This window comes from Neovison vison, chromosome 2 (genome assembly GCF_020171115.1).
Source record: "Neovison vison isolate M4711 chromosome 2, ASM_NN_V1, whole genome shotgun sequence".
Taxonomy (NCBI): Eukaryota; Metazoa; Chordata; class Mammalia; order Carnivora; family Mustelidae; genus Neogale; species Neogale vison.
In genome coordinates this window covers 238,417,649-238,489,162 of record NC_058092.1, presented here as the reverse complement: position 1 = coordinate 238,489,162, position 71,514 = coordinate 238,417,649, and positions in this window count along the sequence as shown.

Genomic DNA, 71,514 nt, shown 5'->3' with positions numbered 1-71,514 from the left:
CTGGGGTCGTGAAGCAGACACAACCCAGAGCAGAGGCCCCGTCTGATCGCTCACAGATGTGGGTGACAGGGAGACGCGGGTGCTCTTGTGTGCCAATGAGATCTGTAGATGGACTTGGGTGACAGCCTCCCTCCTCACTCATGTCAGAGAAGGCAGCAAATACCGGTTCTTGAAGAGATGTCCCACAGGGGGTCAGAGCCAGTAAATTCGGCAAGACTGGTCAAACTGGTGTGAAACTGCAGATTAATTTCTAAGTCAGAGCAACTTTGAGGTTAAAGTGAGAGCATGATTACTGGGCATTTCGAAGGAATAAAATATATTTCCCCACCACAACTGGAGCTGGAACGAAGAGGCACCTTCTGGAATTCTGTGAAGCGTGGGCCACTCTCCCTTCGGAGCACTTCGAAGACATCACATGGGCAGGGAGAGAACCCCTGTGCGCCGTGGAATAATCTGGTGGGCGGCGGCTGAACTGGAACGGCCCTATTTACAAGGCCATTAAAGCCAGGAATAGAATTGACAAAATAATAAAACTGCTGGCTCGGGTCATCGGAAGGAACATTATGTTTTAAGCCCTCCGCTGCGCTACCGTGGAGCAGTGTCCCCGAGATGGGGCGGTGGGCGGGGACGGTATTGTTTGCCTTTTTCTTGACCACTGAAAATATAAATATGATATGTCTTCAGCATCTTGTTTAAGCACAAAATACCCTCCGCGTTCACCCTGTGCTCTCCACCCTAAATGTCATCAGTTTCATTAGGAAGAAAGACAAGTTAAGATCAAGGGAAGGGGTCCGCCCGGGCCGCCTGTGAACCCTCCCCACCCCCGTCAGTGTCCTCCAGCCAGCCGAGGAGAAGGTGTCCCGGGTGAGCCCGCCTCTCCCCAGCACCTATGCTGGACGCGGGCCACGGTTTGCTCATCCATAAGGACTGGGAACGGGCCTCTGTAAGGTGAAGGACGCAGACTCAACTGTGCCGTGGGCTCTCTGGCTTTCCTGAGGCTGGAAGAATCGTGTGTATGGTACTTTTCAGGGCGTCCTCTCTCTCCGGGCATCAAATACACAGCAGTAGTGTTCATTAATACACACACACACAGCTGTGCACACAGACTTGGATGCAGATACAGATGTGCGTATACAAACCTGCAGGTAAGTATGTGCGCATGCGGAAGGCATACAGTTGTACGGTATTTCGTCCGCACGTATAATAAGGAACAGGAACTGTCCCACTGAAACACGGCCGGAGCCACTTCCAACTCCCACGCGGATCCATCCCACGCGGGTTCTGCCTTCCAGGACATGCTCATTCCCACTCACGGTATATTACCTAGCAGGTGCGTGGAGGAGAGAAGTATTCAACAAACCCACAATTTCAGTTTCTGTGTCTCTGCAGAGGTCTCCCCACCAAGTCCTAGGCAGTCTCAGGATTTCGGTTCTTTTCTGTTTATATCCGCAAAATCATTCTTTTATGCAAGCGCGGGTCTTTTCTGACCAAGCTTGATGAGCCGTTCTGGGCAGCTCTGATCTGCATCAGGATACCCCCTTAGTCTTCTTACAGGCATCATCGACTCGTAGCCGTGTTATTGACGTTTTGAGTCTTCATCTGTATTGAGATGACAGAAATCTTTACCCTTCTGGGTAAACCTTGACTAGAAAGATCTGCTTTGAGAGCATCTCGGACGGGACGGCATGAATCAAGGACTATTTCTAAAGACTTGAACTTCAACAGCGCACTGACTTTCACTGTGGATGACTCCTGGTGTATTGGGATTTTTTTTTCTCCTTAAAAAGGTTTTGATTTTGATTTTGTTTCCTGCAAATTTCTGTTACCAAAAGGAAGTACTTCTGGAAGTTTCTCCCAAAGTGGCAAAGCTTTGAAAGCTAGCCATTGCTTTAGGCTGATGGCCCTGGGTGGTCTGCTCACCTGGAGGGCGCTGGGCCGGAAGGATAACCAGCTGGCCTTGCTCCGTGCTGCACAGAATCCTGGAGATGCTTTGCTGGCCTGTGTGTAGACCAGGGAAGCGGCATGAAGCCATCACCAGAAAGCAGGTGGTCAGCTGGTATTTGTTTTTCAAATGTGTCCGGGATTAATTGGCTTATATACCTGTGGACACGGGAGCCTGACTGGCTGCTGTGGGACACGGCATTGAAAAACGACTCCCCACAGCGCCTTCCGAATACAGAAGCAAATATTTGTGTATTCAATGGGTAAGAAAGCCCATAATCTCCTATTAAACCACGTATCCCAATGCCATTTGGAAAGTTCAAAAGAAAACTATCTCTCAATTGCATGTTGAGCGGCCTCTCCTTGTTCGTACTGTTTCGTAGACGGGACTCGCGTGACAATCACCAGCTTGTTTACAAATGTTTTTAATTAAGGCTGGGAGAGGCTGGGAATCGGGTCTTTGGGTAAACAGCTTGCCGTTTTAAAAAGGCATTCCCCAGTGTTTGACAGGCCAGGAGTCTTTCTGGTAAATTCTGATCTGGAGAGGCGGAGGGAGTGGCGGGGAGGGGGAGGGGGGCAAGGTAGCCACTAGGAGGTGAGGGGAGGCGCCCCACCTTCTATGGGCTGGCTGGCTCCTCTGAGCTCTGCCCCAGCTCAGCTCCAGGCCCAGCATCCCCCCTAGAGATCATGCAAACACAGACACACACATTGGCAAGGTGGCGGTTTGTATTTCCATCCAAATGCACAACCTCATGCAAATGTCTCCCCAAATCACTAAGAGAGCCAAGGGGAGGTTGGGTAGCAGCTTCTCTGCCCGGCAAACAGCTTGCTCTGGGTTTGGCTGGTCTGGAGCCCAGACTGGGAGGGAAATACTGGAGGAGGCTGCAGACACACCGGGCAGCACCAGGGCCCCCGAAGGCAGGGTCCTGACTAGCACGTCAAGTCGACTCTTCTTTGCTTGGCCAGGGCTGTTGACAAGGAGGTCCCCCCATCTGGAATCCACCTTTCCCAGTCTGGAGCCCGCAGACCCTTCTGTCCGGCAGCCTGTCAGTCCTGTCTGCTCAGCGCCCTGTCTGTGGGCTCTCTGCATGAATGCAGGGCAAGTGGTGATTGAAATATCCCTTGTTTGGCTTCAGATGTAGCTAACGATTTCACAGAAGAGTAATCCCAGGTAGGCTGCCTTTCACCTCTCCTGTCTGGCATTAAAGGGAGGGAGGGGGACCAGAAATTTGCAGAAGGCCAGGCTCACGCAGCAAGAGGGCACCTGAGAAGGGTCGGCGTGAGCTGGACTATGCCGGGAGCTGCCCCTAGGGTCTTTGTCAGCATGTGTGTCCTGGCCTTGGCAGTTACTCAGCCAGCGTCCGGGTCTGGGGACACTGTTCCTCATCTTGCCCCGAGCGCACCCATCAGCCCATCAGGGAAATACCCCGACCCTTGTTCTCGGATTAGGCTGCATGTGCAGCCTCCCTTCCCAGGTTAGCAGCTCTGCAGAAGCCCGGGGACCTCCCGTGTGCCTCTGGCACCTGCGCTGTCCTGGGGACAAGCCTGGGTCTCTTCGGTGAGTGGACAAGAACGCACAGACAGAGGGAGTGGATGGGGCAGCAGCGAGCATCTCCACACCTCGCAGGCCTCGCCCCTCTGACCTTCTGCTGTGGGGCACGTGGGCTGTTCCTCCCTGACTTCACGTGGAGTCCACGCGTCTTATCTAAACTGCAGGCACTAGAGAAATCTACTAAAGGGCTCCAGAGTATGGAAAGCATCCGTATTTGGGGGCATGTGCTCTCTCTCTTTCCACGTGTACATGTGCACACGAGCATGCACACACATGAGCACACACACGTGCACACACACGATCATGCGCACACACGTGCACACACACGAGCATGTGCACACACACGAGCACACACACGAGCACACACACGATCATGCGCACACACATGCACACACACGAGCATGTGCACACACGAGCACACACACGAGCACACACGTGCACACACACGAGCACGCGCACACATGTGCACACACATGAGCACACTCACGTGCACACACGAGCATGCACACACGTGCACAGACACTTGTGCACACACACGTGCACACACATGAGCACACACACATGCACACACACGAGCATGCGCACACACGTGCACAGACACTTGTGCACACACACGTGCACAGACACTGGGACGCACAGTCACCCTGTACAGCATCCCAGAGTCCGCTGTGCACTGCCTCACACGAGGCCGCCTGTGACGGGTCTGCATCCTTCCGGAAGAGTCTCCAGCTGCCCTGGAAGGGGTGGGGGCCCCATCCCCGGAGCTCGGGCCCCTCCCACCCCCGTAGTGAGCCGGGCCTGTGTTTTGTGTGCCCCCCGCTCGCCTTGCTGGGAGGCCCCTGGCGGCAGAAGTCAGCTGTGTGGGGTTACCCAGCGTGTAAGGGATCAAGGAAAGGAAACCCCTGGGCAGTGCGAACTGTCAAGCTCTCGGGGGCAGGAGAGTGCGTGGGCTTAGTGGTGCCGCCGGGTCTCCAGGGTGGCAGGTGCCTCTGGAGAGGGAGATGGGAGGGGCACCACTCTGTGCCAGAGCGAGCGGCCCGGCCGGGGTCTGACCGCCAGCCAGCGTCTGCGTGGCCCAGGAGCCCTGAGCATCCAGCAGAGCCATGACGGGTCAGGCCGGACACGGCAGGAAGGGGCTTGAAGAGCCCACATGCTGGGGTCAGAAACGCCCCAGGCCCGAGGAAGCAGGGCTGCACCCACGTCTATGGGGGTGTTCAGAGAAGGATGTGGTCTCTGCTTCTCCCGCCCCACCCCCGTCAGGAGCCTGTTTTGGAGACCAAACACTGACTGACCCACCAATCCCCAGAGAGGTGACAGGGACTCCAGGCGGTCACAGCCCCACTTTCTTAGGTCTCTGCGAAGACGAGTCTGCTCCAGACCAACCTCTAGAAGCTTCCACGAAGGAGACATTTTCCTGGGGTGGCTGAGCCAGCCTGGGGCCTCGGAGCAGGGGTGCGGGGCCACAGGGCTGGGGAAGAGCGGTCCCTGCAGGGGCGGCCCCCCGCACGAGCAGAGTTTGAGGCCATGGAGGTGAGTCTGACGGAGCCGACACAGCCAGGAGGCAGAGGGGCCCACAGGCGGGCACAAGGGCCCAGTGACGGCACCGCCAGCCCCGGGCGACGGAGAGCCGCTGAGCCGCACTGGGCACCAGGAGGGCCCGGGAACAGGGGAGCATCGAAGCTGAAGTTTCCCTGTAGCGGCAGCAGTGGTCGGGGAGGGTCCTCGGTTCTGAGCTCGCCTGTGAGTCGGGGGCCGCGTGGTGCGGGGTCCGAGCTCCTGGCCACGCGGGGCCCGGTGTCTGCCACGCAGAAGGAAGCAGGAGAATGCACGTGGTCCCGCACATTTCCCACCGGAACGCTGGGCCGGGCCTTCATCCCTGGATGGAGATCGATCCCTCTTTGAGGGTGACCTTAAGCGAGCCCACAGGATCCCATCATTTCCACAGCAACCAGAGTACTTCCTCGCGGAAACAAGAAAGGCAGGAGAGACAGATGACCACAAGCACCGAGGTGGCCACTGCGGGCATTCCTGGGAGGCTACCGGCGCCGCCTCCGCGCTCAGGTGAGGGCATTCCTTGGCTGGCTCAGCTCCAGCCCTAGCCCCGGCCCCGGCCCCAGGCTACCCAGGCTCCCGGCAAGCCACTCCCGCCCGTCTGGGGATGACATGACTGAAGCTGCTGGGAGCCCCAGGAGCAGCGCTGACAGCTCCTAGATTGTCCAGGTGCATTTTACAAGGAACACTTGTCAGTGCCCTCACGCTGCACACGAGTCCGGAGAAGCAGAGAGGGAGAACGGGCGGCGTGTGGCAGAGCAGATTCCCAAGGAAAACGGAGTCAGCGGGGCAAGGAAGGGCAGAGGGACGCGGCCCGAGGGAGCGGATCAGGCCGTGGGACCCCTGGGCCTTGGCACTGTCCCCACAAGAGGAGCTTGCGTGGAATGCCCTCAACTCCCTCCTATAAATGTCTGTTCCAGATGTCCTCAGCCCTGCTTCCAACCACCTGCCCTCCTAGGGCTCTGGGGTAGAGCTCGGGAGCTCATTTGTGGGAAGACGAAATAGTGACATTACGAAGTGCTGGTTTGACTTATAAGGACACAGAGGAAGCCGCAAAGTCTTTGCCAAAGAGCAGATCCTTTGGGAGAGAGCAGGGTGCATTAATTCAAAATGGGAAAGGCTTTTGTAGACTCAGGGACTAGCCCTGGGAGCCTTCCTTACACTAAGGCTTGGGAGGCTCCTGTGACTTTCTTGTCCCGGACTCAGAGCTTGGTGCCCCCATCCTTGGAGGGAAGGTGATGTTTTGCTTTCATGAAGGCTTGTGGGGACGCGGCAGGTCTCGGGACGGATTGACCCGAACTTGCTGGGGAGGCCAGTGCTCGTCTCCGCTCCTGGTCACCGCCCAGTGAGGAGCCCACGGAAGACCGAACCCACGGCAGAGCAGGCGAGCCTCCCAACACGGCCGAGCAGGCGGGCCTCCCAACACCGGTAGTGTCCTGATGGGTCACTCGTCCCTGCTCGCGAGAGGCGGCCACAGAGGGCAGGGCACGTTGGTCGTAAACGGGCAAGGCTGGCGTGTGCCCAGGGAGACTGGCCTGGTTGAGAGCGTCTCCTACAGCCCCACTCAGCCCCTCACCGCGCTGTTGGGCCTAATCATTTGCCAGGGGAGGGAAAGGAGATGCCTCGCTTTGCAAAAGCATGTCGTAAGATTTTTTATTGAGCAATCTTCTGCTTCTCAGAATATCACAGGCCTGAAGACAGCTAAAAAGTGATGTTCGGGAACAGCTGAAATAATAAATTGATTTTTTTATCCTCCTTGATTTCATACCGCCGTGAATCATATTTTCTCCAGGTATCCTATAAATGACGAAATATGATCACCTTTTCTCCCCAGCGGACGGCTAACACAGCCCATTTGTCACGGCGGTGAAGGCTGGAACAGGATTATAAGCCCATCTCCTGCACCACTCTGCCGGGCCACGGCACCAGAACAGCTGGGAAGACCCTCTCCAAAATGAGATAACTCAGCTAAGAATGCTTACAGCCAACCCATCACTGCACCAGAGGGCGGTCAGACCCATCAGGAGATCGCTGCCTTCGCTTTCAATCTCGGGGCCGTGGCGTGGTGCAGGCGGATGGGCAGCTGACAGGGCGGGTCCCGCTCTCAGACGCTGGGCTGGCTCCCACGCTCACGTCGAGTAACAGCACATGGGCATCTTTGTAGGAAGCGGTTGGGAGGGGCTGCTCAGTGCCCCCTAAACATGACTGGTCCGGAGGAAAGAGAGTTCTGTGTCGCCTGGGATAAACACTTCTCTGGGAAAATACCCCAATGCCCCACATACCCCACCAGCCGAATTCACTCTGACTTCTCCGAGATTCTTCAAGACATATTTATCAAGTGCCAGACGTGTCCACTTGAAATGCACTTAAAAGCCCCAGAATTAACAAGCTTGGAAAGAGATGAGTGTCGAGTTCCCATCTGGGTGCGGGCCACTGGTTTGCACTCCCCTAGCAAGACCGTGGCGTGGACATCCTAAAGGGCACAGGCGGCGTCCACCTGTAAATTTCCAGTCCCTTACTGTCCCCAGGGCAGGAAGGAGGAGCTTCCCAGGAGAAGAAGTGAAGAGTGCCTGTGGGCCCCTGCACAATATCACTCCTGGGAGCTCAGCCTCCACTGTGGCCCCAGTTGTGTCTCCCTGAGCATGGGAGGAGCACCTGGCCACTCTTCCTGACCCCATGGCCCCCACAATTGGGTGCTAAACCTCTAAAAAAGGATAGTGAGGGCTGGGTTCTGCTTCCAAATAATGCAGGCATTGTAGGCAGGTGTTCTGATCGCTTGTCACCTGAAAGACTGAACATGCTATGCTAGAAGCAGAGATCTCACTGTAAGTACAACCAGAAGTTTTGTCCTTTTGTTTTTGTGGTCAGAGAGGCATGGCAGCAGGATAAAGCTTCCCAGCGGCAGCAGCAGAATGCAGAGGAAGGAGGGAGGAGGGCTGGAGGGTGGTCAGGAAAGGCATCCCTGTGGAAACCCCAGCAATGGGAGAGGTGAGCTCTAGACGGGAGCGGCCCTGGCGGTGAGCAAAGGCACTACAGCGAGTGGGAGGCCCAGCCAGAACATCTTCTGTCAAGGTCACTCCAAGGGGCCAGAACTCGGTCACAGCCTCATTGTTGGGGGCGTTCCACATCAGGAGGAAGCAGGGCCGGAGAAGCTGGGGTGGCCCTATGTTCCAGTGCACCCAGCATTCTTCTGTGGGGGAGCATTTGAAAGTGTTTGGGAAGCAGGAGTGTGGGACATGAAGGCTAAGGAGGGGAGCCCCAAGGAGCCCAGTGGGACTCTGGGGTCTTTCCTTATCTAAGAGAAAAATGACAGGAAAAGATGGAAGTGTCCCTGATAGAGTCTGTTGCTGTCGGTCACATGCATGGTGCTGCAGACGGGCTTGTCACCCTGTCCTCTTCACCCCTTACTTTATGACGCCCCCATGCTCCCATCCCCCGACACAGTCACCTCCCCCGCCCTTGCTGTCTAGGAAGCTCCATATTGCTCTTGGAGACCAGTAAACTGTCACCTTCTCCACCCACTTTTCTTTGACTCACATTGGCCTCCTTCCCGTCCACACTGAAGGGGGCTTCTACCCTGTCTCGCGGATCCCTGCTATAGCAAGACTTTGGAAAGGGCCACAGATGGCTACAAGCTCTACTTCCTTCTCCCACATTCTCTTCCCAAATGACCATAATCCAGATTCTTGCCTTATTCTCAACCTGATGGGTGCTGGGTCACCAGCTAACTGGAATTTGCCAAATGCCGTGAACCCCGGCCACCTCGCTCAGTATCTCAACTACAGTCTTTCCAGCTGACATCTTCCTGGAAACACTTTCTTCTCAACCAGCCAGAAGGGAAAAACTTTAAATTCCTGAAGCAGCAGGTAGAATACTTAGAAGATTTGTACCTCATAAATGGGGCATGATTAGCCTTAGACAACGGGGGGCTCTGACCTTAACCCAGAGCGCTGAAAAGCAAGACCTGCAAGAGAAACACTGTTTCCGTAAACTAACTGCATCCCAGAACAAAGCTCAAAAAGCATCGACTCCCAATACGATCAGTTTTGCAATAACTACAGCCAATCAAAAATTATGAGGCATACAAAGAAATGAGAAAATACAACAGCTCATAAGAAACAAAAACTTAATCAACCAAAACTAACTCAAAACTGATACAGGATAGTGAATAGATAAAAATATTAAAGTAGCTATTAAAACTGTGTTCTACATGTTTGAGAAGCTAGACGAAAGACTGAACATGCTAAGTAGAAGCATTATACACAGAAAAATACCCAACTTCTGGAGATGAAAATTGCAGTGTCTGTGGTTCAAAATATACTGGATGGGATTAATGACAGATCTGACATCACAGAAGAAAATATCAGTTGACCTGAAGACATAATGATAGCAATAACCAAAAACAAGACACACGGAGGAAAAAAAATAATGGAAAGAGCATTAGTAGCCATGGGACAATGTCCAGCAGTTTAATATACATGTAACTGGACACCCAGAAGGGGAGTAGAGGGAATGGGGCAGAAATAGTATGTCAAGTAATAATGGCCCCAAACTTTACTAACTATAAACCTATAGATCTAAGAAGCCGAATGAGCCCCAAACACAATAAATGTGACAAGAAATACACCAAAATGCAGCATGATCAAACTGCTCAAAATCAATCATAAAGAGAAGATTCTAGAAGAAAAGACATGTTGTGCACCAAAATTAAATTAAATTAACAATGGTGGAACCTATCCTGTTGGAAAAACGTAGGCTGGAAGGCAATAGGGCAACATCTTAAAGGACTGTAAAGAGATGGTGTTGATGGAAACCTATCAATCTAGAATTCCGTACCCAGTAAAATTTTTGCCAGATGCTAAAAGTTTGAGTCTATCTGTCTATCTATCAATCCATTTGCCTATCTATCTATCTATTTACCTATCCATCCATCCATCCACCCCTACATCTACCCATCCCTATATCTGTCTTTCCTTACATCTGTCCATGTATCTATGTATGTTTGTATGTACATAAGTGTCTGTCTATCTTACCATTACTTTTGTTTAGTACCATGGGAAACCACTGATGGCTTTATTTTTTTTTAATATTTTATTTATTTATTTGACAGAGAGATCACAGGCAGACAGAGAGGCAGAGCAGAGAGAGGGGAAGCAGGCTCCCTGCCGAGCAGAGAGCCCGATGCAGGATTCAATCCCAGGCCCCTGGGACCATGACCAGAGCCAAAGGCAGAGGATTAACCCACTGAGCCACCCAGGCGCCCCCCACTGATGGCTTTAAAGCAAGAAAGTGATGTATGATCTTTGTTGAGAGTTCAGGTCTATGGTGCTGAATTACTTCAGCTTTTGTATGTCTGAAAATATATTTATTTCTTCATTTTTGAAATACATTTTTTCTAGACATCCTGTATAAAAAGAAGTCACACAGCCAAATAAACTCAGAGGAAGTGCATTCTCTATACTTTTATTAAATCTTCATGCTTGATAGCCCTGTGAAATCAGTATAGAAATATGATCATCTTAAGTATACTTTGTTTTTTATTTGATATACATTTTAATTAAGAATTTAGATCTACTAAGGAAAACCTTCCTTGGCCCCCAAGTCCCATCTTATTTAAAAGAACTGTCCACACTGCTGTGGAAAGCTTGCATTCAGGTCTCTGTGGGTGTCTAATCTTACGTCCACCAGCAAAGACACTGGGTCCTGTTCACCTTGCGGCTACTAGCTTGTGAATTGGAGCAATTTCACACTTTAAGAATATTTATGTATCCAAGAAAAACATGCCCATGCCTGTATTTGCAACACTCTATTCATTGATAGTATCTACAGTTATGAATTTTTTAGCTCATTTTAAGGAAAGAATATTTAGTACCTGAATATATTTCGTTTTTTATAGAAATGACCTTATGTTTCCTATTGATGTAACAGTGTTATGAAATAAAGAATAGCAACTGATACCAGTTCTTTTTGGAGAAGCTCTGTATTCTAAACGTACAGTGTCATGCAATCATTCAAATTTTCATTGAGCACCTACTATGTGGTAGGACTTTCCTATTATTTAGAAATATAGTAACAAATGGGAAAATTTCCTAGTTAACTTATATTCTGGTTGGGAAAGACAGAAAATAAATAGGCAAATGATAAAATTCTAGGACTGTGATAAATTATATACAACAAACGTAATAGGTAAGGGTGCAGAGAATGAATCGGGCCTGGTAGCTGCGTTAGTTATGCCTAAAACCACGAAATGAACAATGAAATGAAAACCACGAATGAATTCTTAAGTCAAACATTCAGCAAAGATCTCCTCCATTCTTCACTACTGCTTTACCACCAAAGCAAACGTTGGTGTGTCTGTGTAGTATTACTTAAAATCTCTAGCCAACCTTCAGAAACAAAATAATCCTTATCTTACATTAATTGACTCATAGTCTACAAAGTAAATAAATAAAACAGGGAAACATATCTGACTCAGTTTTTGTCATTGCTGTTGGTTTGTTTGTTTTATGCTCATAGAGCCAAGATACCCAATTAGAAAAAAAGGGGGGGGCATTCAGCCCAATTTCATTTGTGAAAATGGAGCCAGAATTTCTATAAAATATATGTAATGTATTATAAACCCAAACCATTAAGGTACATGTCAAAGAAAGGTGCACCCTATCCAATTAGAATTCATCCAACACATTTAGAGATGAGGTACCACTGAATATTTGCAATGTAATCTGTTACAACAGACTAAATTGGGGGATATATTTCAACAGCTTCAGGAAAGGCATTTAAAAGGACACCTCCTAACCATGGGGGAAGGAGGGTGCCTATGGAAGAGGTGTCCCTGTCCCTCTCCTCTACGGAAAGTTTCCTGCCCAGCTGCAGGGGTGCAGTGAGCATGAGGCCTCCTGCTGTCTGGTCCTTCTCCTTTAGCCTCAGCAGCAGAGGTGTCTCTCCTGGAGATTATGCCAATTTGGGGCAAATCTCATCTGGTTGACTGAGCTGAGCGGATAGCTAACATCTGGGCCACCCTGGCCCAGCAAGAAACAACTCCCGCTCTAGAGTTGCCCCGCAGACTGGCCAAGCTTTGTTGTCTGATCGCCGTTCAGTTTCTCCCTGTGCCCCGTCGTTGTTGTCTCTGTGCACGCTGTGATCTCTCACAATCATCCGTCACCAAAACTCCACCTTAGATCCCGCTTTTAACCTCTGACACCATGCACAATACGTAGCATCTACTAAATGCTAACTATTGTATTTAAGGACTTAAAATATTCTCTCTTTTTTTTTTAGTTAAAAATAAGACAAGAATAGTTGTCATCACTCAATGCTATTCAGCATTGTATTAGGATTTCTAGGGAGAAAAGTGAAGTAAGAAAAATAAGTTTCAAGGCCTTTTATCCTTTTTATAAAGGATGAAATACATTTCTCAGTAAAGCAGATTTAAGAGATTCTGTAACAAAGTTTTCAAATGAATAGCAGAGTTCACTGAGGTTGTTAGATACAAGATAAAACACAAAGATCTGAAGTTCTCCTAGATGCAGCAACGTCAATTAGAAAGAGAAGTTTCAAAGATGATCTCACATAACAACATAGAAAATAAAGTAGCTAATAATAAATCTAGCAAAAAAAGATGTGGAAAAAAATTAAAGCTCTTTTTAAATAATATAAAACCAGCCTAAATAGGCATAGATACAGAGCTGCACAAAGTACTGTTCAAATCCCACGCAGGTATAAGGGGGAACTGCCGACACAACTTCACACAGTAAAGGAAGGATTAGAACATTCTTACCAAGACCTTTTGTAATTAAAATCATGTGATATTGGTGCAGAAGTAGAGAAATAGATCACACGGACATCTTTGAGGTCCAAACACAGATTCTTTCATGTCTGGCCAAGAGAGCTTTGTAAGTTAGTGAGGGTAGAATGCAGTGTTTAGTTAATGATTCAGGGACAATTGGTAAAATAGATTCCAGGTAAATTAAGACTAAATGTAAAAAATGAAACTGAAACTTTTGCTAGAAAATGGAGAATTCCATTATGATTTGAAAATAGGGAGAATTTTTAAAAATCAGACAAAAAGAACAGAAACTTTGAAAAGGACTAATTTAATTCCATTAAAGTCTTTAAAAATCTGGAAGAAGCGATGTACAAAGTAAAGAGGTATGTCACAGAAGGAGAAAAGATCTGTATCAATAAACCCAACATAAATAACATCTAAAAGATTTTTAAAGAAAACCAACACAATAGAAAAATAAGTGAATAATGTGTACAAGAAATTAATGGGAAAGGAAATCCAAAGACCCAAAATACAAAATGACTCATAATCATACTAGCTATCAGAGAAAAATAAAATTATAATTGGAAAGAAAACAAAACTTGGCCTCAGACTGGCAAACTCTAAGCTTTCCCTATATCAAGTGTTAGTAAAACTGTAAAGCAATATATGTGGTTGCAGGTTAAATTAGTGTAACGGTGTAAACAGGCAATATCTTATCAAGCTAAAGACGCAAGTCCTTCCCTCCTGCAATTTTGTCTTTAAGTCTGTATTTAAGAAAAATTCAGACTATTCCAGACACTCGATAAGACTATCTGTAGCATTATTCTCTGGAGAGCAGGGGGCACAGCTCAGTGTCTACCAGCAAGGTAACAATGCTTTTTCATTTATTCCCAACACTATGTAGTATTGAAATGAATGAGCTGCCAACGTCAAAATGGAGAGACTCTAGGTATGACGGTGGCTGAGGTTTGACTTCCAGAACGGCAAAAAGACATACAGCAGTCTTCCTTTGCCAGGAGCAGCCACTCGACTATGAAATATGAGAAATCAAAAATCAAGCCAAACAAAAACAGCAACAAAAATATTTAAAGTTTCTGAAAATTTCCCAAGAGCTACAGTGAATGGAGGAATGGAAGAGCATCTCTGTGGGGCAATCTGCGAGGTCCAGTGGGAACAGGGAGGTTTGGGCATCAGACCACACTCATGGGATGCCTGGGTCGTCCAGTTGGTTACACGACTGCCTTGGCTCAGGTTATGGTCCCGGGGTCCTAGGATCGAGTCCCGCATCGAGCTCCCTTCTCAGCAGGGAGTCTGCTTCTCCCTCTCCCTCTGCCTGCTGCTCCTCCTGCTTGTGCTCGCTCTCTCTCTCTCTCTCTCTCTCTCTCTCTGTGCCAAACAGATGAATGGAATCTTAGAAAAAAAAAACCCCACAGTCATATCCTCCTCACCCCTACTGCAGTCAATGCTCCTCGTTGGGTAACTAAAGTCCAGAAGACAGAATGAAAGAAGGAACTCCATCATAACCTCACAATACTAACAGAGATTATAGGTAAAGACTATGAAAAGTTGATGTCAGTCAGTTACATAACTCAGATGAAATGCATTCCTATAAAGGTATAGTAGAAATTACTTAAAACTTAAAAAAATAAGCTCCAAATAAAATGCACTTCCTAAAGTGATCAAGGAGGCTGATATGTTCTATTTAAAAATAAGAAACAACTTTAAAAAAATGCAAACTGAGACAGACTGAAGAAGAAAGAAAAAAATCTAAATAGACCTATAACAGGTAAATTACTGACTTAGCAACTGAGACATTTAGAAAAAGCTGCAATCTAGATGACCTCACTAATGAATTTTACCAAATATTAAAGAATTATCCTCAATGCTCACAAATCCCCAATCTCACGAGGAGATAGGAAAGAGGGGACCCCTTCTCAAGGTATTCAATAAGGCTAACATGACCTTCATTCCAAAACCAGACATACACATGACAAGGAATTAAAAATACTGAATATGCCTTCACACTACTGATAGGAAGCTACGTGATAACAGCACATCTGACAACGCGGAGGGAGAATGAGACACTAGGACCAAGTGGGATGTTTCCCTGGAGCTCGAGGCTGGTTCAACGTCTGAAAATCCATCACTTTGACGTCCTGAATCAAAAGAATGAAGGACAACCTCTACAGGGTCCTGTCAACATCGCATAAAAACCATCTGATAAAATTCCACACCTTCCTATGATAAGAAACGTGATAAAATAGGAGTAAAAGGAAATTCCTCAACTGCTGAGGGACATCCACAGTAAGCGCACGTCTGACACGGCATCCGTGCTGAAGGGGCGCTTCTCCGGCCGGCCCTTAGCACGACGCGGTAGTCGGCCCCGCCTCGAAACTCTTGCTGCCTTCTACTCTAGCCTGCTGCAAGTTTTCTCCAGGACCATCACGCAAGAAAATGAAATGAAACCCATCCATACTGGAAATGAAGTTGTGAGATTAACTCTATTTCCATATGAGATATTTTATATTAAAAATTCCAAGGGGTCTACTAATGAAATCGGTAAAAGCTAAGAAACAAATTTAGCAACATCGCAGGATACAGAAGCAATACACAAAATCTACTGGTATTTCGAGTCACTAACAACAGGCAATTAAAAATGAATTCAAATAAAACATTTCCATTTATAATAGTATGAACAGGAATAAAATATTAATAGGAATTAACTTAATAAACTAAGCATAAGGCATACTCTGAAAACTATGCTTGAAATAAATTAAAGATTTTTAAAAGATTCTTTTAAATTTATTTGACAGAGAGAGTGGGAGAGAGCACAATTGGGGTGAGGGGCAAAAGGAGAAGCAGACCCCCCACTGAGCAGGGAGCCCGATGCGGGGCTCGATCCTGGGACTCCAGGATCATGATCTGTGCCGAAGGCAGATGCTTCACTGACTGAGCCACCCAGGTGCCCCAAATTAAATAGGATCCAAATGAATGAAGAGATGTCCCATGCTCGTGGACCTGAAGACTGACCATTGGTAAGCAGGCAATCCTGTGTTCAACGAGTTTCAGCCCCATATCTATCAAAATACTAGCTGCGTTTGCTTTGCTTGTTTTCTTTTGTTTTTGCAGCAATTGAAAAACTGGTTTCTGTGGAGATGCAGGAGACGGAGGACGGCCCTTCCCATGCGCCGGCCACCCAGGAGCAGCTGAAGGTAACGCGTAAGTCGGACCTCCTCCCAACTGAGGAGCTGTGTGCTGCAAATGACACGGAACGTCGCGAGTGTCCAGCCTACGGGAAGGGAGACCATAAGTCGGATCTCTGATGAGGGTTGACATAGTTCATAATGAACTCATACAACTCAACAATCAAGAGACAAATAATACAATTAACAGTTGATCGCAGAATCTGAGTAAACTTCTCTCCAAACGGGACAGAGACGTCACCAAAAATCGCACACAAATCCCCCAGCATCATTAACTACTATCGAATCAAGACCACAAGGATGTGCCCCTCCCGACCCACCAGGACGGCTTCCAGCGGCACCGGTGGGCCAGGCGGAGCTGGACCTGCATGTTGTCGGGGGGACACCAGCCGGTCGCCTCGAGGAAAACAGCCGAGAACCTCCCTGACAAGTTAAACACAGAGTCACCCTGTGACCCAGCGACCTCTCCGAGAGAAATGAAAACACGTCCCCACCAAAACCTGTCTACAGTGGACCCTTGGACGATGCAAGAGTGAGGCCCAGAGCCCTGCACAGTAGAAGACCGTGCGTGACCGACTCACTGCCGCGGCTGCTGCCGGCCGGAGCCTCGCCAGGCGCAGAAGCAGAGGGTCGGCACGTACTGCCCGGCTCCACGCATTACATTCCGTAATCTTACGACACAATCAGCCGGAGAAGAGAAAACAGCAAGAAAACCCTAAGGAGGAGAAAACACGCCGACAGCCGTGTGCCGTGAAAACCACGCGTCCGTGGACCCGCGGCGTCCGAGGGCGAGCCGTGTGAGCGGGCGCAGCGGTGCCCTTTACAAGAGCCCAAGGCGGAACGACCGCGCGCCGTGAGCTGGTAGACGGGTCAACCCGTAATCCGCACATCCGGACCATGGACTAGTCTTCAGCAAAGGAAAGGGAGGACGTTCCGACAGGGGCCGTGACACGGAAGGAGCTTGGAAAACCTGCGCGGTGAAGGGGCACGGTCCCAGAAGACCACGTGTTGTACGACTTTGTTGATGCAAAATGCTCCGAATTGTGACGGAAACAGGTCCGCAGTTGTCCAAGCCCAGGCGGTGAGAGCTGGCGGCCCCGGGTTGCTCGCTGGGCTGACAAAACTGTAGCCGTCGGTGGGGCTGAGGGCCGTACAGCTCTGAATGCGCTTTAAAAAGCCACCGAACTGTGCCCTTCCGGTGAGTGAACTCCATGCTGGGCAAATCAAACCCTGAGACATGTTGAGAGAAACTGCGATACGGTGATCAGACAACACACGGGACGTCGCGAGTGTCCAGCAGGAGACCACACGTGTCTCGTGGCTCCCACCTCCAGAATAGGAGGACTCAAACCTCTGTGGGGAAGGACCGCAGAATTCAGAGAGTCCAGCCCCAAGGGCAGCGAGGGAAGTGGGATGAGGGCGGAGGCCGCAGAGGCAGCGGCTTTAACTCAGTATATTTCGTCCTCAGCGATTCCGAACACGGACGCGTGTCAGCCTGGACGGCCATCCATGGCTCCCTCTCCCTGGCATCCCCAGCCGTCCTGCTGCCGTGTCTGTCTCTCTAGCTCTTGTCATTTGGCACAGAGATTTGCATACTCGACTGCTGTCCCCTCCCAGCCTCTGCTAGCCAGTCTCCACGGGGACAGTGACGTGGGCTTGTCATGCTGTGTTCTATCGCTTGCCTAGAGAAATACTCAGCACATGATAGGTTCCCAAAAAACACATGCAAAATAGTAGATAGAATTTGAAAACAGAAGAGGAGACGAGATACTACTCTGTGGTGTTCCTGCTCTGGCTAACGCTAAGCAGGATGCGAACTATCGGTTCCTGGGCTGTTGGGCAGAATTCACCAGTAGGAACGTCTGTGTCGAGAGCGCAAGGCTCTGAATCCCTGGAAACGAGTGAGGGATTGTGAAATTAATGTTTGTTAAACAGAACTTGAACCGGTAAGGGTTAGAGATGTATTACATTCGGGATGAAAAGCAATTATTCTTTTGGCTCCTGGTTTGAGGCCGCTTAGTGTGTGAATTTCCAAGCACACCCCGCACGGCACTGATTTCCCTGATGGAAACGACCGCCATGTGGTGAAGCCATCAGCTTTGTTGGATCAGTTTTATTTTACCCAGAAATAAATAGTTAAACGTAGCCTTTGTCGCTCTGTGTTTGGATAAACGTCTCGCCGAGGTCCTATCTGCACGCATCCCTGGAGCGCTGACAAACGCAGGTGGACGTGTGCCGCCGACCAGCTCTGCTCCGTGCCCCGCACAGACAGTCCGCCCGGTAGGTCCCCTCTCCTCACGCTGACAGCGAACTCTTGACGCGACGGGATCAGAATGATGCCCATCTGCTCCTGGGTGTCCAGAGCGGGACCGTATCTCCCCATACACAAACCAGCACTGTGCCCATGGCTCATTTCAGAAAAAGATAAAATACAGGGCCCGGGTCTTCCAAAAATCCACACCCAGGGGCGAGGTGGCTGTGGAATGGAGACTCTGGTGTGCAAAGAACTCATTTTACGGGTAAGTGGTCCCAGCGTTCCACTGGTCCTGGCTCCAGCAGCTTCTGGGAGGAAAGTACACAAGTACTTTCCGAGCAGCTGGAAAAACGCAGCTCGGTAAATGATTTTTATAGGGTGACTCTTCCATTTTGCCACTTTTTATCATTTTCACGTGTCCCAGCTGCAGACCGAGGACCCATAAAATCTGCCCCTCTCCCCCCTCACACCATGCTTGGGACGGCTTGAGAAATTTGGCTGAATTGTGATTGGAAATTCTGTGTCAACGATCGCCAGTCAAACGGGGTCCAAACTTCCCCAGGAGCAATCTGGACGCGCACGTGGGCAGTACAGGCGGCCGCTGAGTCCTCCCCAGTTCTGGTCCTGGGGGGCACTCCAGGAGCCCCAGCCTGGAACAGGAGGATGGGCAGCCTGGGGCGTGCAGCAGGGGCCGGGTCAGCAGGCTGGGGGTGCAGTGAGGTGCCTCCCCCCACCCTGGGGACACCTCCAGGGCCAAAAGCTACTTTGCTCAGTTACAAGCAGCCTGAGGTTGTGCTCCCAGGGCAGGCCTGGGCCATGCATTTAAAAGGTGCACAGAAGCTCGGGTCCCACCTCTCTGAGACCCCCCGGGAGGGCGACCATAGAACTTATCACTCACCATGCATTTCTGACGGCACCAGAGAGAGCTGTGGAGAGTCACACTGGAAAACAAGGGTCAACTGGGCCTCCCAAGCTCACCGCTCCCCTGCGCTCGGGGGACCTGGCCCAGACTCCTCTGCCTTCAGAGGCTCCAGCTCTGACCAGCCAGTGCGTGTGCGGAAGGATGAACCCCAGGGTGGCCAGACATGGGATTGCTTCCTGTTCCGCGCCACAGGCCACCCTCGGAGCGCAGTGGCTGAAAGCTCCGGGCACCTTACCAGAGCTTGTGCTGTTGAGACCCAGAAGCAAGCAGGGCCCGCAGCAGACGGGGCTTTTGCTGCTGGGACAGCTGGCGGTCCTCAGAAGTACTCCCTAGGGGTGGGCCTTGCTCGTGGGCCGGACGTCGCCGAAGCGAGCCGGCAATGGCTCTGGCGGCCGGGGCGGGCGTCTCGGGTAGAGGGCTTCTCTGCGGCACCTCAGGGCTCCCAGGAAGCCTGGCACGAGACACAGAGCAGAGGCCACAGGTCTCCTGGGGCCTGGTGGGACCTCCCTCCTGCCTGTGTGTTCTGATGGGCCAGGAGGCAGCCTACAACCTGGGAGCCCGAGGCCCGCACAGAGGGACAGGTAGGCCGGGGGGCCTTGCCCTGTCTGCCCCCACCCGGCGGGAGCCCAGCTCCCCGTCTGTCCTCTGGCTCGTGCGGGACGGCACATTCCGGAGCAAGCCGGCGGTGCTCCCAGAGGCGGGGACTTAGGGAGACCTGCACTGGCTGGAGGCACATCCCTGTGTCCCCACCTCGTGTGACTGACAGCCACCAGCGTGGGTCTGACGGTCTCCTCGGCGCTGGTGACAGAACAGCGGCCCAGCCAGAACAGACAGCCTCCCCGTCACAGACGGAATGGGAGGGGCCACACGGAGCAGACCGGGACCCCGGCCCCACAGCACCAGGCCGAGGGCTGACCCTGGGAGCCTCCGCACCTCCCCCCTCCCCGCCCCACAGGGTGGAAACTCTCTCTCTCTCTCTCTCTCTCTCAGGTCAGAGTCTTCAGGCTCCTGGATGCGCTCGACATAACCACATATTCTGCTTTTCAAGTCACGTCTGTCCGGAGCAGGCTGTGCGCCCTGAAATTCACCCTTTAGAAATGCACACTCAGAGGAGTTCGGACGAAGCTGCCACCAGCAGAGACAAGACGCCGAGGTTCCCGTCTCCCCAGAGCCCGACTCCCAGGTCTGCCACCCGCACGCCCCTCCCCCCGCAGTCCTCCCCCCAGGGCCGGGGCCCGTCGAAGGTCCCACTTGTAGCCTCACACTCTGGGCCCCTCGGCAGCTCTCGCTCGTGGCCTGTGCTGTAATGTCCTCACGCGGCCGCAGGGGCCCCCGGCGAGTGGAGGAGCGCACCGCAGTGCCCTCGGGTCACGGCTCGCCCCGCCCAGGGTCTCTGGGCTGCCCCAGTCTGGGGCTCTTGTGAGCAGAGCTGCTCTGAGCCCTCACAAGGGGGTCTTTGCATCAGTGTTTCTTTCTGTCCTTTTATTTCTCCTGGACAGCTGCGTGGGCGTGCGACTGATGGGCTGTGTGTGCGTGTGTACGTGTTCAACAGCTTTATTTCGGCCGAGTTTGCCCACAGCAAAATGCACCCAGCGCAGGGGGATGGCACAGCTGCGCCTCGCTGCGGGGCCGGAGCAGGGATGCCGCCGTCCCACACCCGCTGTTCCTCCCTCGCCACGAGCCCATGCTGCCCGTGCACGGCGACGTCCCCTCTCCCGCTCCAGCCCTGAGCTAACCCTGCTCTGCTCTCTGCGTCCACACGTGACCCTTCTCTGGGCCTTCCTTGGAAACAGCATCGCACCCTGTGTGGCTTCTGCACGCGGGGTCTTTCCTGTCGTGTGTGTTTGAAACTCGTGCGTGTAGTGGCGCTTCGCGGAGATCGTGACCTGAGCCGGAGGCAGACGCTTAACCGACTGAGCCACCAGGAGCCCTGAAGATGGTCGTTTTCATTCAATGATCCTGAGCAAATGGTTCCCCGTAGCTTTCAAAGGTTGAAATTGCCTCTCAGTCATTATAAGGAACCAGCTATATCTTTACTCAATGTTATAACTTAAAATTATAAAATTATTGATAATCTCTTACTTATGAGGGGGCCTAGTGGTCTCAGTTGGTTAAGGGTCTGCCTTTGGCTCAGGTCATGGTCTTGGGGTCCTGGGATCGAGCCCCGCGTCGGGCTCCCTGCTCGGCGGGGGGCCTGTTTCTCCCTCTGCCTCTGCCCGTCCCTCACTCATGCTCTCTCTCTCTGTCTCTCAAATAAAAAATAAATAAATAAAAATCTTTATACAAAATAATAACCTTTTTACTTACGGAAATGTGTTTAATAAGGCCATGGACAGAACGACGAACACGAAATTCAGGGAGGCAGGGGGCAGGGAAGATGTGATTGAGGACGGATAGTCAGCGGCTGCCCCCAGATTTCTACTCCCTAAGCACGGAGACGGACACGTTGCTGTTAATTATGTTGTTCTTTGTGACTTAGAGAGTTGAGGTGTATTTTCTTAAATGCACACAATAATTCAAAACAAAAATTATGAAAGAAAATTGCCGGCCCACTCTGAGAAGTGTTTTGGGCCCCCCGCCGTTTCCCTCTTGTAGGGAAGGAGACGCCAAGAAAGCAAAGCACGTGCACGCTGTTGGAGCGTTTCTGCACCTTCCAGACCGTCAGAGAACACCTTGCATAAATGCTGAAGGACTGAAGTATTTAGAATCACCATCTACATAGCCCCACCCCTCCTTCTGAAAGCAGTTCATTCCAACGTGATTTTTAAATGTGATTTAAGTAAAACTAAGCCAGCTCCTATCACGAGTGGAGGCTCTGCAGACACCGGCTTCCGACGGCTCTTCCTCCTGCGTCCGCACGTCTCCAGCTTAGATGACGAAGTCAGGCCAGGCCGTCGCGGAGCTGAGTTCCACGGAGGAGACGCTGTGAGGCCCGCGGTAGAACCAAATGCCACGGCCAAATGTCATTGGAAAGTTTGAAATGCTCCCCAACTTAATGAATATTTAAAAATTGACCATTAGGTGTCTCGTGCACTTCCCCGCAGAGGGCAGGCTGCGGGAGGCCGTGGGTCCCTTGGGGCCAAGGCTGTGTTCCGTGGGAGCACCCTCAGAGAAGAACGTCCAGGGGGATCTCGTTCTGGAGAAGAAGAGGGGGCTTCCGCGTCCGCTTAGCAGACGCTCGGAGTCCGACGGAACTGCGCAGAAACAGCACAGGAGCAGCACAAAGTGAGTTAAGATGCGTGAGCTCTTGGAACAGCTCCCAGAGGCTGGCTTACCTGTCCACCGCCATCCCCACGCCAGCCACACAAGGCCTCAGGTTGTGGGCAGAGCCTCAGGGCAGCCCACAGGAACAGCCGTGGAAGCATCCTGGGGCCAGGGGCCAAGTGCCTTTGTTCAATTCCTGAATGGAAGGTTTGACGCCTAAAGGACAGGATCTGGCCATCCCTCCCCGACGTCTCCCCAGGTGAAAGGGGGCCAGGCCGACCAATCCTACCGCCGAGGAGACTCATCTGAGGCCCTATGGTTACACACCCCCACCTTTTAACGAGACGTTGTGGGATGTGGGGTCGTGTCTGGATTTGCCCCCCTCCAGGCACCCCCTCTTGCAGCCCTGATCTGACGCACATCTGAGTTTTCATGACAAACCTGACTATTGTCACTACCATTGTCTCATCGCCAAGATAGCAGCCGCGAAGGAGACAGTCCTTGTCTGCTGGGCCTTCCGTGCAGTTACGGTAAACAAAGGATCCTGCTAGGCAGGGACCCATCGTAGGATGGCAAGGGCCAGGTGGTGCTGCTGAAGCGTGCCAGGGGAACCAGGAAAGCTTCCTGGAGGAGGTGAGGCCAAGCTGGGAGCAAACGGACAGATACAAGTTCTCCAGGCAAACAAAGGGGACATGGTGGGCAGAGGTCGAGACCGAAGCTCCAGAGCCAGAGGGAGCATGGCCAGCTGTGAGGAAGGCTGTGACGTGGGCACAAGGTGACTCGTGCGCGGCCGCTCTGCCATGAAGGCCGCACAGGAAGCCGGTCAGGTGCGCTTCCTGGCTCAGAGTAGGCCATGGGGTCAGAGCAGGAGTGGTGTTGAGTTCCCTGGTGCTTGGGCTCCTGATCGGTGAACGGTGACGTCACAGGCACCGGGGTCCGCAGACGGTCATGCGGGTTCCGTAAGCCGACGGGTCTCTGTCGTCAGCGCGTGACCACGCAGGATGCTCCGTGGCCGAGATGTCGACCGCTGTGGCGGCCACGGCCCTGCAGCCCCCCAAGGAAGCTTGGCTTTGTCTCACGGTGAGTAGAGAGAATCCAGTGATAACTCGGTGTTGACCGCGCTGCTAGGGCGGGGGTGAGGGAAGCTAGCAGAGCCGCAGCTGCCGCGCCCTACAAGGCAGGGCCACGGTCTGCACTGGGGACGGGACTGGAACGAACCTCCGTCACTAGCTGAGAATTGGCGGAGTTTGGCCGCCGACAGGTTCTGAGGGGCTGCGGGGGGGGAAGAGCCAAAGGACGCGTCCGACTGCGTCTTGAGGAGCGAGGCAGGCGGCGGTGTGAGCGCCCTGACCAGGGACCGTGCAAGTGGGCAGCACGGCCGGGGGCAGCCGGGGGCGGGCAGGGCAGAGGGCAGGAGCCCTCATGCTAGGGGCTTGCTTCCGTGGCAGGCTTGCTGGGTTTGAGCAGACTGTGTTGCAGTTTTTGGACGTAAGTGAGGTTGGTGGGGTCTGGAGCCAACGGTCAAGAAGGAATTCTTGACACATCCTCAATGCAAAAGGTTTTATTAGAGCTCAGGGAAGGGATCCAAGGGCAAGAAAGAGCTTCTGCCCCCGTCCCCTGCCCCGGGATCATGCAGAGCGACTGATTATGTCCTTTGTGGTTGGGGAAGTAAAGCGGAGGGAGGTTCCAAAAGGACTTTCATCCCCTGAAGGAGACTGGCTGGACCCCTGAGGCTGTTGTCAAGCTGAGTCCGTCTTTCTGTCTAGCGAGGCACTGACATTAGGACGCTGGGAGCTTCCTGGGGAGCTTCCTGGAGGATGGTTATACCTGCCTCAAGTACCCGTCAATGGGCTGCAGGTTATAAAGGACATTTAACTTTATCTCCATTTCCTTCTGCCTTTGTTTCCCACACCCACCAGACAGTCAGTAAGGGGTCAGGAGCTCTACCCTGGGGCAAGGTCTGGCCTGAACCCACCAGCGAACTCTGGTCTAGACAGCAGGCCCGGGGTCGCAGAGCACAGCTGTGCACGTGTTGGCTCGCGCGGGGGAGATTCGGAGGGACCAGCTTTCCCCACCAGACGTCCCTGCCGGCACCACGCGGCTGCCCTCCGCAGCCTTCCTGCGTCACGTGATCCCCAGGAATGTGGGACCGTGGGCTCCGTGCATGCTCCAGCTTCCTGAGAAGCGTGTGCACGGGCGTGTGCGTGTGCATGCGTGTGTGCGATACATCAAACAGTATTCCATAGCCATTAGGATAACTACATTTCTCCTTCTCTAGCGTAATTAGGGATTAGCTGCATTCACTCGGTCCTTTGTTCCCAGCTCGGGGCATGAGTGATTCACGAAGCACCATTCCCCGCTAGCAGCAGCCCCCCCATAATTCTAAGGGCACACACTACATCCATCTTCCCAAAGAAAATCACTAGCTGCTTATTTATTGTGGGCCCCGACAGGCTCACCAGCTCTCACCCCAAAACGCGCCCCAGGAAAGAAGATGAACCCCTGGCAGGCCGCCATCGATCATTCCCAGCTCCCGGCTGCCTGGCCCAGCTGGCGAGCGAGCGGGCGCGGGGGCCGGTGGGCGGCCTGGGGACCCAGTTAGCGGCGTCACGGAGGAACGGAAGCTCTCACGGAGAGGGAGACTGGCCATGGCGCGTTTTGCTGTCTGGATTTATGGGCCTGGAGTTGCTAACCGTCTGTAAAACCATCATTGCTCCTGTGCCAGGGAGCAGTCTATTTTTAAAAGTTGCGGAAAGCTCTTTGAATACAGAGCAGCGTTGCAGGTCTGCGGACTGATTTATTTACACGGCGGCATCTTTCTCCTTTCACGGTTGTGGGTGGGGCTGCGGCAGCTGGGGAGGAACGTCCGGGGAGGACCAGGGCTGCTGCACGGACCTGCCCTTCTGATGGGCGGAGACTCAGCCCGTGTTCAGCATGGATGGTACTGGCTAAGCAGTCCCTTCTGGGCAGAGGAGCTGCCTTGACGGCTGTGTGGGGATGACAGTCCAGTCCCCAACTGCCTGGGCAGGGGTCTTGGGCTTTTCCACCGCTTGGTGGGTCTCTGATCGGTTTCCCACTTGCGTGGCTCGGGGTGGGTCTAGAGACCACTGCTTCTTGCCTCCTTCTCTTTCTTTACATTCTGACACCAGAGGTGGGGGCTAATGCTGGGACACGGGCTTAAGGTCCCTCTTGTTGGTCTGGTCGGGGGCTGACGCTGCCTACAACATCCTTGTCCCTTTGACTCACTCCACAAATTCCCATTGAACGATGCCTACGTCCAGAGCATCTGCTCTAGATGCCGCAATGTACACACAGGTTACAGAGGCTCCCGTCAGCGTTTAAAGCGATAAAAGAATCTAGATGAGGGGACTCTGATCACGGAGGGGCCCAACGGGCTTCAGCGTTTCTCTGGTCCGGGCTGTGCTCATCAGTTACGTCTTGGCAATTTCACAGATGATGACCAGGGCAGGAGTGGAGCCGCTTAGTGACAGGGACAGCGTAGGGTGTGTGGGTCCCATCGCTTCCCCTCCAGCGTCCTCACCAGCCAGACGTGCAACCTGTGGACCAGACCCAGCCTTGTTTCTGGGCTCATAAGGGGCAGGGGATCAGAGGGGTAGAACCCACTGTCCACTCTGTACCCAGGGCCCGGGTGCTGTTGCTCCGGAGCGTCTCCTGGTCATCAGTATGTCCCAAAGTCAGTAAGAAAAGCATTCATGAGGTCAAAGTTGTTCCGCTCATGTCCACAAGACTGCCTGTGCTGTATCTCTGACATTAGTGACCAGACATGCCAGAGAATCAGATATCTGAGCTCTGCTCCGGCGTCTCCAAGATAGGTCCTGACAAAATTATTTCAAGAAACCAACGTACAAAATTGCATTGTGTGAGGATCTGTTTTGGGGCGCACACACGGCGCATCTAAATTTCTCCGTAAGAGCACGCCCTCTTGGGACGCCATCTCTCAGTGAAACCTAACGAAAGCACCGGACGTACGTGGGTCCTCATTGTTTTTCTTTAGCCAGACTGTATTTTGAAATCCCAAAGCCCAGGACTTCTTTAGTGCAGGAGGGAGTGAGGCCTGCTCAGGGAGTCCTCCTGGGAGGACTGCCCGTCTTCCCCCTCCAGCTCCCCCAGATCCTCAGAGCTGCTGCCCCACCCCCTGGTGCTGGAAAGGGCCCTCACGTCCTGCAGCCCAGCCCTGCTCATGCTGCCCAAATCTCAAGGTATTTTCATCCCAAGGCCCAGGGCACGGCCCCACTCTTGTCCTGACTTGTCTGGAATGTTGGACAAAGGTCTTCCGTTCCCCGGAAGAAGTTTGGGCCCCAACAACACGCGGCCATGCCTTCAACTGAGGAAACTCTGATCATGTGTGACAGAAACATGTTCTGCTTTATTTGTGTTTGTAGCATTTTTCAGTTGTAGTGGAGAAGAAATTTGTAGTAGTTATAGAAGAATCGCTTTAAAATTACATGAAATAACTCAGCAGTAATTGACAGGTTGCCGGGAGCAAGGAGCAGACAGATCTGTAAGGGAAGGACTCTGGGGGGACCCAGTCCTAGGAGGGCCCCTGCTTATTGTGAAATTTACCTCCCAGACTCCCACCAGATTCTGACAGTAAATACCAGCTTCCGGCAGTGGGAGGAGAAAAGGAACCACTCTGAAATGTGAGAGCGCCGTGTTCTCCACAAGACCCGCTCTCAAGAGAAAGGAGCTAACCAGGGCCTAACTGACCCAGGGAAGGCAACCCCAAGTCCGTCCCACTCTAGCCAGCTGGTCCCAGGAGACGAAATTAGAAACTCTGGTGAAGGTCTCCGTCCAGGGGCAGAGACTCACTAAAAGCCTGAGACTAATCACGGCGCTGTGGAACACGTCCGTCCCGCTGGGCTCACCACCGCTTCAATAACGGCCTAATTGCCGCCGTTCCTCTCCCCCGGTACGTCATGTTCTGCTATCAGGAAAAATTACAAGGCACAGGAGAAAGCAAAAACACAACCTGAAGAGTCAGAGCAAACATCTGAACCAGACATGGTTTATTGAAGAGCCCAATACAATCAATAAGCCTCTAGCCGAACTAAGAAAAAAGGAGAAAGAGAACATAAATCACCATCATCAAAGTAACAGAGAGGACATCACTACAGAGCCCGTGGAAACTGAAGGGACGTGAAGGAATATGATAACAAGTTCTACACCCACAAATCTGATAACCTGCTTGACATGAAGCAATTTTTTGAAAGACACAATGTGGCAAAATTAACACAAAAAAATAGGTGATCGAAATGGGCCTATATCTATCAAAGAAATTGAATCAATAATTAACCACCTTCCAAAACAGAAAGCTTCAGGTCCAGATGGGTTCACTAGTAAATTCTACCAAAAATCTAAGCAGGACCAAATCAAAGACATTACAAGAAAATGACAGATCAGTATCTCTCTTGAACATAATCACAAAACCCCAGCATCTGTTAGTAAATCAAATCCAACAACACATGAGAGGAACTGCACACCATGACCACACACGACTTATCACAGGTGTGATGGTCCCGGTCAACAATGAAGAGTCACTTAAATGGAATCCATCACATTAACAGGTGAAAAAAGAAGAAGCTCATGATCCCATCAATAATGCAGAGAAAGTATTTCATGCAATCTGACACCCATTCATTATTAAATCTCTCTGTAGACTAGGCATAGAGGGGAATTTTCTAAAGTCGATTAAAGAAAAAAGTATCTAAAACAACATTTAATGGTGAGGAACTCAGAGTTCTCCCACTAAGGTCAGGAACAACCCCTCTCACCACTGTTTTTCCCCATTATACTGGAAATCTTGTTAATGCAATAAGGCAAAAAATGGAAATACAATGTATATAGATGGTGAATGAAGACCTAAAAGTGTCTTTATTTGCAGATGACGTGATCATCCACATACACAATCCAAAAGAATTAATGCCAACCACAAAATCCCTCCTGGGACTAATAAGTAATTATAACAAGTTTTCAGGATACAAGGTTAACTTACAAGAGTCAATTGCTTTCCTGTATCAATGAATACATGAGAATTGTCTCCTCATCAATGAATACGTGAGAATTGAAATTAAAACCACATTTATATTAGCACTTTAAAACATGAAATACTTAGGTATGAATTTAACAAAACATACAAAATTTTCGTGAGGAAGATTACAAACCCGATGAAGAAAATCAAAGAAGAACTAAATGGAAGAGTTTCCATGTTCACGGAGGGAGGACGTGCTACTGTCACATGTCGGTTCTTTAACTGGATCCAGAATGGATGCACTTGCCGCACAATTGCAAGCATGTTATTTCAAGGACATGGACTATTTTTTTAAATTTTATTTATTTATTTGAGAGAGAGACAGTGAGAGAGAACATGAGCGAGGAGAAGGTCAGAGGGAGAAGCAGACTCCCCGTGGAGCCGTGAGCCCGATGCGGGACTTGATCCCAGGACTCCGGGATCATGACCTGAGCCGAAGGCCGTCGTCCAACCAACTGAGCCACCCAGGCGCCCCCATGGACTATTTTTTTGATTCAACCTCTTTACCATTCCTAAGTGCATTTCCTATGCTGGGGATAAGGGTAGAGAGACTCGTGGCTAATCATAGTTATTTACTTACTCACTTTTATCGCTTTCTTTAATGAGCACATTTTCGTGGTAATGTTGCCTTGATGTTCTCCTCTCCCGTCCTGGAAGCTGTTGTCTTGGATACGAAAACACTGACGCTGATGAATTGCATTTCACATTCAAAAGAATCTAAATTTCTGGCCGAGTGAACATTTATATAACGTTCTTTGCCACAGGCAAAACTTTTTTCTAAGGGATTTAATGATTCTTTTTTTTTTTTCCTCCCTGTAAAAAAGGAAGTTTTGATACATTTCAAATTATCCTCGGCTGAGGTGTCTGACTTTGCAATTATTCAGGAAACCGTAGCGTCTCATTTCTCCAGAAGACTCAGTGACTCTCCACCAACCTCCCCACTTTGTCTGGTCCCCTTGGGGTCTTGGTGAGCAAATTCCCCAGTTCGACAGAGAAGCGTGGCTCTCTGGTTGAGCCGCGGCGGGCGGGTGACATGACATGGGGGGGGACAGCCCCTGGCCGCCATCCCATCTAACGCTGCCTTGTCTTTCCACTTGGATTTCCCCCTTGCTCCTCCGCACCAGTGTCTTTTGCTGGTTTCCTTCCTCGTCCCTGACCTCCCGAGGCCAGAGAGCACCAGGGCATAGTCTTCCAACTCATACGCCCAAGGGTCAGCTTAATACATCCCCTCGGGTGTGTGAAGGAGCAGCTCCCGCTCAGCCCTGCCGCACCCACCCTCCCACTTGCTCTGGACAAACCCCGACAGTCATCTTAGACGCTTTGTTTTCTTCCACACCCACACCTAACCCACCCACAAATCAGACTTGCCGTCTCTTCAAAACCTATCACGAAGCTGTCCCTTCCTACCACTCCACTCAAACCGCTCGAGCCTGTGATATATTCCCTACCCAGGAGACGTTTTTCACCAAAGTCAAATCACGTCGCTCAAAGCGAGACTCGAAGTCTGCAAACATCTAAAAGGTCCTTCTGCAACCCGTGAGTCCCCGCGGCACCCTGCACCGCCGTCACGTGGCTCTGGCCACACCGACCTCCTGCTTTTCCTCAAACAATCCAAGCTCACTCTGGCTTTGACCTTGGTCCTGGGCACCGTCTGCCTCGGATAATCTTCCTCTGTGCACTTCTGGGCTCAGGCCATTATCACCATCAAGTGTTTTTTCAAATATCAGCCTCTCGACGAGGTCTGCTTTCCTGCTCCCAGGGAACCCCCCTCGGGCTCCGTTTCTCTCCCTCCCGGGATCACCCCTTCTAACGCATTTCCGATGTGCATATTCAGTCTCCTGCTAGAGAGGAGCACCCCCGGGGATCCGGTGCTTTCGCGCTTCTCGGGGTCTATCGCCGCCTTTGGCGCAAAGCAGTTTTCCCAGTAAATACTTGCTGAGAGAAGTCAGCCTGAACTGGATTCCGATCCCAGCTCTGGTCGTCACCTTCTGTGTGATGCAGGGGCCTGGTTCACCTCTCCTGACCTCAGAGTCCCCGTCTGGAAATGGAGCCCAACGTAAAGGAACTCTTGCAAAGATTGCCCGAGGTACCATTTGCCAAGTGTAAGCCTGCTGTCTGCCTTGGAGTAAGTGTGAGGAGGAGCTGTCCATCTGGCCTGCGTCCCGCGGGGTTCTCTTGCGAGGCACATTCTCTTTTAGAGTAAGTAGGATCTCACCCCTTGTCTGTTTCCTGTGGATGAGGAAGAGCCCACCGTAAGCCCCCCCACCTCCCACCCCCGCCAAAGGCAGGCACTTGCTACGCACTTTCCCTGCATGACCCCATTAAATCTGGTAACAGCACCGCAGAGGAGGCACTGCCGCCGCACCCACTGCGCGGACGAGGAACAAGAAGCACGGAGCCGGGACTTGCCTCAACCAGGTCTCAAAACCCGTCAGAGGGCTGCCTGCTTCCAGAGCCCCCGACGTCACGGGAAAATTCCTGCTTCTCTCTCGGACCCACCCCGCACGTTGGTTTCTACAGCGCTGGCATTGCCAGTGATTCTGTAGCCGGCATGCCGGCACCGACTGTCGCAAGTCCTTATCTGATTACATTTTTGGGATCGACTCCGAAGAGAGAAATGCTTTTGAACATATCTGAGGTTCTTTGATGCTAGTTGCCAAATTACCTTCCTGATTTTTTTCCCCACAGTTTAGAATCTTATCAACAGAAAATAAGAAATGTTCAATAAACAACATTATTAAAGACCATAGCTGTTTCGTTGAACATGTTTTCCATTATATGTTGTCAAATATTTGTTTTTAAATCTTAGCTTCATAAATAAGACTCTTACCAACATCTTGATAAATCAGGTGCTTTGACTTTTAGGAACTCTCCCCCCACAGATAGGTTTCTTTGATCAAAAGCTCTTGATTCACACTTCAAAGTACACTTATTTTCCAGATGATAATGCTCCTCGATCTCTCCGCAAACACTGAGGACCTGCTCTGTACCGACGCCGTTCGGTTCTTCCTCAGGATGGCCGCTCCGAAGTGGGGATGACTTCACTCCTCTCTGTGCCTGGACATTCCTCCTCACCTCTCGTGACTCTTCTGTGACCTTGCCCCTACGAAACCCCCCTTTCTCCAGGAAGACGCAGACACCCGTCCCGTCCCAGACCACACAGCTGCCCAGGCAGCCTGACGAGCCCCAGAAACCCCGCTGCCAGCCCGGGCCTCTCGCTGAGAAGGCAGTGGTGACAGGACACGCGTCTCTGATGCCGTGTGGGTGGCGTGGGTGTGAGGGTTTCACATTCACGTCATTATTTACTGTATTTTGCTGCTATTCATCACTTGACAGCATTGAAATAAGAGGTGAATATTTTCTATGAAAAAACAATGAGCTTTCGCAGTCCTTGGCTGTCTTTTTTTTTTTTTTTAAGATTTTATTTATTTATTTTACAGACAGAGATCACAAGTAGGCAGAGAGAGAAAGGGAAGCAGGCTCACTGCTGAGCAGAGAGCCTGATGTGGGGCTCGATCCCAGGACCCTGGGATTATGACCTGAGCCAAAGGAAGAGGCTTTAAGCCACAGAGCCACCCAGGCGCCCTTTGGCTGTCTTTTTAGGACCTGGTCTTCGACGTCTCTGTCTTCCCTAGAAACTCACGTGGTCGTTTGCTCATCAGAGGCCGGTTCTTGCCGGACGAAGCCCCTGGTGGCGTTTAAGCTATCCTGGAAGGCTGCCCGTCTGCAGCAGCCGGAGGTCAGCACAGCAGCGTGGGGTCGCGGCTGCAGGTGGTGGCCCGCAGGGGAGGACCGGGGAGTGGGTACCCTCGAGGCTCGTGCATCTGTGTCCCCTCCCCTCCTCTCCAGCTGCCGTCCTTGCCTGTCTTCAGATGCGACGCTGGCGCTTCCTCACCCGTGCTGTCCTGGGGCACACGGTCGAGAGGCCTGCGGTTCTGACCTCATTCACCCTCCACTTGGCCGATAAGTTCTTGGGGTTCTTCAGTTAAGGGCTCCGCTGACCCTTGCCGGAGTGTGCGAAGCCTGCGGGGCGGGGGAAGCCCGGGGTGGGGAAGCCCGGAGAACTCGACGTTGTCTCTGTCGTGGCGTCCGGCTGGCCTCGCTCTCGCAGCGGGAGTGTAACTGGCTCCACGGCCACGGCTTTCATCAGCTCCGCTGAGTTATTAAATATCCTATAATACGGGTTGGCCAGAGCGTTTGAAGATGTGGTTTTTCTTCTCAGGTGCTCAAGCTGGGCATCCACGGCTCGTTCCGCAGAGGGAGTCCTCCGTGCGGGGTGTGAGGGTCTCTGCGAAGCCTGCTGAAGCCCCGGGTGGTGGGGGGGAGGGTTCCCTGCTCCGGCCAGCTTCGGGGTCATAACCATCATTATCACATACTGGTTCCAGCCCCGTCTTTTAGCTTTCCTAGTCACGCGTACGGTTGTAGCTAAGATCCCAGAGTCGCGGGAATCCACACACTCACGCAGGGACCTGGGGCCCCTCAGAGCTCGTCTTCTCAACCTTGGTGCCTCTGCAGGACTCCGTGACGGCGGGGAGAGAGGACTCAGGACAGGTCACGTGTGGCCGCCAGTGTCCTCCAGAAGCGTGAGGAGACCCTGCATCAGGCCGGAGGCCCTCGCTACTCCGTCTTATCAGAGGAGCTCAGAGACATCAGCCGGAGACTAGGGAGACAGGCAGAGTCTCAAGCCCCCCCGGACTTATTGACCCAGAATGTGCCCTGGAACCAGGTCCCCGTGTTCTGCAAGAAGCCCTGCTTGGTCCGTGGGTGTGTCAGGCTCTCTGTGCAGCAGGATCACTTGGGAGATGCTTTTGAAACTCCCATGCTTGGGGCGCACCAGAAAGGTCCACTTCCTGCTGCTCAGGGCGGGGAACGAGCCGTCCGTGCTGTGAAAGCCCCACATGAAGCCAGAGGAGAGACTCCCCCAGGGACAGATTGCTGACCCCCAGGGACAGATCGCTGACCTCCAGGGACAGATCGCTGACCCGTAGCCTCTTAATTTGGATTCAAGTTAAAAAATAACGTCCAAACCAAGAAACGTTTAAGCCATCGAATGATGACTCAAAATGATCTTGAAAAATATTAAGTTCACCATCCTGGTGGGCCCAAGGGAAAGGACAAAAGTAAACATGCATTTTGGCCTGTTTAGGAAATGGAGCTATTTACTTCCTCAGGGTACCAGTGATCACGTAAAACTAGCCAATGTGACTCACCCCTTCCTGATGCTCCGTCTTGCAGTGCTGATAAATTTAATGTCACGATGCTTTCAAGCCAAGAGGTTTAAAACGATGATAAAATTTTGACATAAAATAAATTTTGATCCAGGTTCGGCTTTATTTGGAGGCTGGAACTGACATCGCCGGGAAGGGCCTAGGAATCTGTGACAATAGATTCTGTGAATCCTGCGGTTTCTGGCCAGTTGCACACAGCCTGAGAGGGCACAGGAGGCCCCGGGGTGGCAAGCCAGAGACCACGGCTCTCCTCACGCGGCTTGTACCGATGCCGCGGGCCCGTGACTCGGAGCCCAAGAGAGATACTCTCGAAAGAGGCTGTGCCCTTTTCCATACAAATTGGTTTTGTGCCATCATAATCACCACCAAGCAACACAGACATTTCAGAGGCCTCGATGCTAGGTCCTGGGAGAAGCAGATTCTGGGCTCGCTCCCCGTCCTCAGAAAGCTAGTAGGCTGTTTGTTGACAGAAGCTGGGCCATTAGGATAATGGTCAACATCGGTATCATTGTCAAATGCTCTGCCTTCAAGCCACGGGTAGTTCATTAATCAGTAACCATGTACTTTCCCCAAAACAAGCTTTATTTTTTCCCTTTTTAAAAATATACATAATATTGTGGGTTAAGCAATAGACTCATATGGTGGAAAAATGAAAACCCAGAAGGATATGTAACAAGGAGAAACCACCCCCCACCCCATCTCTCCCGGTCTCCCACTCGGGTCCCCCCATCAGCCACCCTGAGGGCTCTCCAGGATGTTTCCAGAGCCCTTGTGCATATACAAGGAAATATTAAAACATCCCGTCTCTTGATGTTGCTGATAGTATACCACACCCACCTCCACACTCTGCTTCTCAATGAATCCATTACTCATCTGTTGATTTGTTGAGCACCTGCTGTGTTCCGTTCCCTGCTCTTGGCCCTGGGGAGACCACACTAGGCAAATCTACAGAGATCCTGCCCTGGGGAAGCTTCTCTATGACTACAAACACAGAGTAAGGACCCGTGAGAGAAATACAAAGGATGACAGGTGTTAAATGTTATTAAAAAAAAAAAAAAACAATGAGGAGGAGAGGGATAAACGTGTGAATGAGCAAGTGGATAGAGGGAGCTCGTAGGCAGCCTGTCCGTGTAAAAAAGCAAGGCCCAAGATTCAAGACATCACAGGATTTAGCAGTTGTGCAAACATCAGAATGCAGAGTGATAGAGAGTCAAGAACGGAGGGCATGCCACTCATTCCTCGAGTTGAAGGACACCGACTGCGGAAGTGGGAAGGTGAGGGTTTCTCAGGCCAACAACACATTGACCTAACTCAACAGTCGCTTTTGTAGGAAGCTAGTCTCATCGCGTAGATGCACAATGATGAGGCCTTGCCTGTCCCAGCAATGTCCAAGGTCATCTCCAACAAGCACCCACCCTGGTCTGTGCAGCCCCAGGAGCTGGTGGAGAAAGGTTATCTGGCATCATGCAAGGGTGAGGCCTGGCATGGGGGGTCCTGCAGCTTCTGGGAGCAGCGGTCTTGTTCCCAACATCCTCATTGCACAGAGACGCAAGCAGACCTGGATTCAGAGATGTCCTGAGTCCCTCCAGCAAATGTGTGGGCAGCTGTCTGGGTCTAAGGTCTCTTTGCTAAGCCCTGGGGCCATTTGCCCAACTGAGTTCTCACCCCTTAGAGCACCTCTGACACTCTTTCCAGTGGGGAAGGTCTGGGATCTCTTCGTCCTCAAAACTCAAGGCAGTCCTCATGCTTTCTCCATATTTGGTAATTTTTTGGATGCTTCTATTTGTCTGAGATCTCATTTTGGAAGGACTTTTCCAGGTTAGACCAATATCCCACCAAATATTTGGTTCCCTGACCAGCATCCTTAACAAGTGATGGTCCTCCATCCTCTGCTTGATCTTCGGTGATGGCGAGAATCTCCTTGTTAGCAAGAACAACTGCAGTTTCCTACATGAGGTAGAAATTTGTCCCCCGTCCTTTCATTTAATGGTCAATGGGATGAGAGGAGTGAATTGATCATTTTTTTCCAGTTATATATATATATATATATATATATATATATATATATATATATTTTGTTTTTCCCCAGACGGCAACATTTTCAGTTTTTGAAATCAGGTCTTTGAGCTTCCTCAATTGTCTCTTTCCTAGTTATATACCCTTGGTCCTCCCCATCTGCTCTTCACATGAAAAAATTTGGGTAATACTGATGACCTGAGGCCCAACCAGTCTGTGGGACGTGAGCTCCCCTGTCCCTTCTGGGGACTCAGGGGCTTGGTGGCCATTTCTTCCAAGTGAGAAGACACATCCGGCTGAGTCCTATTTAGCAGATGCATTTTACCCCTTTTTGATAAGGTATCACAACACTTTAAGAACGTCATCGTAGAATTGTACGCAGAATGGATATTGGCTTCACACAGGGGACGGCGTTTGGCTGTGGCAGTCTTCTCTTTCCAACATTACAACATTTGCCGTCTTCGGTGTCCTAGCATCCTTCATCATGTTAAGCAGGCCACCTCCCGCTCCTTCCCCTGCCGTGGATGCGGCTCTGCAGGGTAAGGACAGAGCCCCTCGGAGGAGCTGTGCCTCCGCATCACCCTGGCTCATCCTGGGCTACCAGCTCCGCGGATGGACGTTGTTTCCACCTCGTCTCCCGTCACCGTGGAGGGGGAAGGGCATGGATTTTTGTGTCCGTTCGAACACCCACCAACCCAAAGAAGTCTCGGGACGTCTCCAAACCCCGGTGTCTCCTCTGCGCAGGGGACATGCGGTGGTCTGCTCACAGCGCTTGCCAGGCTTCACCGGGGACAAGCCTGTCATGCTTTCTGACGTCAGCACAAAGTCGATTGTCAGTGTCTCCATTTCCTTCGAAAGAGGAATGTCTTTTGGGCACCTCCGAACACGGAGTGTGTACTTGGCAGAACTCAGCTTCTCACCTTTGTTTGGTCACATCCTTCACCAGACGAGGGAGAGCGAGCAGCTCTCTCCAGCCGCACCCACCCCATGACAGGGCCTGCGGAGGAAGGAGAAGGGAGAAGCCGGATGTGCCTGGGCAGGCTGAGCCCCGGGGGCTGTGCAAGCCCTGCCTGCCCCCTTCTGCGTGGCCACGCACGGCACTGGTTTCGTGGCTGTCTGTCAATTGCTTGAAGGACAAATTGCAGGAATAGTTCAGACCAACCCCTGCCCAAAGGTATAAAGTAAGATAAAGTTATTAGAAACATACCACAGCGTAGGCATAAAAGCCACACACAGTTAGAGGTGCGCACGGAGCCCGTCCTCACTGATCGTTGTGGCAGGGGCTGCAGAGGGACCCACGCTCTTTCATATTTGCACATAAATAAAGCAATCAGGGTGTGCATCACGTACATCAGGTCTTGAATTTCTCAGAAATGCAATCATGGTATTAGAAGGGGGTTATTAAGGCCTTTTTCACTGAAAATGATCGATAACGGGGAAAAGCTTTACTCCAACACCCTGAGAAAGCCAGGAGGTGAGTAGGAGAGGACCCAGGGGAGGGCTTCAAGCAGGATCAAGCCCAACAACGCAGCAAAGGCTGCCTGGTGCCAGGCTTCTCACCCACATCCATACTGTGCTCTCCTGCTTCACCCAGCCCTGATCCTGGAGGGACCCGAGCCCCCTGACCTGGAGAGCTGAGCTGCAACACTGCACACGTCGGGCAGACACCATCCCAAGCCACTGGCTTTCCCGCACACCACGCAGAGGTGGATGAGAAACATGCCCATCCCCCGGGACCTGGGCTTATAATTCTTCTTTCCTGAAGACCCACTTTGTGCGATTCCTGCTCAGTGCGATTCCTGCAAGGAACTGGCACTGGGTGGAGAGTGTCTAGCATCTGGGGTACCTTCTTGTAACACAACGTCTTACCAACGCATTCGGTGTAGGTTTCTATTCTCAAGTATCTGGTTGAAACTAGTTACTGTCGAGAAGAGTCACACATTAAAAAACAAAAGGCTCGGTGGAATGGCACGCAGCGAAACCTACGTCCCCTCACTGTGAAGCGCGCTGAGCTGGAGTCAACGCCTCAACGTCCGGACGTGACGTCTCCCATCCGTGGGACTCGGGAGCAAAGAAGAGGAAGCAGGAGGACGCTCCCCTGGCTTGCGTTTACACACCCTTGGATAGTCTCGCTTTTCAGATTTTACTCTATTGAGAAAAGTACCTACTTTCATGGCTTAAAAAAAAAAAAAGAGGAAGTACGAAGAAAAGTCATTCCCCCGCAGCGTTCCTCCACCCGATGCCCGCCGTGGCAGGACATCACAGCGAGCGTCTGTAAGCGGGATGGAGAGCGGGGAGGGGAGTCAGAAAGCGGAGCCCAGGCTGGGGGGGGGGGTGCCGTCGCAGGGACAGAAACGGGCAGCCGTGTGTCTGGGGGCTCCGTGCGGCGCGAGCGGGCACAGGGCGAGTAAGAGGACGGCGGAGCCCTCGCGAGGACTTGCATTCTGGGCAGCTTTGTTGCTCTTTGTCCCTCCTCTTTGGGCAAAGGGGATTTTTCAGACACGGATGAAACGAACAGACTAGAAGGGATGTCTCTTCCTTGTAAGGCCGGGAGAGCGTATCTGGGTCAACTTGGGGTCTTCAGCCTTGAGCACAATGTCTGCCGCGCTGGGTGATGGTGGACACCAGGGCTGCGGAGTGAGGGTCCCCGCGTGCAGGCAGCCGGGGGGGATGAGCGGCGCAGGAAGTGGGTTCCAAGCCCGGGAGAAGGACGTGGAGCTGCTGAGAAAGAAGGCGGCCCGAGGACGGCGTTTGAAGGACGCCTGTCCGGGTGTGGGCGCTCCGGTAAATGACCAGTGGCCTGAACCCCCCGGGGAGGTCGCGGATGAGGACGGCTGTGTGGGGGGGTGCCTCCCTCCTCAGGAAATCTCCAGAGACCAGCCGCGGGGGGACGGAGCCAGACGGACTATGGAAGGCCACCATGCCAGCCGCAGCGACCCTCGTGGCGACTCCGAAATACCCACGTTTCCTGGGGCTTCCTGCGGTCGCAGCCACCCCAGACCATGCGCGTGGCTCTTATCGTCCTCCGTGTGGATGTGCCGCGGCGGAGAAGAAGTTTTACGTCACCACAGCAAGCCAGTGCCACTGGCTTCCCATCCTCAGAGGGTGGGAACACCGGGAAAAATCAGGAAACCCCCTTTTCCGAAATGGATTTCCTGCAAATAAAAAGCATGTTGGAATATTTATGACGCGTTTCTCAGTAAGCGTTTAGAGAAGCGCCACAAGAAACCGTGAAGAAACTAGGAAAAACTCGCGTGGCGGCTGAGACCCCCGACGCGTGCCGGGGAGCCGAGCAGAGCCGTGTGCGGCTGCCGGGGCCAGGCGGGGCCGTGGAGGGCGCCCCGCGCTGCAGCCGCAGGTCCGCGGGGGAAAGGCGGGAAGCAGAGGCATGGAAGACGTGGGCTGGGGGGGCGTCCAGGGCCGGTCACGGAGGGTGACCTCAGACGCACGTGTGGGGACGGGGCGCTGGGAGCCCCGTGGGCTGCGGTGGGGAGTTTGAGCTCCTGTCAGCCGAAGACACGATCTGCTCCTGCTTCGGGCGGAACCGCAGCGCGCGCCACGACGGGCCGCCCGGCGCTGCCCTGAGACTCAGTCTCACGCCCGCGGCCCCCGGCAGGGGACGCGCAGCGGTCAGCCCTATTAAGGGGCGGCCACACTAAAGACAGCTGCCAGCGGAGATGACCCCTCCGCCCAGGACAGCTCCCCAGCCCGGCCGCGGTGGAGGGTCCCCCGACTCCAGGGCTCCCTGGGGGGTGGCTACTGCTTTGTGGGGACCTCACGGCCCCTCGCTGTCTCCCTTCTGCTCCTTCCTGTGCTCCTTCCGCACGGGTCACCCCGGCACTCCGGAATATTCGGGGATGTCCCCTGGGTTAGGGACTCCTGCTGCACAAGAGGAATGCCGTGTCGCAAGAGGACAAACCGAGTCCCGGCTCCAGAGCTGTCCGGGCCAGTCTCGGGGAGAGAGGAAACTGCGCCTGGGTGTTCGCAGCAGCAGTGGAGATGTGGGGCGCACACCAAAGGCAGGTCATACGGGACCTCACGATCCCTGTGGTTTTCCAGCTCTTTCTAATCAGGGAAGTGTGGCCCCGTCATAATCGGGATGAGGGTCCACAGCCCCACGTGGCCCGTCACACGCTTCATCAGGGGAGCCCTCAGCCCTGCGAATGTGGAGACTGCCCTGGATTAAGGCCCCCGAGGGCTGTGAGCACACACGTGTGCACCCCGGGGGCGCAGTGAGCGGGGCTCACTCATGTCCACTGGAACTGAACTGGCGCACACCGGTGTGGTCCCCCAGTGTGCTCCGGGGTCGGCCGTCCTGCTGCACTGTGGCATCTCCCGGTACCCGGTCTGCCCACGCTAAGCCAGGTACATCCTGGGCACACGGCGAGGGTCTGTCATCCCACTGCCTCTGAGTCTCTCCAGGGGTTTCTGACGCCGCATGTCGCCACCTCCCCAGCCCGAAGCTGGGCTCCGGGCCAACCTGCCGGCTCGGAGCTTGGAACCACAAAGCAGGATTTTTTATTTAAGTCAGTCAACAGCTTTTTCTCTAATCCCCCATAGCCCTGAGATTTGAAGAAGTGCAGAATATTAGAGCTGGAAACACGAGGAAAATCTAGCTAGATTCTCTATTTTGTAATTGGAGACCCGGGGCCCAGATGGCTGACACCCGCTGCTGGGGGAACGGGGATGAGACCCTCGTCCCCTGATTTCTGCTCCCGGTGGCTCCTCTGTGCGGCCCCTCCCCTCCGTGTTCTAAGCCCCCGCGTGGCCAGAAATACGGACAGAAGGCACCACACTCAAACTCCATACAGTACGTCCCCTAAAGTGGGCTAATGGCTTTCTCGTAGAAAGATGACTTTTAACGGGTTATCAGGCCGCTAGTGGTCATCGCTGGGCCTGTTTCTACAATCCCATCAAATTCAGGGGAACACTGAAAGACAGCAGTCTGTCGACACAAACGACCGCCCCGGGTGCGTAAGTCGTCTCCGTGTGTCTGGTGAAGGGGCGCGTCCGAAAGCTCCTGCCAGCGTCACAAGGGGAGCAGGGAAAGCAGCGTGGGCCGGAGCACCCTCATCCGGCCCCGGAGCCCCCCAGAGCTGGCGTCCCCTGCGTGCTCTGCCGTGTGCGAACGGTGGCCACACGCACCTGCCGAGACGCATTCTCTGTGTGCGGGACCTCGGGTACGTGTGCAGCGCGTCTGGAGGGCACGACCCGAGCACACGGCATCGGGGCCACCGCCTGGACGTGATGACGGGAGCCACACACCGGCAGCCACGCCGCACAGGGGCACAGGACGGCAGAGAGGAAGGGACAGGAGGTCCCCGTCTGGCCAGTTGGGTCTTGACGGTTTGGCCCGGGCAGAGCAAAGCAGCTGCAGCCGCAGAAGCCGTTCATTCTGTCCCCGCCAGGCCCGGGCAGGGGGCCTGCGGCCGCTGGTGCATCAGGTGTGGGGAAGGGTCGGGAAGCGGCGCCCCGGCCAGCAAGGCCAGCAGGCTCCCTGCACGCCCGGGCACTGAGCTCCGCCTGTCTTCCTCCACGTGTCTTTGCTTTGTCTTTTTTTCAATTAGGTTATCGGGTAGATTTATCTGTTACTTTCCTCAAAGAACTAGGATTTTTACTGATAAATTCTACACCTTTTTTTTACTTTATTAATTTGTAATTTTATCTTTATTACTTCCCTCTTTTGGTAAATTTTGTCATTCCACTTCCAGTGTTTTTTTGTTCTCTTTATTATTCGCATGAAAGACAATGAATTTTCCTCCGGTCACTGCCTCCCTGTCCAGACGCTCCGGCACACGGTGATGTTTTTATCGTCCTTTTCCAGTCTCTCGCCAAGTATTGTCTGTCGTTTCCCCAGGGAACTGTTTCAAGAGTTTAGAAACACGGGCCCCCTGCTTAGCTCCGTCAGTGAGGCACCCGACTCCTGGTTTTGGCTCAGGTCACGAGCTCAGGGTCGTGGGATCGAGCTCAGGGTCGTGGGCTCGAGCCCCGCCTCAGACTTCGTGCCCAGCTTGGAGTCTGCCTGTCCCTCTGCTTCTACTCGACCCCCAGTGATGCTCACTGTCTCGGTCTCATTCTCTCTCTCTCTCCAATAAATAAGTAAATAATCTTTAAAAAAACCTCCAGAAGGAAGATCTCTGTGACAAGGATGTCACCCATTCCTGGTGGTGTGGCACCGTGATCAGCGAGGGCCGCCACCATTGTGCACCTGAGGACCCGCTGGGACGTCCGTTGTGACCCCACGTCTGCTAACCATCGCCGCTGCTCCAGGAGCGGCCGAGGTTGTGCGGTCGTACGTTTTGGGGTGAATTCATGAACGCCGCTTGGAGGTCACGCCGGTCTGCACACTGTTTCCTGCCTCCTGTCCCCAGACCCCGAGACCAGGGTGTCCCGGTCCTACTGTGCCTTGTCAGCGTCTGTCTCCCCATCACCCGCGTCCTCCCGTGCGGGGCGGATAGTGTCTGGCCGCGGCCTCCCCGCTCACAGAGCAGCCTCCGCAGCACGGAAGGTTTTCTGTGCCTCCCTCGGGAGCCTCGACGCTGCCCTGTCCGACGCGGGGGACGATCCTGGCTTTCCCGCCTCTGCCCGTTTCCGTCCGCCTGCGTGCGACCCCCTCCCTGCCCCGCGGCCGTCGGGTTAGAGCCGCCGCTCCGAGTCGCGCTGTCGTGTGGTCTGCGTTCCACGCGGAGCCGGGTTTTTGTCTCGTGGCCAACGTGCCAGTCTTCGGTGAAACCACCCCTGCGCGTGTTGAGTGACTGGCACGTGTCATCGAGTCTTGGAAGCATGAATAGTGTCTCTTGGTGTGTCTTCCAGGTTTCTTTCCGTATGTGAGCGATTTTGTTTGCACTCGGAACACGCCGATTCTGGTGTTGAGTCAGTGCTTTTCTTCTGAGCTGACCTTCACCCTGACATCGTGTGAATGCCCACGGCCCCCCACACACTGGCTTCTCCATCCGGCGGGTCACTTTTAAAAGAGATGTCCTTGGTGACACTCAGTGAACCATCTCACGGTCCCCTTTCGCTTCTGCCTCATGTTTCTGATCTGAACGGCTCCTGTGTCTCCAGAGCAGGAACATTCACACGCCGCCTCTTACCACCGTCCACTTTGCCCGTGGCCTCCCGTGTGTGGACCGACATTCAGCCCACGCTGTCAGCCCCTTGGCCGACGTCCACCACCTGCTCCTTGGCCGGTAAAGCCTCTTCCTTTGTCGATGCCCGCAGAAGTCGGGGCGCGGCGTCTCCTAAGGTCCTCTGAACCCCTGGCCGGCGGGACCGCCTAGTGCATGCGACCTCACCATCTCTGCCAAACGCAAGGCTCAGCTGTGGCCTCCAACGCTCTCTGGGCTGTTTCCACCGTGGAGATTCCCCACTTTGCTCCAAGGCTCTGGGAAGTTCAGTGCCTCCGCCTCATCGTCAAGCTCAAAGACGTCACAGAGACTCACGCTGGAGCCAGCCTCTGGCTGGGGACCCCCGAGCGCAGGGAGGCGCCGGCAGCAGGAAGCCGTGTCCCGATCACGGCTGAAGCGCCTTCCTGTCGCGCCGTGCGGGGCGGCACCTTGGGGCATGGTGGTCAGACGGTGCCGCGGCTTCCTGCGGTTCATCTTTCACTCCTACGACATTTTCTCTTTTTCCGGCTCATTTTCATTCCTGTTCTTGTCGATTTCCAAGACGTTGCCCACTACGCACCCCCTCTTGGGCCCTTTCTGGCTTTGTCTCCACCTTGGGCAGACGGCTCGCGTCTCCGCTCCGATGCCTCCTCACATTAAGTCAACTTTCCTTTCTCCGGGTTTTGCCCGTTTGTCTTCTGAGTTCCTGAGACTCTGCCTGCGCGTGTGCTTCGTCCTCACCCTCCGCTCCTGCGCGAGTAACTCATCCAGGCTGACCGTGTCCGGGTTTTCCTGGGCTCGTGTGTTTGGATTCGGAGAGAAGTCCCTCTGGTGCCGGCCGGCCGCTCCTTTCCCCTCCGCCTGGTGTCCAGTCTCCTCTTTCTGAGGGCAGGACACCTGCTTCTCCAAGTCTGGAGACCCAGAGCTTCTAATCCATAATGTTCTTCTTTCCAGAAGGTGCAGAGGTTGGGGGTGGGGGATCCCCCCATTTCTAAGGCAACGCCTGTCTTTGGCTTCTTCTCCCTCCACAGCACACACCGCGGCACCTCACTGCTCGTCGGCGTGTGTGTCCTCGTCCGGAGTCATCACCCTCCCCCGGAGGACTGGGGCTCCCAGGCCTGGTGCTCGTGCCCCTCACAGCCGCCCTCCAGCCCCTCTCTTTGGCTCCCGCGATGGCCGGTGCTCAGGCCCGCGAGTACCGCCCCACTCGGTGCGGCCGCTCTTGCTGGCTTCCCCTCCCTTCTGAGCAGAGTCCGCCGGGCTCCGAGCGCGCTCCGGGAGGGCTCCGGGATGTGGGTGGTCATCTCCACACTCACCGGGTAGTGGACACGCGTGTGCTGGCCCCGTCCTGCTGGCGTGGGGGCTGCGGAGCTCCCCTACACGCAGGGGAACTCGGAGGGCGCGCGCACAGACAGGGATCAGCGTCCGCTGTTACCATTTTGGAACCAGAAAGCACCTTTCTCTTTTCTCTAGTTTCTCTCCTGAGGAGCCCTGCCCAGACCTCGCTGAGCTACGGCGCGTGCGGGCGCGACCCACAGTCTGTGACAAGCGTTTGTGGTCCCAGGGCTGCGCGCTGTACAGACGTTTTCTCTGCGTCCTGTTCCGTTCGGTGGGCGGCGTCGCGCGTTCGTGTGTTTCAGTGTTCTTCCGTTACTGGATGCTGAGAAAACAGTTATGTTTTTCTTTATTTAGAATTATTTCCTTAACCTGGATTTACAATCATGCAATTAATTGGTGAATCAGTATGAAACGTTCCAAGGTTCTTTGCCTAGTTTTCAAGTCATTCTCCAAACGGCTTCAACGACGTAAACTCCCAGCTGTATTTGGAAGTTTCTGGTGTTTGACCAGGGTTTGTCCCCTCGGACGGCTGCTGACTGCGTGCTACAATGCCTTCTCTGCCTGTTGGGGGAGGATGGCCACAGGAGAAATTCACACCAGGCCGTGCAGGCAGAGTGAGGCCACTGTGCCAGCCCCTGGAGGCTGTCTCAGGGTGCCGCGGCGGCAAGTGCCTGGCCCACACCCGCTCCGGTCCCAGGGGCCCTCTTCTGCAGCTGGTTTAGGTCTGGAGTGCGTGTGAGCAGCTCCAAGGCCCAGGGCCCAAGCTTCCCCTCCGGGGCCTGTGTCTTGGAGGCTGGGGGCCGTTCTTCCTAACGGATTCTCATTCGTCCCTACTTGTCCCATCGCAGCCCACCTTTCCTTCCAAACTGCTGGCCTGAGGATCCAAAGGGACTTGGGGTCTAAACAAGACACAGAGTCACAGCCTTGAGCAACCTCCCTACCTTGGCCGTGCCGTGGAGGGCCCAGTCCTTCTGTGTGTCTGCTCCTGCCACGGCTGGCATCCTGCCTCTGTGACCAAACCCTGCCCTCCCGCTCACACCATCAGCGGTGCTCCAGGGGGCTGGAACGGCACGTGTCCCCATGAGGCACAGTCATGGGGCTGGGCTGTCTGCCACTAATCACAGCCCTGGGAAGCGGAGTGCCCAGAGGGGCTCCGATCCGGGTCATCACATGCCCCCCGTTCTCCATGAATGACCTGGGGGCATCTTTGACCCCAGCTGTGAGCATCTGGAAACCAGGGACTGTCTCCTTTGCCCCTTCCTGACCCCAGTGCCGCACCAGGCCCAACACATGGTGGCCGTTAGATTAGCCTTTAAGGCCATCAGCCTCTCGGCTTCAATGTCTCCCTCCTGGCCCAAAGCTACTCTGAGGCCTACGGGATCCTTTGACCTGATGAAATGAAAGGAAGACCATCCATCATCTGTGGAAATTTTGTGGGGTGTGCAGAAACACTTAGTGCGAACTGTCCTGATGATAATTGACGCCACACAGGCCGGAGAGAGAGGGAATCATCTATCCTGTGCGGTAACCAAAACACAAAATATTTACTGAAAAGTTTTTTAAAGTGTCATTCTATTTGCAAATGTTGTGCGGCAGACATATGTCAACCGAGTATGCCTTCGGCACGAAGACGCAAGTGAACAGATATTTTAATTTGAGCTACAGTACGCGCCTCGTCTGACAGCTTTATGCCGAGTCTCAGGGCCTCCATATGCTGTGGCCGACGACGAAGCTGTTTCCTCTTATTCCAGCACGGAGAGCGGGGTGGTGGGGCAAGGAAGAGGGCACGCAGAGGGCGCCTGCTGGGTGCCAGGCTCCGAGGCCCGTGATCGGCGTTGCGTTTTAGCAAATGCTCCCAGGAACGCTCCGAGAGAGCCCCGTCCCCCACGTGCACACGGGGAGAAGGCTCAGACGGGTTGAGGAACTCGTCCGCAGCCGCCAGACGGTAACTGGCAGAGGCGCGATTTTATCTCAGAACTGTGGGATAAAGAAGCCGTTGTTTGTTTTCCTTAGGCCCAGAGATAGCAAGGCTGCTCTCGGCAGGTGGACGAGACAGGAGGGCTGTGCACACTCAGCATCTCTGTTACTGTCCCCGGACAGCCGTCCCCAAGCCCAGAGGAGGAGAGAACAGGGAAGAGCCCCACGGCGGCAGGCCGGGGACGTGGAAGGGGTGGACTCCTCACTCCGGTTTCCAAGGAGGAGGCACGTCAGGTGCTGGCAGGAGCTTGGAGGAGGCAGGGAGGCACTGGACGGGACAGCCAGTCCAGCCGGGGGAGGGCGTCCGCGGGGCTTTGGAGGGGACCCACCGTGTTGGAGGGCAGCTCCACGCTCCCTGTCAGGAGGAAGCAAGAGGCGGCTGTGTAGCCACCGCAGAAAGCCGGCTTTGTCCCGGCCTACAGGCCCCCCACGGACACCCGCCTCAGGACACGGGGACCTCCACGGCTGGGGACCTGTTCCACTCCACCGTGTCCCGGTTCTCATGGTCTACACGGCCAGCGGACACCAGCCACAGCAAGGCACTTCTCTTCTTATCTGCCCCGTACACCGAAGAGCTTCAAGGTCAAGTCCCTCCCCAATTAGTAGTGCGCGCCTCTTCCAGAGCCCGTCCACTTCTGCCCTGTTGGCTCACATCTGAGACATCACGGGCTGTTACCCTGTGCTGTAGGAAGTTCACAAACCCCTGAAAGTCCATGTAAAATTCCGTCTGTGTGTGTCTGCATGTCTGTATGCACGTCTATGTGTGTCTGTGTGTACGTGTGTGTTAGAAAACCAAATTCCAGGTCCCACCCCAGAGGCACGCATCAGAGACGGGGGAGTGTGGACAGCAATGTGGGGCATTGTGACCCCCCAGGAGACGCAGATGCCCGCCCAGGTCAGAGACCACGGCCCCAGGACGCAGAGGGAAGGTGAGCAAGGACGCAGCTCCGAGGCCTCCGCAGAAGGCTGGCAGCGAGCGGAACTGAGCTGCCTCCCACGCCTGACGGGCCCGACGCTGATCTGAACCGTCACATGCTAAGTGACCTCTTCATCTCCCTAAGATGCTCACAGCCCATCTGCTTGTTTGGCCCATGAAAGGGATTTGTTTTTATCGTTAATATCAATATATCGAGACTATGTGTGCTGAGAAAATTATTTTCATATTTCAGTCACATACAAATGAGGCAGCGCAACTAGAAGCCGTCTTCCTGGAGGCTGGATGCCCCGCGTGGCAAGCACTGATCCGTCCTGCCGGCGAGCATCTGTCCGCCGACTGGACGGGCCCCCGTGGAAGTTCGGGGTCTGCCCGCACGGCGGCCGCAGGCTCCTGGGACACAGTGGCCACACAGCACCTCCGTGTGGGCTTCCTCGTGGCAAAGACTCTGTCCCGGACCAAACTTCGGACGTTCTGGAGCTCTCTCTCCACCTGGGCCTCGTCCTTGGGCCTGCCCTTGGCCTGCATAGACCTGCAAGAAACCTGCTAAGTCGGTTCAGCGGGGCCACTCAGGCTGTCCGCTCCCCTTCGCCATCCAGTGGCTCCTCGGCCCCAGCCTTGATGCCCTTGGTCTGCCCCCAGCAAGAGTCCCTCCAGGTTGGTTCTACGAGGCCCTCCCCACCCTGACAGCCCCTCCCAGGTGCTTTCCACCCACGGACCAGGCCCCGCTCTGGTCCCACTGTCAGTCCCCAGCTGTTTCCTGTGTCCGGAGTCGGGCTCAGGCCTCCTGGAGCCTCCCTGCCCTGCTGCAGTGGTGCTGAGTGCCGTGGTCTCTTGCACCCTGAACCAGCTGCCGGGTCCCCTCCCCTCACACCCCCTCTGCCTGCAGTCGCCGCCTCTGACACCCCGAAGTTACACCCTTCTCACTAGACGTTGCCCACGATGTGCCGTTTCGGGTCTGGCCCCGTGGGTGCCCGACTCCCGGGGAACTGAGGAAGAGCGGCCTTCCGCAGAGTGGGGGGCACTTGTGCTCGGGACCTGCTGTTTACTCGGCAGCTCTTCTCCAGGCCAGGGCGCTCGCATGTCTTTGTGCGTTAGCCGGAGGGGCTCGGTGCAGTTAGAGCACATCCACGCCCTGAGACTAACATCACAGGGCTTCGCTCCCGCTCAAGCCACGGTCTAACCCGTGCTCGGAGGGCCTGGGCCACGAGATCCCCCTGTGCACACCAGCCGGTGAGGACACAGAGAGGCTGTATGGGGTCTACCTGTGCCGAACCCCGTCTGCACACAGCACCCTCCTGCCCATTCACACGCCAATGCTGAGACCAGGCATGCGGGCGCCAGGGTCTGGAATGCTCCAGCTCACTTCTCGGGGGGAAGGGGGAGGCCCCAGACTGCCTCTGAGCCACAGTACAGAGGCTCAATGACTGTACAGTGACTATAATCCGAGCAGGTTGGGGGTCGGCCCCTGGAGTCTGGGCTCATGTGACAATAATGTTTCCATCACGGACCAGGTCTGGGAGCGAGGCCGTCCATCCCTGGTAATGACTTCTTCCACCCTGAGTACCAGAACCTGCCGCGCGGAGGTGCTATGGTCTGTGCAGGACCCCTCCCATCCCCTCCCACGCAAACAGTGCTTTTCTAGACCCCCTTCACTTCCCACCCCAGGATATCCCAATCCCACTGAAAACTCGTGGACCCCATGGGAGCCCCAGCATCAGAACCCCCATACGCTCTCTGTGTCCCAATGACATGACATGCGTGTCCATGCGGACCCGGACTTCACTGTCTTTCTCCGCCCAGTCTCCCTGCTTGCATTCCTGCCCTCATCGTCTGGGGCCCGTGACCTTGGAGCCACCCTGGGCTTGTCTAAGGGCCCCTCCCTGTATCTGTCACCCAATCCGACACACCATGGGTTCCTACAGTTAATACTCGTATTAGTTACCAGAAAGTTATTCACACGCCCGTGTGTTCCACTAGATTTCAGAATGAATCCTTAGAAGATTTTATGGCTGAATTAGAATAACTCCCACCCAGACAGCCCCGTGCCGTATCAGACCCGCTATGTTCCGGGGCCCGTGTGGGGGATGCATCTCTCTCCCTGCGTGATGGACACTGCGAGGCCATCTGGGGAGAGAGGCGGCCGCTGCCATGACATCCACGGGCGCAAGAACAGACTCTACCCCACGTGGAGCCTCCCGGGCTATGTCCTCCACTACGTGGTGCTGGGTTCACTTAGAGACGACCGACAAGTTGAGACGCGTCTTCACACTGTCGAGGTTTTGTCGCGGAGCCTGGTGTGACTCCCCCTACCCTTGCCCCACAGGCCCCCGAGATGTGGTTTAGACTGTGCTCCCTTGCGGGGTCCCCACGCCCAGAGGAAGCATCGTCCGGGCTGTCCATGGGAAAATGTGCATTTCAGAGCAAGAGGGTCGATGGCTAGACACCTGCAGTCAAGAGCCCAGGGGCACACGTGGGGACCCACAGAGGTCCCCGACACCTAGACCTCAGACGACGTCCTGCCTCCTTTCCGCCCGCTCGGCCTCGACGGAGTGGCTGACCCCCACGCGGGCCCTCCTTCACCGTGGGGGTCTCCGGGTCTCCACACCTCAAGTGAGCATATTAGAGGTTTCTTTTCTAAAGAAGAAATAATAATACTCAGCTCTCTTATGGAGCTTTCCATCTTCAAAGCAGTTTCACACACAGAGCAGTAAAAACGAATGCAGACTTGTAAAAGTAACGCTGTAAAGATGCCTGGGAATCACGAACGTGCCGTAAGTAAAATTAAATTGTGGTGATAGTAGGAGCATTATTTTTATGCCTAGAAAACCTTAGTTACAGATTAACTGTAGAGAAGCCAGCAACTCATATTTTTAAAGTTCGTGTTTTAAAACCGTTATCAGCCGGGTGCGCATCCTCGACCAGCCTCTGCGGAGAAATCAACCGTGTTCTTACGGCATGCGGCGGGATGCAAGGTTCCCAGGCCGGAGCGCCCACCTCCCTTCGGAGGCCCTGAGCCCTGAGGGGTCACACCTTCCCGCGCCGTCTGTAGGGACGGCCCCTCCGAGGGCCGCGGGAGGCTGGGCTGGGTGCCGGAGGTCGGTGCCCGGGGTCTGTGGGCTGTCCTGCAGGAGCCCGGGTGGATACCCGACGGGAAGTGTGTGTCCTGAGTCCCTCTGTCTCTCGCAGGCCCCGGGGCGGTGAGCGCGCCTGCGGTAAAGCAGCTCACCCCCCTCCAATTTCCCCGTTTCTCCCACTTGCTCCTTGTTCGCCCCAGGGCTGCCCTGCCTGACCCGTCCCTTCCGTGGCCTCTGGCCACCAGCTGCAAGTGTCCTTCGGGTAGACCACAATCAGCCCCTGGCCGAGGTCCAGGAACCCACCCAGCAGCTTCTCCTCGTGCAGAAAGGGCCAGCCTCCTGGCTCAGGGCCCCCTCGGCGGTCCTGCCCCCACCCAGCCCACCCTGGAGGGAGCAGCCCTGGACAGACGCGTCTGCCGCCCGCTGCCAAGACATCAGTCACCACTTTCACAGCGTCCACGACATTCCAAAACGGAGTCACCATGCCGCCTGTGTTAGGGAAGGTCGTGACTGAAGGAGAGCGACCACCAGGCCACCGGGCTGTGTGAGGGCTCGCATCCGGGCCTGGCCCCCCGCGTCCTCCCGCAGCGTCTGCACGGGGCTGGTGCTCCTCTGCCAGGCCTCCAGAGCTGAGGCTGCGCGTCCGACTCTGGGGAAGGCGCCCACCGGGGGCCGAGCCCAGGCCCGGGCTCTCGTGGGTCCCGCCCCTCCTCCACCCTCCCGCGACCTGGGGGGGGTGAGGGGCATGTGCAGGGGGAGCAGAGGCCTGCTTTCACGCGCGACACCTCTGACGTCAGGCCCGTGGGGTTTCCCACACCGACAGCCGGGTCTTCGACCCTGCGGACGCGGACGGGAGCTCTTACGGTTCCGTTCAGCTCTGACCCCGAGGACGGGACGTTGGCGTGAGACCCCACAGACGTCCGGCCCCACAGGACGGCGCCCACGTGTCCGGGCGCCCATGCAGCCGCGGAGCCGCGGGTTCCCACTCTCCCCTCCTCAGATGCCATCATCTTCGAGAACATCTCACAGACGCTGAGAGCACTTGACTGGCTGTGACCCGTTCATTAGAAGGGACGCACTTCAGGAAGAGTCGAGGGAACGAGAGGCACAGGCGAGGGCGTGCAGGTCTCCCACGTTCCCGCCGCCCAGGGAGCAGGTATTTCCCGCCACATCCGTGGGTTCACCAGCCTGGAAACTCTCTGGATGCCAGTGTTCAGAGGCATTAAAGAGGCTCCATTACTGGCGCCTGCAGGGCTCCGTGGGTTAAGCCTCTGCCTTTGGCTCAGGTCATGGTCTCAGGGTCCTGGGATTGAGCCCCGCATTGGGCTCAGTGCTCAGCAGGGATCCTACCCCCTCTTCTCTCTCTGCCTGCCTCTCTGCCTACCTGTGATCTCTGTCTGTCATATAAATAAATAGAATTTAATAAAAAAAAAAAGAGGTTCCGTTACAAGATGGTGACTGATGGAATCACTGGCCGTTCATGATCAACTCGCTCTGCAGCCGTGTCCCTCGCCCGGGGACTGGGCCAACACTCACGCCGGCCAGCTCTGCTGACTACCCGCTCCCACCCTGCTCCTGTCCAGTAGCGTCAGACCCCAGGCATCGCCCCCGCACACGAAAGACACTCTTACCCTCTAGAGACCTCAAACGCTTTCTGAGCTCGGTGCCAGGACCCCGAGATGACAAAGACCGAGTGAGTGTTTCTTCTTGTGGCTCGGCCACACTGGCTTCCCGCCTGGACACACGGCACACGGCACGGACCTAGCGCCTGCACACGCCAGCCGGCACATGTGGCAGTGACCGTAGGAGAAGCTGATGCTCCAAGGCCACACCGAGGACCAACTTCCAGGCACCCCACCCCCCGCTTCTCACGCTGCCCAGCGAGGGGAAGGAGAAGCCACGTCACGTGACTGCGACCCTACGCTGCACCGTGGTGACCAGGCTCTGTCGTCCACGGCTTCAGTAGCACTGAGCGGTGGTAAGGAACAGCATCTTCTTCCATTCCCCTCCAATCCGGAAGAACTAACCGGTTCCTACGTTTTCCAAATCCCAGGGGTCTCAAAATTTCTTGCTGCTTTCCTTAGTCCTGTTCTCACGTCTCCAAATAGCTCACCCCTCAAATTCCGTCCAAGACTCCAGGTCCGTGGATCTTCTGTTTCTCTCTGGGACGCTGCTGCTCCAGGGGGAACCTCATTTGGGGAAATACCCCTGTGCCACTATGTTGTAATTGAAGGGGCCGTGGCCACCTCACTGGCTGCAAGTCCGGGGGCTTTAAGGCAGGAACACGCGGACCGAGGTGACTGGGAACACACGCACATCTCTCCTGTCTGGGAACCACCCCGCCAACACCTGCAGCTGGTTCGAAGATCAGTTCTCAAGTGAAGGAGAAACATTCGTCGGCCAAGAGTGGAGGAACCTTTCCTTGCAGGAACCACTCAGGCCATGAGTAACAGAGACGTTCCTGTTCTCCCAACCCCGTCCAGGAGCCGCCGCGTCCTCACAGCTGCCTTGCAGTGAGGGGGACGTGGGACGCGTTCTGGCCGGTGGTCACGTGCAGAATGAGGCATAGGAAAGGGGCAGTGGGTCTTCCTGGGGCCCCTGCACAGCTGGAGTGACCAGCACCACGTGCACGGTGAGGCCTCGGGCTCTGAGTGAGGGACGACAGACCCACCCTCCAGCCTGTGCGGCGTGAAGCAGGAGCCAACAGGCCCGTCTCCAGTGAGCTGAGTCCGTGAAATTCTGGGGACACTCCCGCAGCACCAGACCCTGCTGGAGCTGACTAACACGTCGCGGGCTGAGGGGTGACGATCGGAAGTGCTTGGTCAGGGCGGGACGTGGGACCAACGGCATTGAGCACTTCCGCGTTTCAGGGATCAGAGGCAGTGGCCAAAGGAAAGTACCAGAAATATCCCGGACATCAAAAGGTACAATCAGCTCCGCGGCCACCGTAAAGGGACAAAACGTACCAGAATGACGACAACCATGCGTGTTGTTGGACAGGAGCATACGCCGTGCTCCTGCGTCCTGTGGGCCGGCGTCTGCCTGGCGCTGCGCAGCCCGGGGTTGGGGGAGCCGCCTCGGGAAAGGCAGCTCGTCCCCGAGACGTTTCCTCGTGGAGTGACCGGACGTGCTCTTGTCTCCTTCTTACACTCCGAGCGTGGGGGTCGCCCGCTGCGGACGGCTTTCCCGACCTCGCTGTCCCTCACACTCCCGTCTCGCACGCAAGAGATCCGTCTCTGGCTGATCTGCGCTGCACGTCTGCCGGCGGTCGTGCGAGTTACGTGTTTCCGTGTCCAGGTCGGTTAGCAGACCCGCAGGAGGGAGCGAGCAGGAACCAAGAAGAGTGAATCCCAACGTCGCTCCTGGGTGAGAGGAGGAAGGAAAGCAGCTTGAGGTGGGGCTGAGACCTCAGAGAGTCTTCCAGAAAAGAAGCAGCTGGCGGGGCCCTGCCCTCCATCTCCTCAAGGCCTGCAGGGGTGCCGGCAACGAGCAGCTGCGGGAGACGCGGTGAACACGTCCTGGAGGGGTCTCTGCCTCACGGCACGCGGCTCCCCAGAGGCCCGACCCCAAGGCCGCCCTCCATGACCACATCCCGCCCGAGAGGTTTCAGCAGCGCCCCTCGCTCGGGACGGCCGCCTCGCTGGGCCTGGACGCGTGAGTCGTGGAAACAGCAACTGGCCAGCGGTTAGCTCTCGTGCGTCCCCCCGCTGCTCGCTCAGCACCTGTCTCTGTCACGCGCCGTCAGAAGCCGCTGGAGATGTGACCCCCACGCCAAGGTGTGTCCAGCAGGTGAGAGAGCCAGGAGGTCTGTCTCTGCCAGGGCCGACTCTGAGAGCGGTTTCCACGGAGAGCATTTGTGCAAGGGGAGGCGATGCGTGTGGGAACGAGCGGACCGGGCTCTCCGTATCTCAGGATTTGTTCAGAAACATTGTCTCGTCAACCTATATTCTGCAGGTGGTTGCCTCCCGTCTGCCCCGGGGATTTTGCAGGACACCCTGAGAGCCGCAGACTTGGTCCCAGTGTGGGGCCATCAGGTGTTGGGATGCTTGCCCCCAAGCTCTTTTAGTGCAGCCTTTCTGTCCCGATGTTTCTGCCAGTACCGCAGCTGTTGGCGGACGCCATGTCCCCAACAGCCGGAATGAGGCCGTCGCTAACACCGGGGCTAAACGAGTTTGAGAAGCAAGCCCTCTGCTCAGGGCACCATGGAGGGGACATGCCAGGGCACGCCTGCCCTTCTCTTAGCTCCGTCCTTCTGCTGTCCCCTGTGCGAAGTCTACGGCATCCTGCTGTCCCTCCAGCAACCACGCCTACCGGGCCTGTCCACCCCCACGGTGACCTCATGCCCGTGTCCATGAGAGCAGCCATGCTCTAGAGTCGGGACGCCCGGGGCAACGGAACAAGTTGTCACGGCCTCAGCCTTCTGAACTCAACAAGCAATTTTAAAGTCAGACGTTACTAACGAGCTTCTGAGGTTCTGTTTATCTGAATCCCAGGAGTCAGGTCACCTGCGCACTGTGGGAAGCCGGGAGCCTCGCACGCCTGGAAGCCTTCCTCCAAGCCCGCCGATGGGGACGCCTCCCCTGACCGACCAGCCGACGGGAGATGTCGTTACCGGCCTCCCTCGCTCTACACAGAAAACGGCGACCACCCGCGCGGGTTGCCTGACCCCGCTCTCCACTGCGCGTCTGGAGGGAGATGGACGCGCCCCTTCGTGCACCGCGCAGAGTAGCTAGATTTTCCACGGGACTTTCTGGAGCCCACATCCCATCTCAAGCGTAGACTTCCTCAGGGAACGGCTACCTTGGAGCCACCTTAGAGGCTTTTACGATATTGAAAGTCTCAGAAGCCTGAGTTCACTTACTGACAATGGTGTTGCGGATGGAGCTGTATTTCCCAAGAACTCAGGCAACTTCGTCCCAACTTCCAGGCACTGCGCCACTAATATCGGCTCATTTTCCAACACTCTCACCATCAAGTGAGGGGTAAGAAACGTGTCTACTTAAAACTAAAGGCATTAAAAGGAGGGATGCCCTTAAGCACAGTGGGTTGTTTTTTTCTTTATGGAAATGATGGCTTTCTCTGAAGGGAGTAAGAGTTAAAATCATTGCTTTTACTGAAAACCCAATGGTCTAATAGTTTAGGCAGTTTTATGTAGAATCTGCCTGTGACATACATAGCTTTTAGCAATAATTTTCAGAGAAAAACTTTGCCATTAAGTACAGCACTTACCATGTGACGTAAGATGTCACAACCCAGCGTTCCCATTCGGGGAGCAGCAGGAGGAAGGAGACGCATGGCCAGGGGCAGCTCAAAGGGGCAGGGTGCAGCCCACAACCGTGCAGCTCCGGCAGTCCTGCCAGTCTTTGGCGCCTCTCCTGGCAAGTGACACAGGTGCCTTTCAGCGGAGCGTCTGGGGACGTGGCCTTGGCTTTGCTGAACGGCCCTGACACGCAGGATTCTCTTGCCAAGGTGACATCGCCGCCCTTCCTTCTAACCGATCGCCTCTGCAACGCAGCGCAAAGCCGGAAGCTGCCGGAGCACCCCGGAGTCCCTTCTCCACATGGTCCTGGACGAGAATCGCCCAGAGAAGCATCTGCAAGACGCTGTCATGGAAGGGGTGCTTGCTCTGAAGGCAGCGGCAGGCAGGCTGTGGGCACTGGCGGCATTCTGAGCAGCTCTACTAGAGGCCCCCATGGGGCCTGAGACAGGGCGCAGGAGCAGGCTCTTGAGATCGGCAGAGGGCACAGCGAACCCACACTCTGCATCAGGTCTGATGCGGCCGTTGGGGCTTGGCAAAGGATTTGGCAAAGTCACTCTTCCCAAAAAGCCCAAGGCTATCACTTAAATGGAGAAATAAGCAAAAGTAAGTACATCCTCATGAGACATGCGCCCCCGCGGGTGGAGCCAGGAGCTGAGGGCAGAAGGGAACGCCCTGCCGGTGGGGGCGGTTGAACAGGGTGTTGACGTCTCAGCCAGGACGGAGTGGGGGCAGGGCGGAGGGGACACTGGACGACCACCCCTGAGAGTCCCGCAAAGGTGGTGTGCGGTTGCAAACCCCACAAAAAGTGAAGCGTGTTAACCGAACGTGTACAGCATTCGTACGCCGACAAGCAGTCGGAGACGATGAGGTCCGTGGAGACGACCGCTCGTCCCTGATGCGAGGGCCCAGGGCGGCTGTGGAGTCCGATCTTCCCCAAGCGATCTCCCGATCAAGCCCAGGCTCCCTCGGACACCGGCCTGTTGTTCGTGGGTATCGACAAACGGGCTCCACCGTTTACACGAGAAGTTTAACGATCAACGCTGGTCCACACGACGCAGAGGAGGAAGGAAACGGGAAGGAGTCCGGCAAGACTAACGAAGACAGCGTGGCGAGAAGCAGAGACAGGTCGGCGGAACGGGACGGAAAGCCCAGAAACAAACCCTCAGGCACGCAGTCGGCTGGTCTGTGACAGAGAAGAAACTCAACAAAGCGTGGTCTTCTCAACAAACAGTGCTGGCACCGAACGTCAAAAAAGAATCTAGGGGCACCTGGGGGGCTCGGGTGGTGTTAGGTGTCAGCCTTCAGCACAGCTCATGATCTCGGGGTCCTGGGATCGAGCCCCGCATCAGGATGCCTGCCCTGCGGAGAGCCTGCCTCTCCCTCTGCCTGCTGCTCCCCTGCTTGTGCTCACACGCTCTCTGTCAAATAAATAAAATGTTTTTTAAAAAATGAATGTAGACGTAGACCTTGTGGCTTTACAAAAATTAACTCAAAACGCATGGTAGACATAGATATAAAGGGCACGGCTCTAAAATATGGAGTAAGACATCTAAGAAAATGCATGTGACCTTGGGTGTAGCTGTGAGTTTTTAGACAACACCAAAAGCATGACTTGCGAAAGTAAACAATTAAGTCAGATGTTCTTAAAAAGTAAAAATTCTGCTCTTTGAAAGACACTTTTGAGATAATGAAGAGACAAGACACACACTGGGAGAAAGAATTTGTGACTTCTGTCTAATGAGGGATCCAAAATATACAAAGAGCTCTAAAAACTCAACAATAAGAAAACAGCCCAATCACAGGGGAAAGATCTACACAGACAGGTCACCAAAGCAGAAATGCAGATGGAAAGTACACAGGTAAACAGATGTGCCCCATCACCTGCCCTGGGAAAATTGCAAGTCAAAACAGCAGTGAGGTTTCACTAAGCCTGGAACGTCCAGCATCCCAAATGGACAACATCCAGTGTAGTCAAGGAAGCAGAGCGCTGAGAAGTCATCTGTCCCTGGTGGGCATGTGGAAAGCCCCGCAAGTCACGCTGGAAGGTGCTGGAGCCCTTCCCCACAGGCTAAACTACGACTTACTAAATAATATGGTAATCTTGATTTTAGGTACTTATAGCCCATTAATTTGAAAGTTTATGTCTAAAAAAAAAAAAAACCAGACGAATTAGGAATGTGAATGTTTATAGCACCGTAATTCATAATCGTTAAAAAACAGAAGCAGTTCAAGATGTACCTTCAACAGGAGAGTGGATGAGCTGATCACGTCCGTCTGACAACGGGGTGTTATTCACAGATAAAAATAGACGAGCTATCAAACCACAGAAGAGGACAGGGAGGAAATCTACCTGCATGTTGCTGAGTGGAGGAGTCAGTAAGAAAAGGCTGCCTGCTGTACCACTCCAGTTACATGACCTTGGGAAAAGACAAAACTACGGAGATAAGGAAAAGTATCAGTGGTTGTTAGAGTTTCGGGAAAGGGAGCAGACGGAGTGAAACACAGGTTTTGAGGGCGGTGAAATATTCTATATGATGCTGTACTAGGTACACGGGTCAAAGTCGGAACTTCACAGAACAAAGAGTGTCCTTAATGTGAGCAAGTTAACACCGTGAGGTAGGGGTCCCGGGCAGGGGCACGGATGGACAAGAGCGTCTACCTGTGTTGCACGAACAGGAAACGAGCCCCCTGGAGTGGGCAGGGAGGTGTGCACGTAAAGGACTCGGGGGTGAGTGAATCCGTGAGACCTTGGGCATCGGCTCTGTGCCCTACCTGGAGGCTGGTGTCCCAAGGACACCCACTGACATTCCGGCGATGTTCCCCATGCCTGGTGGGATTGAACAATTAAGTAAATCAATGATGGCGGCGGGAGCCTGGCTTCTCTCTGTGAGGAGGGAACTTCCAGATAAGCAAGGGGAGGGCCAGGATGGGCAGTGAGGTAACGGAGCAGCCTCCCGACATCAGTAGGAACATGTGTTCAGTCTCATACATCCACCCAGTGTGCCCACATCTGGGTCCTCGCTCCGTCTGCTGGACGCCCACAAAGAAATGACGTTCCAGGAGCAGCGAACACACCCAGAGCCTGTGCTTGTCTCCAATGACATAATTCATTAAAAAGAACCGGAACTCCTCGGAGAAATGGATGATTCTGTGGGACCTGCCTGAGGTGCCTCGTAGTGGTAAGGAGGGCTCGGGAAAAGTTCACAGTGGTTGGGTTAGGGACCAAATGCTTCTGTGCCCCTGAATCCACGTGTTCAAATGCCTCAGTACAGAAGCATCGGCGGGGGGGGGGGTCTGGGAAGTGATGAGGTCGAGGACGGAGCCCTTGTGTGGGTTTAGTGCCCTTAGAGAAGGGACCGTGGGGCGCTTTCCGCCCTTAAAGATACAGCAAGTCGACCCTCTGTGAGCCAGGAAGGGGGCTCGCCATCGGACTCCGGATGTGTGTCCTGGCTCCCAGCCTCCAGCACGGTGGGAAAAAGCATCTGCCATTCAAGCTGCCTGGCACATGGCCGTCCCCGGGAGATGGCCATCCCATTAGAGCAGGCTAACCGGACAAAGACCACAGGTTGACCAAAGGGCCCGGGCACCAAGCCAAAGCGGTCTCCATGTCCAATGCTGGAGTCTTCAAAGCAGCAAAACTAAGCAGTATCTGATCAGAGCCCATGATACAAAATAAAATACCATGTGTTCGTCCCAATGTAAATAAGTGACTAACAGTTTTCAGTGGCCTTGGAGCAAATGACCACAGACTCGGTGGCTTGGATCAGAGAAACGCATTCTCTCACGGTTCTGGAGGCCGGAAGTCTGAAATCTCTACCACGGGGCTGAGCCCACGCTGTGGCAGGGCCGCTCCTTCCGGGCAGCCTCCTGCACGACAGCCTCCTGCACGACAGCCTCCTGCCACTCCTGCTGGCTGCTGGGGGCCGGCTGGTGGCCTCCCCATGCCTTCCAGCCCAGCACCTGCAAAGCTGCCTCTGCCTTGTCGTCACACGGCCTTCTCCCACACCCAGCTCCCACCCCTGCTCCTTCAGTGCGGGCCGCCCGTGATGACCTCCTCCCAGACCGCACAGCGCGGAAGGAGGGAGAGGTGACCTTACAGCGGGAAGACTGACGGACGCAAGCCCGGCCAGGGGCGCAGGCAACAGCGACAGTCGACAGTCGTGGGTCACGCGGGGTCTGTGCCCTGCAGACGCTGGGACGAAAGTGACACGGTGTCTCGTGATCTCTGCCCAGACCCGTCACCCGTCCCGTGTGCTAACCACACTGCACAGATCTCACAGCGGCGCACGCCCGACACGCCGCGCCGGTGCTCCTTAAGCCTGCCAAGGTCAAACGCGATCCTGAAGCCGATTATGGAGTCATGGAAGGCATACATCAGGCAGAAACTCGGGGATCTGAATGAATGTTAGTCAATATGAATTTCTGACATGTTTGCATGGGTTGCTACAAACCACCGTAGCAACTCGAGATGTCAGGGAAGGGAGACCCGTGTCCATGGTATGTGGTGGGGCTGCGATGGGCTCAGGCTCGTCTGTGACTCTGAAGCCGCTTTACCGAGGAGTCTATTTATTTAAAAAGTTAACAGAAATGAGGAAGGAGTCCCCGTGCGCTGTGTCCTCTGCACCAGAGAAACACATGTCCGTGCTCTCGTTCCTTCTCAGGATGGAGGGTCCGTGAGGGCACGGCTGTCACTCAGGTGTTTCTCAGGAGCAAAGCCTCCTGGTTTGCTTCTGCTTCAGCTTGTCCTGAAACTACTCAAGTCTGGGTTTTGACGTGGGTGTAGGAACTGCTTTTGGAAACGTGCGTGCCGCTGGAAGAGAAACCGTGGTGAAACCAGCCCGGAAGCGGGAGCCTGTCTGAGGGTCTCCCCAGCACAGGAAGCTGTTTGGGGATGGCTAATACTGGGAAGCTCTTCTTTTCCCATCAGATTTTGAGGTAGGCAACAGACTTCCTGTCCCTCCTGTCCTTCCTGTCCCTGTCCTAGAAACAGGGTTAGGTCACCTAGAGGTCGTCCAGAACTGAGCAGTACCAAAAGCTCCGGAATGTTCTAAATCAGCCAGGTGTGCTTTCATGGGACCCCACGCTCTGGGACTCCCTCCGTCCTTCTCCTGCATCTCTGGGCAAGAACAATTCCCTCCGCCACGGAGTCCCAGAGCTCAGCGCGAGGGGCGGGGCGTCCACTTACTGGCAACAGACTCAAGGGTGGGCCCCAAGCCCACCCCATCTCGACCTCCTCCCGGCCGTAAACCCCGACCGCCCCGGGCTCCACTGCCTCTCTGTGAAATGCAACGTCGCAGAGCTGGTGTGGGACTTAATGCACATGAATAGCACAGCACCGAGGGGTGCGGACGGGAGGTGTGCGGTCCGTCTCAAATGGCTTTGTTTTCCTTCCCTTGCAAAGAGCAGGAAGCTTGGAGATAGTTTGACAAATGCAGCTGGGCCTCGGGGAATCCGGGTGAGCCATGGGTCTCCTCGGAATTTGCCGCGAGCCGATAGCATGGCTCCCGAGGACGAAGGCGCAGCCGAGCCAGCCCCGGCCCGCGGGCCAGCAGGGACGTGGTCCCTCCCAGGGCTGACCTCCTGCTTTCTTCGTGCTGTTCAGAGACCGGATGGAAGGTGTCCTTCAGGATGTTGGTGGCTTCTGTGTGTGTGTGCCGGGGAGGAGGCAGGCAGATAGAAAGATCTTCTGTACCATTTGGGGACCAGAGTTTGGAACATTTTCTTCGTTGGGATGACCAGGCTCAGAACTTCCTCATCCATTCAGCAGCATGAGGAGGAGTCTTCGTTGCTCCTCATGGTGCCTTCGCCGTCATCCCGCCAAGGCTTTCTGCCAAGTCCCTTGCTCTGCTCCACGTCCCCCAGCCCGCGTACACATCCGTGCACTCAGGTCTCCGTCGTGGACGGGGCTCCTCCCTCCGATGTCTTCATGCATCTGGTCACGGACTTCTTCATCTCGTGAGTCACCTGTTGAGAGCCTTGAGTCTGCCAGGTCCTGGGTTAATGAGGGGACCTGGAGGGATCGGACAGAACCAAGGGTCAGGGGAGGGGCCCAGCCCTGTCCCCCACCCCTATACGTATAACTTGAATGAATCGAGGGTGACATCCAGCTCCATGTAACATGTCTAGGGTTAATTCCACCGTAAGATGAAATGCAAGGCCTGATTCAGTAAGCGTCCCCCTGAGTCGGAGCTCAAGGAGCTGCCATCCCAACAATGAAACAGGAAAAAATGATGTTGAATATGGCAAAAAATCAGGAAGGCAGAGATATAGCTTCCACAGGAGAGAAAAATCAAATAAATTGTGCCATTTTGATGAAAAGTCTCAACGGTTGGGAGAGACAGTATTTTTATGGTGCCGCAGGTGCGCTGTCATTGATCAAAAATGTCCCTTCTCCATGGAAAGCTTTCAGGTCCATATTTGATCTGGACCATAAATCACGTCGCCTGTGCCTCTGGGTTCACATGCACAGTGGGGGAGAGCTCTGGGTTCACATGCACAGTGGGGGAGAGCTCTGGGTTCACATGCACAGGGGGGAGAGCTCTGAGAACGTTCCTGATGGATTTGCTCACTTTTCTCCATTCTGAAAGTAGCCTGGGGTGTCATTCACCCATCATGTCCCAGGAGGGCAAGGCCAGCTCCCAGGACACCTGGTTCATGATATCCAAGGTAGGAATGTGTAGGAACATCCCTGGGTTGGGGGTCTCCAAGGAGCCTGGAGCCCTGACAGCACAGTGACCCCCAGACCAGTGCGGGCCCTTCTTAGTGCCATCCTGCCCACAGGGGTCGCAACACTCACGCAGCTCCCGTTCAGAGCCTGCACTAGCTTCTGCGCGGACTCCAGTCCGGCATGGTACTGACCGTTGGCTGCACGGTTCTCTCACCAGGACTGCTCCCTGGACTCACCAAAAAGACGGCGCTGGGCTCTCATTGTGGCATTTCTCTGGGTCAAGTATCCTGCGGGCCAGTGTTAGGTGCTGAGGCAAAATCTTTGACAACTTTAGAAAGGTTCACTGCACCTTAATCCCATGAACAGGCTTCCAGCCCAGCTCAAGAAGGGAGAGACTATACACGAAACCATCGTCCATAATCAGGGTCACCTCCAGGCCCTGGCTAACCGCAGCACAATCTCCATCCCCCAGGTCAATAAGACTGCTTATCCTGGAACAGGACTTGATGCTTCACATTTTAAAGTCCTTTCTTCTGAGGAGTTCCTGATATTTTAGGGTCTGTATCATGAATTAATCTTTCTAAATTGTAGGCATTCTCAACAGGAAACTCGAAGTCCCCTTGTCACTCCTGCCAACACCCAGCTGCCATGTTCATGCAGTTTGTAATTAACTCGCTCATTCATTCATTTGACGACGGTGCTTTGTGTGACTAGTACCAGGTGCCACCCTGGGAACTAAGGACTTGAGGGTAAATCAGACAAGGCCTAGACCTTCACTGACCTTTCTGGTTGAGGAGGTGAGCTGCTTTTACACAAAAGATAAATAAAAAGAAGGGATGCATTCCCACAAACAAAAACAGGTACGCTCCTTAATTTTCGAGAAAATCTATAAACAGACTAATCAGAAAAAGAGGACAATGAAAGAAAACTAAGCCATGGGTGGGCGGCAACACTAGGGGATGGGAAGAGAGGATCTCACAGGAAGGGACAGACTGGGAATAGGCAACCCGACGTGGGCACCCAGCCCACGGCCCCCAGATTTAGAGGAAAGAGCTAGGAGTAGGACCCAGTTACCTACTTGTCATCCAACCCTACGTTCTTGCGACTCTGCCAGGCTCTTGGACAGCAGTTCAAGGATAACTCACATAAGACAGAGGGAGTGTGGTAGGAGGACCTCGCTGCACAGCCTCAGGCACACTGGAGCTTTCCTTGTCACCCAGGAGGTAGGACTGACTCCAAGGCATGCAACGGTGTGAGCCCACAGAGAGGGCCTTGCGGGGCAAGCTCATGTTTCTAGAGCGTCAGAAACTTGGAAACAAAGTCTAGTAGAAGCTCAAATGCCCACAGTGAATGGGAAGGCGTGAAAGATCTTAGGGCAAACAATGATAAAAACTGAGTTTGGGGAAACAGAAAACGTTTTCCCCAGTAAGACAATCATAATGTGGGAGATTCTTTTCTTAAACAACCATTTAAAGTCTCCGTAGGGAATTGCCCTACAGGCTTACAGCAAGTGGAGAAACATTGATCCAAGGAAATTTTGTTAACTCTCAAGCCCACCTGGAAGATTTTCCTAGACAGAGTATTGCCAGGGCATAAGAGAAGCCTTAACAGATTCATAAGGAATCAAACCATGCAAATATGTTTTCCAATTGTGATAGACTAAAATTGGAAATCAATAACAGCGGGAAATTTAGTAAATTTAGGAAGGGGTGGGAATTAAGTCACACACTCATAAATAACCCATGGGCCAGGAAGAAACTGCATGAGAAATTTAATAAAATATTTTTCAGAGTAAGAATGAAACCACAGCAAGCCAGGACTCACGGATTGCAGGTAAAGTCACATTTAGAGGGAAAGTCTTGCTCTTGACTTCCGGAAATCGTGGGCTGCTGGTGTGGCGAGGCGGGGGGAGGGGACAGCTTGGCTCACCTGTCCCAAAAGAGAAGCTCGGCTGGAAGCAAACCGGGGGTCTTAGGGATGATGATAGAAAGAGGAACCAAACACAGCCCCAAGGTAGAACCTGGATGATGATCGAGCCTTCGTTAGCCTTCCCCACAGCTGATGCTTAAGGGATAAATCAGCGTGTCGATTACAGAGAAATTTATGTCTGACTTTTTAGATATTTGGATATTTATATGCAATTTTGCACACATATTGTAACAATAAGAGATGGATGTCAGTTTCTTACAAAGTTGACCCTACTCTTACCTTGTCACGCCAAATCCCACTTACAGAGGTTCACCTGAGAGAAATGAAGATACACCGTCAGACAAAACCAGTACGTGAAATTCATGGAGGTTTTATCTGTAAGCACATCAAGCAGGAAACAGCCCAAATGGATGCATAAGGGTGTCATGGGCTGTCCCCACGCTACACTAGTCACCACTGAGAAGGAAGGAGCCAGTGGAGAATCCATCACGTGGGTGAAATTCAAGCACGTTTTGCAAAGCGAAGGAAGCCAGGCTCCAAACAGTACATGGATTCCATTGACACGTGGTTCCGAAAAGGGAGAACATGAAGACAGAATCCGTAGTGTCCAAGTGATGGGTGAGGAGAGAGGCTGATGACAGATGGGGAAGAGGAGGCTTTGGGGGGATGTGGTCAGGACTGGACGGACATGTGAACCCTCATGGACCTGTACCCCAGACTGTGGACCTTATTGGATGCAAAAAATACATCAATAGATCTAACTAGTGGAAAAAAAGAAGAAATGCAGCATAACCCCTAGAATACCATTCTCTTCACCGAGCCAACTGGCCCAGCAAAAACTTGGCACGGGAGAAACCCAGCAAAGAGTAAAGTGGAGACACTGGACTGCCTTTCTCAGGGTCAGACGTTCTGGAAACTAGATTTCCCAGTTATCAGTTGGCACCGAGCAGAGGGGAACACTCCCAAAGTCATGAAGATTGGGCGAGTCAGGACAGAGTGTAGACGCAGGCCCAGAAGGGTTTGACGGGAAAGGCCAGTGCCTGGGTTTCACGAGCGGAGCCAAGGGCACCTTTGTTGTGAAATGAAACTGGAGAAGCTCAGACCCTCCTTAAAATGCACACGGCACCCTCGCCCACGCACCACCAGGGGCTGACTCTGGGCCACGGGCTCCGTCCACAGAACTCTGCACAGCTCTGCACCGGCGCGGCTGCTCTCCGCTGGCATGGGGGCGGGGTCGCTCTGTCCCCAAGCCCTGGCAGCTTCCGGCCGATTATGTCAGCTGAAAGCACCACGAGGCTCATCACCTTCACTTCCCTTTCAGAGGTGGGAACTCTGCCCGGCACGCACTGGGTGCGGAAGGAGAGGGGCTGGGAGGGGGTCCGGCTGGGTCTGTCTGTCCTGATGTCCCTGGACCTCGCTGCCCAGCATCCCTGTGATGAAAGGGGCGGTGCCGAGGAGGAGAATTTCCGAAAACCCAAGCACAGCGTCCCCCTGCCTGACGGCCACACGCCAAGGACAAGTCTAGTCTCCGCCGTCGTGTGGACTGAAGAAAGTACCTGTCAGAAGAAGGGTCAACAGCCTGGCTGGGTTCAGAGCCATCGCAGGTTCTGCCCCTCGAAGCTGGGGCTTACGAGCCGGACGCGGGGGCTCTCACAGGCTCTGGGGCTGCTGCTTGTAGGGACTCTGCCTAGAGACACCCGCCCAACACTCTGGGATCTAGGCTTTGCTGCCGCTTCCCCAGGGATTCCCGCAACTCTGCAGGGAGGCAGCCTTTCCACAGCAATTAATCTGTTTCTGGGTGATAGTTTTCGGGACGCGCGAGGACCAGCACTGCCCTGGCACCGTCCAGCCGCCCCCTCCCGCCTCTCCTTGCGGTCAGACCAGAATCTCCCCTTTGTCCTGTCCAGGTCCTTCCATTGAGGGCAGGGATCTCTGGTCCTGGGGTGCTCAGCGGCCTCTCAGGGGAAGACCGTTGTTCAGGAGCCCACGAGCCCAGACAGGTGAGCCCTGAGAAGGTCGCAGTTAGCAGAGGCCCGCTTCGGAAGCAGGATCAGGCAGGGTTCAGATCTTGGAGCTTTGAACAACAAAAACTTAGGTCTCCCTCACCCTGTGTCCACGGCAGACCCCCCGGCTCGGCTTTGTGACTCTTGGATCCAGCGAGGTCGACCAGCTGGTGCGGCACGCGGACCCCACGGGCCTGGCTGGGCTATTGTGGCCGGGGCGGGAGGCACGGCCGAGAACCGAGCCTGAGGCAGGAAGCAGGGTCAGGCCTGGGGTGTGGGGTTGGGGTGACCATTGGGCTAACCCCCGAGGGACTGGTCCTGGAACCTGTGACCAGTAAGATCACCCCGATGAGCTCAAACCGCGGTCTGCAGGCCCTCGTGTCCGTTTACAGGAAGGGGCTCCGCGTGCGGCTGTGGGCCTCCCTCTAGCCCTGCCCAGGCCCCTCTCAGTGCCTTTGGGAAATAGCCTGTCACCACGCAGACCTCTGCCAGCTCTGACTTTCCGTGATGCCAGACTACTCACACTTAACACCACGTCCATCCTATGACACACGTGCGCACACATGTAAACACAGGTGCAAAGTGTGCACGTGCACACGTGTACACACGTGCGCATGCACATATGCATGTACACACTTGCACACACAAAATGTACATGCGCACACACATATGCACACAGTTGCACGCATACACACATGCACACACGTGTACACACAGACACGCATGCACACGTGTACACACGCGCGCACGCACAAACACGCGCACCACATGCACACACAGCGTTCCAATTTACTCTTGGCAGTCCAGAACATGAGCTGTGTCTCGTCCACAGCTGAGAGGGCCTCACAGCGCCAGGACAGGCTTCTAGAAGGACCCTCCACCCCAGGGACCCGCCGTGGCCTTGGTTCACGGGGTCCTGGGTGGTCCGTGGCAGCCGTGTCTGGGGGACCACGACAAGACAGTGCCCCAGATCGAGACCTGGTGACCCCGCTGAGAGTGGCCACGGCCGGGACTGTCCCAGGCAGAGCCCCACAGCAGACAGTTCCGGGCAGGCGTCCCCAGGAGACCCCCTAGCAAGAGCATCACACCGGCCGTCAGCCCCCACGCAGGAGCTAACGGCCCTTCTCTGCATGGCCAGTCTCCAGAGACACGGTCACCGACTCCGAGAGGGGCTGGCTGACAGCAAAGCAAACCGACAAGTCACGCTGAGAGAAGAGAGTCGGAACCACGCGTCCCTTTGACCAAATCAAGGCCTCGGCCTTCCAGCAGCTCTGGGTGGTCTGGGGGAGTTGGTACTGCGTCAGAGCAGGGTGACAGGTGGTCCTGGGAGAGAGGACCGGGGGTCCTCGGTCGACTTGGAGGGGAAGACCCCACCGTGCTTTTGTCCAGGGGAGCAGAACGGGGGAAGCAGAAGTGCCACGGAAGACTTTCTCCATCACTCTCTGCACACCTGGGCCACCTGGCCTCAGCCTTGGATTCCCGTTTCCACATTGTGGACGCAGCGCCTGCCACGGCCAACTCTCGGCACTGATGCAAACATCACGGGCGACACCCTGCCCTGGCTTGTCCTTCTCCCGAAGCTGGGTGGGTTCAGGTTCGCTTTGGAGCAGAGGACGCGGGAGCATGAGGGTCTGTGATACCAGCCGTCCCAGGGGCTCATTCTAGTTTGAGCTTTAGCTTCCTGTGTACGGAGCCTCTCAGGTCCCTCTTCATTGGAGAGTCACCAAGCCAGACGGAGGAGCCTTGGTTGGCATGGGACGGCTTTGGGGGCAAGTCTGTGCCATGGCACCCCAGCAGGAGTGAGGGGAGCAGGTACGCAGGGCAGTATAGACAGGAAGGGGAGCCATGAGCAGGACCAGGCCGGGCTGCAGAAGCTTTACTAGCCAGGAAGAGGCACTGCTAGAATCAGACTGGGAGGGGGCTCCCCATCGTCCCCCCCTCCCCTGTTCTTCCCTGGCCCCCCTGCAGCTCCGTCCTCACGAGACATGGGCAGGGGAGCAGGCTCTGCCCTGCTCTGGCCTCTGCGGAGGACCTGTGTGCAGGGGAGCTTCCAGCGGACAGAACGGGCTGGGGGTTCCATTCTATGGAGCAAGGGGACCCCAGCCCCTAAGCATGGAGGTGCAGCCCAGCATGGCCACCATGGAGAGGAAGGGCTGGGAAGCGGCGACTGCTGTTTGGAGAGCCTGTGATCCAGCAGCTAGACACCTGCTCTGGGCCTGGAGTGCCGGTCCTGCCCCAGGATATTCTGTCCCCAATTTAACGGTTTACTTTGAAACCAGGAAAAGTGCCAATAACATGCCTCTGGCTTCAGGCTGAAGCACTTGAAGTCGTCGGAGGAGTTAGCAACAACGAGGGAGGAAATACAGGCCTGAGCCTGGCTTTAAAGGATGTGAGAATCCGGGCCCAGAGCGACTGACATAAAAGCACACTGTCTGTCGGCGCAGAAGCCAACTTCTCGGGGTCCCGGGCTCTGAAGCCGGCACAGGCTCCTAACGGGGCAGAAGCCCTTGTCCCGGGAGCCGGGCGCGCCCTGGGGGTCAGCCGTCCCTCGGATTCCCTGTGACACCTGAGTACCTCTCAGGGCCCCCGGGCCCTCCCCACAAGGGAGGCTCGTGTCCCGTGGGGCCTGGGAGCCGAGGGTCACTGCCCCATCAGATGGGAGTTCTGTGCGGGCAGCACGCCGTCCAAGACCTTCCGGCTCTGCCGTCTGGACCAGTCGACTCCCGGAGGGTGGTGGAGACCACCACTCCCTGTGACGTGACTGGCCCCGCGAGAGGGTGTGACCCGGCCCCCCGCAGTACACACATGTCCCCCACCGAGAGGCTCAAGACCTTGTCTTCACCGCCTGCAACGCGAAACTGTTTTATAGCCGAACGGCATTGGTGCGGTGTCGGGAAAGCGGCCCTTTTAGTAATAAAATGAAACTCAGCGAACATCATGCTTTCCGGCCCGCTCGGCCGGAGCTCGAAGAGAGTAAGCAGCGGAGCCTCACGGCGGAGATCTCCCAAGTCCTGCGGCAGGGCGGCTTGTCTGGGCTCAGGTGTGTTCAAGATTTAACCCCCCCCACCCCCCCACCCCCGGAGAAAACGGTTGCCCAAAGTGCTGTCCGCTTCCCCTTTCTGATTCGGTAAAGCCAGGAAAGGTGCCAGAAATCCCGCAGAGAGCAGAGCCCCAAAAGATGTGACCTGGAGAACAGCAGGGCCGGGGTAACATGGGGCCGAGGGTCCAGCCTGGAAACATTCCTCGGCGATTCCCCCACTGGTCGCCCCTGGGACTTTCCTAAAGGGCACCCGGCAGCCAAAGCGGGGAGCCGGCCTCCACACCTGCCCCGAGGTGCTCCATCCCCTTGATCTGAGCCTGAGGAAGAGCCGAGCCCTCCCGCGCGGCCTCTGCCCTCCCCACCCCGCTCCTGCAGGCTGCAGGGCCCCGGGGAGAACACCCCTCCCGCGGTTCTAACCTGGGCTGTCCCGGGATGTAGCTGAGACCTTTCTTACCTGCCAGATGCCCGGGCCTCGCCCCAGGGATGGGTTTAGTTGACCCGGAGGAGAGGTGGGTAGATAAGAAGGCCGCGGGGGGGTTGGAAGCGCGGCGGGAGCCGAGAGCTTTGGCTTAAGTCGGGCCCCGAGGCCGTTCTCCTGCCCGAGGGCTCCGGGCCGCTGGCATTCCGTGGGAGCAGAAGCTGTTAGGAATTTCGAAATCCTTTGAGGAGGCTCACTCATGACCCCTTTTGCTCTAAAAATGGTTTTAAAAACCTACCAGCCAAGAAACGTCTTTGTTCAAATGTGTTTACCTCTTACTCTAAACACAGAAACCCTATTGGCCCCACGGGGGGACCCTGGGATTTACTACTGAAAGGGAATGAAAATGCATTGGTTCACGGGGGCTGCCAAGGAGCAGATTAGAAACAGGACGGCCCGTGTCCCTGTGGGGGCGGAGGTGCCCAGAGAGGGCTCATGGGCGTGGGGGGCCAGCTGGGGGCCCCTGGTCTGGTGGCTCAGCTCTGGCCCCCACGCGCACCCCATCCTCACCCTGGAGGCGAGATCAGGAGCTGGTCGGCTTGAGGGGACAGCCAGCCCCTCAGGCGCGAGCAGGAAGGTTGCGGCAGGTCATGAAGAGACCTGATGAGGAGGCCCGTGTGTCCACAAGAGCAGGGGAGGCTCTGCTGGCTTGGGGCCGGGGAGACCCTTCTGGGTCAGTGGCCCACAGTCGCCCCACCCCCTCCTCGCAGGCCAGAACCCTCTGCCCTCCGGGCGCTCTGCTGACCAGGACGCCCCGTTGGTTGGTCCCCTCTACTGACCTAAGCCCTCACGGGAGCAGACCCCTCCTGTGGGCAGGAACCCCCTGCTGGCCTGGCTGTATTGAGAGAGACTAGAGAGCAGCTGTGCGGGCCTCTTTCCAGCACCTCCTCCCTCCCGGATGCTGGATCAGACTTAGCTGCAGCAGACGGACTCCAGGAGTGCGCAGCGGGGCTCTGACCCCACCGGGCTCAGGCATCTCCAGGAAGGTATGTGACAAACACGCCCGAACACAGATTCACATGGGCCTCACCCGCGGCTCGGCACACCACTGCCGTGCCCCAGTGGCCACAAGGGAGCCCAGCAGAGTCTTGAGACATCTCTGGGTCTTTCTCAGCCCGCAGGGCGGGTGGACTGACCTTCTTGGGCCTGGGAACCGCAGACCCCCTGCAGGAAGCCCCCCATGCTGGCTTCTGCACGCCAGCTCACTCTCCCGGAGTCCCCATGCCCTTGAGGGCCATCTGTGGGTCACTGGCCAGTCTGAGGCTCTCCTGTCCCCAGCTCGGGTCCCGGTGGGCCTCCTGGTGGTGTGCTTCCTGAGTAGGCCAGCACCACTCCCCAGAGCTGGAGGGGGTGAATGGGAAGCACTTCACAAAGGCCAGGAGAGTCTCGCCGTGCTCCTGAGCATGACGGAGAAAGGAGAGAAGAGTTGTGTCTTACTCCAAGCCCCCATTCTGCATGCCAACCATACCGCCTTTTCAAAAAGTGCTAAGACTTGATTTTCCCTGTAAGTAATTATAATTAATAGAATACATCATTTTTGTAACTCAAGTCACACCAGTGACATTTGTCATCCACATAAAAATGAAAGAAAGAGGATCACGTAGAGCTGGAGAAGCAGAAGACTGAAGGTCTTTGATCACGGGCTCACGTGCTGAGACTGAACATGAAAATTGCTTCTGAGTTCAAGATCTTTTAAAGTGGAATATTCCCAGTGGACAGAGCGACCGTTCTGGGTGGGAACCTCCTGGTACAGGGACCAGCCAGAGCTGACGATCACCTTGACGTAGCAGCGGTGCCTCGGGGAGACGCTGCTCTGGCCCCTGATCGGGCCCTGGGGGCTCCAGCTCTGAGCCCCTCGCAGAGCAGGAGGCAGGGACTGGCCACCGTCCTGGGACAGTACCTGCGGTTTGGTGACGCATAGCCAGGCCAAGCAACTCTCCTCCAACGCGCTTCTCCCGTGGCTCCCGATCGCCGTGTGAGCAAAGACGTTTGTGCAGCCCTCCGTACAACATCTGTGTCC